This window comes from Garra rufa, chromosome 4 (genome assembly GCF_049309525.1).
Source record: "Garra rufa chromosome 4, GarRuf1.0, whole genome shotgun sequence".
Classification (NCBI taxonomy): domain Eukaryota; kingdom Metazoa; phylum Chordata; class Actinopteri; order Cypriniformes; family Cyprinidae; genus Garra; species Garra rufa.
Genome location: NC_133364.1, coordinates 19,958,661 through 20,030,749, shown reverse-complemented (window position 1 = coordinate 20,030,749; position 72,089 = coordinate 19,958,661). Strand labels below are relative to the sequence as shown.

General features: G+C 37.3%; 3 protein-coding genes across 4 annotated transcripts in view; 2 read left to right on the top strand and 1 right to left on the bottom strand.

Annotated features, from left to right (window-relative positions):
- The first annotated feature begins 1,466 nt into the window (after positions 1 to 1,466).
- socs2 (suppressor of cytokine signaling 2) lies at positions 1,467 to 9,113 on the top strand. 2 transcript variants are annotated; one of them, XM_073838066.1, is made up of 3 exons: positions 1,467 to 1,888; positions 2,973 to 3,227; positions 5,492 to 9,113. In XM_073838066.1, exons 2-3 carry the CDS (start codon positions 3,101 to 3,103, stop codon positions 5,959 to 5,961), a joined length of 597 nt encoding a protein of 198 aa, XP_073694167.1. In that variant the 5' UTR covers positions 1,467 to 1,888; positions 2,973 to 3,100; the 3' UTR covers positions 5,962 to 9,113. The 2 variants fall into 2 exon arrangements, with proteins under 2 accessions (XP_073694167.1, XP_073694168.1); XM_073838067.1 differs by having other exon boundaries at positions 1,468 to 1,888; positions 5,495 to 9,113.
- A 4,505-nt stretch (positions 9,114 to 13,618) lies between these two features.
- On the top strand, positions 13,619 to 42,713 carry cradd (CASP2 and RIPK1 domain containing adaptor with death domain). The gene is made up of 2 exons (XM_073838822.1): positions 13,619 to 14,147; positions 38,718 to 42,713. Exons 1-2 carry the CDS (start codon positions 13,838 to 13,840, stop codon positions 39,011 to 39,013), a joined length of 606 nt encoding a protein of 201 aa, XP_073694923.1. The 5' UTR covers positions 13,619 to 13,837; the 3' UTR covers positions 39,014 to 42,713.
- Positions 42,714 to 65,811: 23,098 nt separating this feature from the next.
- The window catches only part of LOC141332818 (plexin-C1-like), a 14,674-nt gene continuing 8,396 nt past the window's right edge, over positions 65,812 to 72,089 (bottom strand). The window contains exon 15 of the mRNA XM_073837777.1: positions 65,812 to 66,147. Coding sequence (XP_073693878.1) covers positions 65,812 to 66,147 — 336 coding nt within the window. The remainder of the gene's footprint in view (positions 66,148 to 72,089) is intronic.

Here is a 72,089-nt window from a genome sequence, read left to right as displayed (position 1 = left end):
ACATTGAAAAATTATATATTATTATTATCATTATCAATAGAACAGTTGAGTAAATTTTTTCAGGTTTCTTTGATGAATAGAAAACATTTATTTTAAATAAAAAGCTTTTGTAACATTATAGACTATATTCAAAAGCTTGCAGTCAGTATAATTTTTTTATTTTTATTTTATTTTATTATCATTCATTTTATTTTCTTGGAAAGAATTTATAGAGATTGAATCAATTTTATTTGGCAAGGATGCTTTAAATTGATCAAAGGTGATGATAAAGACATTTATAATGTTACAAAAGATTTATATTTCAAATCAATGCTGTTCTTCTTAATGTTCTATGCATCAAAGAAACCTGAAAATAACAATAATAATAAATGTTTTTCAAGCAGCAAATCGGAATATTAGAATGATTTCTGTAGGATCATGTGACTGGAGTAACGATGCTAAAAATTCAGCTTAGAAATCACAGGAAAAAATGACATTTTAAAATATATTCAAATAGAAAACAGTTATTTTAAATAGCAAAAATATTTACAAATTGTACTGTTTTTGCTGTACTTTGGATCAAATAAATACAGGCTTTGTGAGCAGAAGAGACTTCTTTAAAAAACAAAATCTTACTGTTCAAAAACTTTTGACCAGTATAGTCTATCTATCTATCTATCTATCTATCTATCTATCTATCTATCTATCTATCTATCTATCTATCTATCTATCTATCTGTCTATCTGTCTGTCTGTCTGTCTGTCTGTCTGTCTGTCTGTCTGTCATCTGTGTTGTGGATACACAGATAGTTTATTGTGTTTTTTGTGGTTTACAACCCCAAATTATACAGCTTCTTATATTTTGTTTTGTCATTTCTTGGCAATAATTCTTGATTTTAAGGTGGCACTTGTCATGCTGTGACTGTGTCTCAGATGAATATAACCGAGACATAGATCTGTAACACAGAGATCTTGAAAAGCAACAACTGTAAATGTTTTTAAAAACAATACAGATTCTATAACAGATTCTATACAAACATGCTGATGCAGATGTTTTACAAAGTAATAAACATATTATCACAGAAATGTAACAGAACGAATACTAAACAATAGACTAAAACAGGGTGATCATTTCGCATGTGCTATGTGTATTTAACATACTGTATGACAGGATATTATTTCAATCAGCCCCTTGCATTTCATTGCTGGTTGTGATATTAGGCCTTTTGTAGCTATAGGCCTGTAAGAAAAATATAATATAATATAAATATAAACATAATATAAAAACTAAATAAAATGAAACTATAATTACATGCAGAGTAAATCGTGATATAAATATGCGTCTGGCAGATCTCAATAAAACTAACAAAATAAACAAACAACAACAAAACAGCCAGTTGGCACGACCTTAAGAGAGCGCTCGCACATCTGACCACGTGATACGATTCCTGGAAAGTTCCTGGAAATTAGTCTTTTGTATACCAGTCTTTTTAAATGAGGATTAAGTCGTTAACGACGAGCGCACATACATACACACACACACACAGGGAGAGAGAGAAAAAAGATTCGTTGGAATATCACTAAACTGCTGGAGAGAGTAATTATATGTGTCCTGCTCGCTTGGCGCGCGTTGTAACGCGTTTGGACGCACGACGCGTGCGGTGCGCTCGCAGACAAGAGCGAGCCAGACAGTGTCGCCTTTTGTGGAGTGTCGCTCCCGAACAAATCAATGCGAATACAAGGAAAAACGCGTCCCGATCTGCTGAGCATCAGGGCGTGCTGGTCGTCTGACAGCGAGCCGATCAGTGTTTCCCATTAATAAATGATGGGTCTCAATCATGGTGCCATTGAACGCCTGTAACGTGAAACGCGCTGGACTTGATTGCTTATTGCTTTCACTTAGACAAAAGGTAAGTGATGTGCGCTTTCTCCGACTGTCGCCGTTCAGGCTCAAGTTCACGTTTAATTTATTATAGCAGCCACATCAAATGATGATTCGCGCATTTATTTACGCGTACAGTCGTTTATCTTATTTGTCACACTATCATTTACCAGGAGCTGTCAATGCTGTTTCCTAGTAAAGGCAGTTATTCTGCGTATTCTGCAGTTCACACAGAAGAGCGACGTTTGTAATGTTTATGAAGCTCACGAAGAGTGTCATTTCGTTCTTTTATATATTTGCAAACAAGAAAGAAATAAAATGAACAGCAGCTGACCTTTGGATTATTCAATGGAGATTAAAACGAAATGCCCACTTTCATTTATTACTTTATGAGTGATATCAAATAACCAATTAGAAATGAACTATTATACAGTATGTGAGCACCACCCTCCTGAGGTGACAGCAGAAGCTCTAATTCTGTAAAAATATTTGGGATTTGGAATTTTAAGGTAAGAATTATTTCATTTCTAATGATAATGAAGGACTAAACTAGTATCATGTTTAGTCTGATAACGCTCACACAAGCTTTTCATTTACGTGTTAAACGTCTGAGGAGACGGGAAGGGTTGTAACATTTTCCATTCTGCTAGAGACACAAATATTGAACAAAACAGGACAGTGTTGCTACGCTTACCACAATTGTGTGAGAGAGTGACTAAAACTTTGGCTTTAAACGTTTTTAAACGTTCCCTATACGTCCTTATTTAATTAAATGTTTAAAATGAAGTCTTAAGATGACATAATCATTTTTGAAGACCACAAATGGATAAACGCATGCATGTCCATGTTTTCTATTAGTGTTGCACTCAGGTAATCTGGAAGATTGTAGCACCAGCACTCTTTGTGTTTAATATTAATATAGCCGACCCAGTTTTTAAAGCTTTCAAACATCTTTAATTTGCAACAGAGAAATATGGAAATGTAATATCTATCACAAAAAGCGTTTGCAGATGTCGAAACAAAACATATGATCTAATTCCATACGTATTCCAATGCATTCCGTCATCTAAAACATGTTTGTCTGTTTTTTTTTTGTTTTTTTTTTTCCCCAGAACGGCGCAGGCGGACAAAATCCACGGACGCTGTGGAAGATTTCTCACATGTTTTGGTTGATTGTAAGAGTCAGTCGTCTTTGAAGGATAATTATAGACATTGACTGGATGCAGAACGCCGCTCTCCAATGACCTGTCACTCATCCGACTCCACTGAAAGCATCGAGAATGAAAGGAGATCGCAAACAGACACCCAAGTCGCGGAGTCCGAGCAGAGTCGCATTGCCACTGCCATGAGAGACCTTAAAAACACTGGTAAACGTTTACTGCTCGTTTTACTTACACATTCTCTTCGTTTGATTCTGTAACGCTCACTGAATTAATGTTGTATGCAACATCCTGTAATTCATATAAAATAGGCCTAATAATGCGTAAAATTTGATCTGAACAGTCGATTAAACATCACTATAACATTTCAATAACTATTTAAAGGTCGTACTTCAGTCTCATAAATTAAACTGTCAGCAGGTCTGTTTGTTGATATATTCAAAGCAGCTATGATTTCATTTTATGAACGTCAAATGGTTGACAATGTTGTTTCAGGACTGCTGTTAATGTATTTGTTGATTTGTGTGATATAATTTGCATCTGGTGTGCTGTTGTTTCAGCAGAAGATAATATTGAAACTATAGACATTAAGAAGCAACTTTAAGAGGCAAATTTATTTTTATATTATTATCCACATAAATAGTTTGTTTTATTGTTTTATGTCAGTATTTGAATGTACACTCTTAAAACTAAAGGTTCCAAAAGGGTGTTTTGCAGTGGAGAACCATTTTTGGTTCCTCAGAGAACCTTTCAGTGAACAGTTTGTGAGTGAACCATTTTGAAGAAAAATCTAAAGCCCCTTTTGGACTATAAATTTGAAAAGTTACATGGATGTTCAAGGCTCTTCTTTAAACTTTGTTTTTAAGAGTGTAATACATTAATTAATCTAAATAATTAGATTATGTATGAAGTGTAAATAATTCCTTCATTAACTACAAAGGAATATTAAGAAATATATCAGATGTTATAAATACATAGTTTTTGCATTTGCATATTTTGCCCTCACATACTGAATTCCCAGAGACATTTTTGTCTAAAGCCCCTTTTTGACTATAAATTTGAAAGGTTCCATGGATGTTCAAGGTTCTTCTTTAAAGAACCTTTATTCTTAAGAGTGTAATACATTCATTAATCAAAATAATTAGATTAACTACAAAGGAATATTAAGAAACATATCAGATGTTACAAATACATAGTTGTTGCATTTGCATATTTTGCCCTTACATACTAAATTCCCAGGGGAATTTTTGTCACTTTCTGTGACATATGTGACCCTGGACCACAAAACCAGTCATAAGGTTAAATTTTACAAAAATGAGATATATACATCATATGAAAGCTCAATAAATAAGCCGTCTATTGATGCATGGTTTGTTAGGATAGGACACTATTTGGCCGAGATACACCTATTTGAAAATCAGGAATCTGAGGGTGCAAAAAAATCTAAATACTGAGAAAATCACCTTTAAAATTGTCCAAATTAGGTTCTTAACAATGCATTTTACAAATCAAAAATTACATTTTGATATATTTATAGTAGGAATTTTACAAAAAATCTTCATGAAACATGATCTTTACTTAATTTCCTAATGATTTTTGGCATAAAAGAAAAATCTAAATTTTTGACCCATGCAATGTATTTTTGGCTATTGCTACAAATATACCCCAGCGACTTAAGACTGGTTTTGTGGTCCAGGGTCACATATGATATGAATTATGTAAGTAGGAACTATGCGAGTTTCCTGACAAAGCCTTTACTGTATACATTTTCTGTTTGCTTTTTTGTCCAACAAAAGAGTGACATTATCATGTCTATGAGGCTTTTGTTATGTTTCCTGGAACATTTGTCTGCAATAGTTAGCGTCTCTGTCACATCCCTTTCTGGTTTCAAGTGCGTGAGCAAATTTAGTCTAGCACTGCACTGTATACAAGAGAAATGCAACATGCATTCATGATGCTGCAGTGAGATCCATTTTTAGGTTTGTTTGTTGCTGAGAAAAACAATGTGAGTAGCTTTAGGGGAACATCTGTCAAGCATCTGGCTCAAAAAATGTCAGATACTCTCTAGATAAGTCAGATGGATTAATTCAGTATTTCAGGAAAAATATGACGTTTTTATTGACATTTCTGCCATCTTGTTTAGTCTTGCTAAGCCACAGCTGACATAATGTTTTCAATTAATGTTCATTTAACAGCTTGTTTCAGAAGTGCTTGGTCTTTGCTGCATTATCAGATGTGAATTTGCTCTGTAACGTTGCGTCCTCTTCTGAAAGCCAAAATCTCTGAAAACGCCTGACAAAACAACAGGCGTTCGAGCAGAGTAGCCAGGATATGACTGTAGCTGTGTCGGTTTTGGTGAGCGTGTCTTTAGAGGGACACGTTATGGGTCTCATGTTACACAAGTAAACGACTGAAACAGATACTGTGGAAGAGGAGACGTATGACCATCTCTGTTCTTCTTTTCTTGGAAGCAGGCTGGTATTGGGGCAGCCTGACAGCCAATGAAGCCAAGGAGATCCTGCAGGACACATCGGAGGGCACGTTTCTGGTCCGGGACAGCTCTCAGAGGGACTACCTCTTCACCATCTCCGCCATGACATCTGCTGGACCAACCAACCTGCGCATCGAATACAAGGACGGCAAGTTCAAACTAGACTCCGTGGTGCTGGTCAAACCCAAACTCAAGCAGTTCGACAGCGTCGTCCATCTGGTGGAACACTATGTGCAGCTGTCCCGGACGTCTTGTAAGGGCAGGACTACCACTCTTGCCCCATCCAACGGCACCGTGCAGCTACTGCTCACGACTCCCGTGTACACGGCCACACCGTCTCTGCAGCATCTGTGTCGTATTGCCATCAATAAAACCACACGGCGGGTACAAGAACTCCCTTTGCCGAATCGGTTGAAAGATTACCTGTCAGACTACACTTATAATGTATAGAACCGGATGGACAATGATGACCATAAGTGCTGAGGTTCTATGGATCATAGACCCAGTGATAAAGGGGTGCTGACGTCCTGTTTAGGATCATTCGCCTGGGATCCCTTATCTTGTGCCCAAGGAATACTTTAAAAGGACAGTTCACCCAAAAATTAAAATCTGTCATTACAACCATATAATGAAAGTCAATGGGGTCCAAAAGATACTTATACTTCACTGTATCAAACATATTAAATTTTACGCAGAAGGAAGTTTCACAGCGACATGAGGGTGAGCAAATAATGACAGAACGTTAATTTCTGGTTGAACTATCCTATTAATACACAGAATATCATAACAGTGTTAAGTGTCCTTCATTGCGCACTTAACAAGTTTATGGCCTGTAGATATTCTACAGTCAGTTTTTAATGAGCGAGTGAGCAGTATCTGAGAGAAGCACATCTGTGGGTTTCTACCTGTAATACGCACATCAGATATACAGGACGCCCGTACGGTGTCACCATGCGTCTCTTTCAAAGGAAGAGTTCAGCCAAAAATGAACAGTTCAACCTTATATCATTCCAAACTCACATTTTCTTTATTCTGTAGAGAACATAAAAGAAGATATTTTGAAGAATGTTTAATGTTTAATCAAGCTCCAAAAGGGATGTTAAAGTTAAAAAATAAAGGAGTTTTGTTTGCAGTGATGCTGTATAGGAACCATTTTGGGTTCCCCAAAGAACCTTACAGTGAACAGTTCTTAAAAGAGCTGTTTTTTCTTAATCTAAAGTTCTTTTTCCACTATCCACCGCAGAAGTATGTTTATGGGTGAGACTTCCAGTTTATTAGCCGCTATAGAGAAATAATGAGAAGAATAACAACGTGCAGTAAATGGTAAACCTGTTTGCACTACCAACCAGTTTGTTCACAATTAAGATAATACGTTAAAATAATATGGTAAGACACACCAATTTGCAATCTCAAGCAGCAAAACAAGCTGTTTTGTACAGACAAAAATAGCTGGATGTGGATGAAACCAAAAGCCAAACCCATAAAATGTACGAATGGCCTCACCCACTCTTACGTGAAGAAAAAGGTGGATAAAGAACACTGGTGACATATGGATATTAAAGGTTCTTAAAGGTCCTTTATTATTGGTATGAAATAAATCCATATGGCTCATCTGGCATATTCATAATCTTCTGAAATTTAAAGGTTATTTACTTTCCAATCATTGATCAAAGCCCAGATTAACTATGGCAGCGCAAACATCCACTGACGTCAAACCTCATTGGGATGTTAATTGACGTGTGAGGTATTTTCTTTTATGTTCCACAGAAGAAAACAAACCATATGAGTTTGGATCAACATGAGGGTAACATGATCATTTTTAGGGTAAACTGGCCTTTTATTGGTAGCAGCAGGTGTCTGAGATGTTTTGCATCCTGTGTTTGAGACATGGGAGTTTTGAAACTGTATGCTTTTTGACTATGTTTTATTTGCTCATTATCCATGTTATATTTTTGTACTGTAGTCATAGATGATCATTTGATGTCATGGTTGCCCAAGGAACTGCTGGGAACTGGCAGGTACCTTGTGATATGATATACTGTAAATCCCAATACGTGTCAACGTGATAACGTAATACCTACTGAAAAATTTTATACACAGTCAATTTGAAGCAAAACTGATAAAACATGCACTACCATTCAAAAGTTTGGAGTTAGATTGATTAATACTTTTATTCAGCAAGAACACATTAAATTGATCAAACGTGAATGATTTCTGAAGGATCACGTGACTCTGAAATCTGGAGTAGGGCCTAATGGCTGCTGAAAATTCACCTTACCACAAAAACGAATTACATTTTAATATGTAATGTGACCCTGGGCCACAAAACCAGTCGTAAGGGTCAACTTGTTTTGAAATTGAGATTTATACATCATTTGAACGCTGAATAAATAATGTTATGATAGGACAATATTTGGTCGAGATACAACCGGGGTGCAGATAAAATCAAAATATTGAGAAAATCACCTTAAAGTTGTCCAAATGAAGTTCAATGCATATTACTATCAAAAATTAAGTTTTGATGTATTTACAGTAGGAAATTTACTAAATATCTTCATGGACCATGATCTTTACTTAATATCCTAATCATTTACATTTAGAGCATTTGGACATTACTTTTTTGGTGTATTTTTGATCAAATTAATGCAGCCTTGCTGAGCATAAGAGACTTTTTTTCAAAAACATACTAACTTTTTGAATGGCAATGTATATATAAAACCTCAAACTTGCTTTAAACAGGTCCTCGCCATTCCCCAGACTTTAAGGGTGCGTACGTTTGCAAATAAAATATACAACCGGCTTAGTATTTTATTGCACATTCTGAACCAAGAGGTAATTTAGCAGCATGGTTTGTTTCAGCTTTTGTTGCATATGGTCAACAAGAATTGGCCTGTGTTAACCCTACCTCAGGAGGGCGTCGTGGTAAACCTGCATGCTGATTGGTTGTATTTGGAGAATATTTGATTCTATACTGAATCGTAATTTTGGAGACAGACCAAAAAAAAGGACGTACTAGGTCAGAAGCTTTTTATTCTCTCCTCATTGCTATTTGTGGAGAGATTATAAGAAAAATTGGATTTTCCTGTGAAGTTCCTCACTAATCTGACCTCCTTTCTATTTTGGTTTAATGAAACATACATAATTTTATCCTTCGAGAATGGGGCGCTCAATGTATTCTATTCAACATTGTGCTTGGGTGCTAAATTCCTGTATTTTCTCTCTACGCTTAGTCTTTCAGTTAAAGCATTCGAATAGTATTATCTCAAAAGCACTGTGCTGAAAATGATTACAGATTGGTGACTTGATTTTGCCATTACTTTTAAATTAAGAAGTTCCCTGTTTAATATGACTTAATTTAATTTGGGAAGCTGATCTCAGATCAGCACAAAAGTTAATTCCGCCAATATCTCTCAGATCCAGTATACTATTGTCACTTTTATGCGTCGTCTTCCTTGAGGACATGGTATATCTAGGGTAGTAAGTCTGATATGGTCTTTTTGCCACTACAAAATTCCACTACTATCATTTTACAACATTGTGCTGCATCAGGGTGAATGGATTGTCTCTCAAAAAGTGAGAAATAAAAGCAAGCATAGCTTTAATTCTTGTTCTGTGTCTTTTTGTTATTGTCTGATCACTCTTGGTTGCAACATTGGCTCATTGAAAATACATGCCTCTGTATACATTTCTTTAAAGCTGAATAAACGTACCTATGTGTACGAATCACTGTACACTGTAAAACGTTTTCACCAGATTCAACTTAAAAACCTAAGTTCAGCAGCTGCCTTGAGTTTTTAAGTTAAATCAGCTTAAAACTACAAGTCATTTGAACTTATTACAATCAAAATTAGTTGATTTAACTTGTGAGTTTAAATGACTTAAGTTGGTTTAACTTAACATTTTAAGGCAGCTGCTAAACTTAAGTTCTTAAGTTGAAAGTGGTGAAAACTTTTTACAGTGTAGTTTCCAGTAAAACTCAGACAATTTTATTCCTTTTCACACACAAGTAGATTTACAGGTACAGAGCTTTGATTAATAAAGCCTAATTTTCACAAAATTACTTGTAGAATATTATGTTTTGACTTCAAAACTATTTTATCATCTCTGTTACGAACCTCGTGAAAGTACGGTTCCGACAAACCAGCTCAAATCCAACGATAAGGAAGCTGAAAAGGCATGGCTGCATCAACAATCTTTTGCATTTGTTAACACTGTCGATTAGGTTTAAGGTTGGGTTTGGTGTAGGGGATTTTCCAGAAAGATACAGCATTCAATTTTAGCGACACTCTACGGATATTTGAATTCTAAAGAGCCGCAATATGTACCTCAAGCAGTGTCATAAAAACGCAGCAATACGTGTCTGTACTAACATAAGAAAATAAGTTTTAGCACCGCTGTCTGGACATTTCACTTTGAAACCGCTGTGAAACATGCAGTACGGTATGTAATAACAGTGTTGCAGAAATGTATATAAAGGCACATATTTTCATGAGCCTGGGTTGCTTTTATTTCTGCCCCTAAATGAGCCAATCATGTGCAGAACTGATACTAACACCCATCATCAAGGTCACACACCCACAACCTGGCAACCTCTCAAACCTTTAGTAAACCCAAATCGGAAAAATATACAGATAATCCTAAATACACTCTTTGGTGTTTGTTTGGAAATCATTTGTTTGCTTGTTCAGTTAATAGAAAGATTCACGATTTCATGTATGCTAGCCCTTCATAAGCATTTTTGTTGTGAACATTTTTAAACGTTTCTCTTAAAAGTGTTTTCTCTTTGCCACCTGATTTGGAAAGTTTAACTCCCAATTTGCCCAGTCCGTTTTCCATTTCTACAGCTTTTCTTGTCCCCCTTCGTGTTTTTTTTTTTCTTTCACCAAAGCATGGAAATTCTGAGAAACATTCTGAGTCACTCCGTATTTTCCAGGGATTTTCAGAGAGAATTGTGTGTACAAAGGCTGTATGTTTGCAGACGTTTCCTCGAGAGGCAACGGTCTACCCGATCAGCGCAAGAAAGTGACTATTTCTCTGTTAAATATTGACACTGTTCCCAAGAAAGAGCTGCTAAAAGCAGGAGTTCTCCTTGTCACAGCACAAAAGAGCTGTTTAGTCAAAGATAACGTGGAGATAGCGCTGGTTTCCAGGTAATCTAAACTTCATTGGATTTTACATGGAAATTGGATGTAATTGACCCCACAAGTGCACCGTCACAGTTTCTGCAGTCACAAACACATTTAAGCATTGGCTTTCAGCAAGTCATAACATCAGCAAACTTATTTTCATTATCCCCTAAAGCATGTTATTCCTATTTTGTTGAATCTGAAAACCATATCTGAGCCTTTAGAAATCAGTGGCTGTGTTCTAGGGAATAATATGTTTTTAAATGCATAGTTCACACAAAAATTTAAATTGTGTCATCATTTACTTACCCTAAAGCTGTATGATATTTTGAAGAATGTAATCCAACAGTTTCTAATCCCATCTGACTTCAATGGTATTTTTTCAACACTATGGAAGACAAAACATGAAATTAAACATAGTTTAATGCAATTTCAGAAAAAATGATTCAAACAACAGGGAATATTAAGATTTTTTTTTTTTAATTAAAAGTAGAAATATTCAGATTTATACATATATGTTGACAGGAGGGCAGGAGGACCTGAACTGGAATCTTCTGGAGCTCACATATCTTTACATGACCGGACTTGACACCGGCTTGGTGAACATCTTAACAGCTCATGCGGTCAAGTAAACAGGATTTGAAAGGTCAGTTCAGGGGCGAGGGCTATTGAACTCTCACCTCATATCCCATGCACAGAAAACAATTCAGCAGCTTAAAGTCTTCATGCTCAACTGTACATCTGATTAAAACACTGCCTGATGCATGTTTGCATTGCAAAGCATGCTTGACAAAAACACATGTGACACTTTCTGTATCATCATGGCATTATCATAGACCAGATAATATCAAACTGTTCATTCAAATTTGAGGCAGGTGCGGCGCCACATGCAGAAACACAACACACCATTTAGAGCTCAGAGCGATAATTATAAAACAGATCAGATTATTAAATGACAAAACAATAGGTTTGATTAATTAAATAAACAAAAAAAAAAAAAAAAAAAAAAAAAACATGCTGTACAACTTTATGCAAATATCCGTGTCCTTAAGCAGCCCTGTAGATGCTTCCAATTTAGTTTGAAGTCCATAATCCTCAAAAATAATGGATTCTCTGAAGGGAAAATCCCTGCTAACAGATTTTAAAAGGCTTAGTGTAAAACGTGCTTGATGGTAAGGCAGGCCTTATGTATGGTTGTATAAGAAGCCATAAATGTAGTGAACAAAACATATAGGGCATTATTTGCGTGAGGACACGGGGTTGAGTGCTGCACAAAAGCAATGACCGTATGGGCCCTTGGGATTATACATGCAAATAATAATAAGGGGGATTTACATAGATACATCCAACTTCTTGCAGCTCATAAATGCCATGAAATTTAAATAATCCGCTCTTCCTGGAACAACTGTTGCTCTACAAAATCATAACTAGTGTTACAAAGACTAAAGCCACTTTATGGGGAAAAGACAGCTTAGCATTTCAAACAAGTGGTTTAACCGAACATCATGAGGACATGAAATATAGATGTGACCTTGGACAACAAAATCAGTAGTAACACTGTATAGTAGCAATAGCTACAAATACTAAAAATTGTATGGGTCAATATTATTGATTTTTCTTTTATGCCAAAAATCATTAGGATATTAAGTATCATGTTCCATGAAGATATTTAATAAATTTACTACCATAAATATATTAAAACATAATTTTTGATTAGTAATATGCATTGCTAAGAATTTCATCTGCACAACTTTAAAGGTGATTTACCTTTTTTGCAGCCTCAGATTTCAGATTTTCAAATAGTTTTATCTCTGTCAAATATTGTCCCACCCTAACAAACCATACATGAATGGAAAGCCTATTTATAGCTTATTTTTGACTTTCAGATGATTGATAAATCTCAATTTCAAAATATTGACCCTCATTTTGAGGTCCAGGGTCACATATATACAACAGACAGTCAGCCTGCTGACCAGCTACGACCAGCCTAGGCTGGTTTTAGCTGTGTTTTTCACCAGGGGTGGCCATATTGGCGATACTCGGATGTAAAAACAGCATGGATTGCACGGTTAATGTACTACTGAATACGTTGTTCTGCTAATTTATGCTGTCTAAACCATTGAAAAAAGCTGAAAGCTGCTAAATCATATAGAGAAGGACTTAGTGCAGGAAAGGGTGCAATATTTTGACAAACTAAAGTTAATAGGTGGTAAAGATATGTACGAGGAGTAGTTACCAATTAATTAAGGTATTAGCCTAATATTTCACCTACTTGACCCGAAATGATAAGAAACACAAAGATTCTTGCCCTGGAAATCCTGGTTCAGTTTGGCCAACCACAAATGCCTTTGGTTCCTCAGACTGTTTTTTGCACTCTTGTCCTTGAATTGTTATAACTTTTGGCAGTCTATAGTAGCCTAGGCCTACTCCAAATGTTTTCCTGGTACTGATTACTACAGCCCTAAAACATGACAATAACTGGCAATTTCAGCAGAAATAATCAGCAAAATATTCAAGTTTCGTTCTGTTTGGTGGCATTGTTTACATTTAGTGCTGCCAATTTCACTTACTTTACATAATGATACAGGAAAGAGAGAAAAGACACAGTGATTGTACCAGAATAAACTATGTCTGTAAAATATTTGAAAATATTTCAAATATTTATATAAATGCGGTGTAATAATAAAATAAGTATTTATTATTGAATTATTGAACTGAATGTAGGCTATTACTCGACTATCCAGCTTTATATTAAGGGTTTCTGTATGGGAGTTCGTCTAAAAAGCATAAAAGCAGCTTTATTATGTTTATAATACAATTTCTCAGGGTGTTTTAGTTTTTAATCGTTATTTCAGCACAATGATAAGCTAAATAACCGAATTTATTTACACACACACACACACACACACACACGCGCGAGAACAAAGTTGGTGCCAAAAAATAGTTCCTCCTGCGCTTCGTTTCCAGCCGGTAGAAATAAATGCGACATGACGCGGAAAAGTAATGTGTAATACACAATGTATTATACAAAACTTGTGATATGTATGTGATTATATATCCACAAACATCACTCTAAGTGCATTTACCACTAATTATGGGTCTGGCAACGAAGAATTCGCCGTTTTCCCGGCTGTTGTAGTACGCTCTTCAGTTCAGTCAGGCTAACAATCTGTGTTTTTACTCGGTCATCGGGTTCAAATATGGACCCGAAACACAAGAAACTGCTTCGATCTCAGCGGCTTTTTCTCTCCGAGGAGCTTTTAGTCGACGACATGATCATACAGTATTTATACCAGGAGGACATCTTAACAGAGAGTCATTTAGAAGAGATTCACTCTGAGTCGTCAAATAGGAAAAAAATGCTAAAGCTGCTGGATATCCTGCCCACGCGGGGCGAGCGCGCCTTCCATCACTTTATTCAGTCATTAGCCAAAGATTTTCCCTGGATCAAAGACAAATTACTGCGACTGTGTGATGAAGACAACGAGTCTCCTCCTCCGTCCTTCACAGGTGAGTCCTGACTCCTGCGTGTGTAAGCGCGCATGTGCTTGTTTACTTGGCTGTCGTTTGAGCTATATCTGACAGACATCCCGTTGGGCTATCTTTAATTGAAAAAAAAAAAAAAAAAACGATTCATAAATAATACAAACAAAGAATAAGTAGTTACAAGTAAGCACAAATTCCCCTAAATGTCTTTATTTGGATAGCTAAGTATATGTGTGGGAGTCATGTCTCCCCAAAATGTAATGAAATGATAAACAAAACATGCATGAACGTTTTGTGTGAGGTTTAGGGAATAGAAAACATCATTATTTCACTAACTAACTAACTAGTTAGCTAAAACTAAAAAAATACAATAAAATACAAATCTTCTCAATGACTACACACACACACACACACACACACACATACTGGTTTCCATGTTTTATGAGGACATTCTATAGGCGTAATGTTATTTATACTGTACAAACTGTATTTTTCCCCCCTAAGAGTACTCCTAAACCTGCCCCTCACACAAAACCTTCTGCTGTTTTAGATATTGTGTATGATTTATAAGCTTGTTTTCTCATGGGGACCAAAAAGTTTAATATTTACTGGTATTGAGGGACATTTAATCCTTATTACATAGAAATTCCATGTACACACAAAAATAAAAATGTGTGTGTGAACCTTTTTGTTAACATACAGTAAAACCAATTTATTCAGCGAGCTTCAACAGTTCATTCATTATAGTTTAGAAACTGGTAATAAAACATGGCAAGAACTCAAGAGTTAAACTGTGTCAGAATATATATATAATTTATCTTGATAATGTCAGAAAACCTTTATAGAAAGGTACATAACAAAACATGGTCACTTGGTCAGGTCAAAATGTCAAATCAAATTCTTGGTCCCAACTTTTTATTCATTTTACTGGTTTATGAAGAATTTTTGGGTATAATATGTTACTTTATTTTGCTATCCTTACTTACATAAATGATCTATGGTGTCCTGCACTCACTAGTAAATAAAATATAAAAAAATTATATCTAGTGTCTGAATAATTTTTGGTTTTACTGTAAGTGGGTGCAGCCTTTTGTAACTTAAATGTGTAAGGCTTCTAGTGTCAGTTTTGTTTTTTACATTATAAAAACATTGATTTATATAGCCTGCTGCACTTAAGTGTTAATCTTCTATTTATTTATATACAGCTCCTTATGAATCGTAAGTCTTGCACATTCAAAGAAAATATGTCACATTACATCCGTCTTGGAAAATAAGGTGGATAAAGGTTAAACCTACACTTTTTGGACAAATGTCTCTAGACATTGAGGGGGACATGTCTCACATGTGCGAAAGCACAGATATATGACATATAAATACTATTGTAAACAATTTTAATAAAATAGAATAGACGTTAACATAGTTGTGTTGTAACTGTATTGTGTAGCTTTTAGTTTTATATTTATTTCACTAATATAATTTATTATATATAAATAATTACAAAATAAAATATATAAAGAACATTTACTTCTAACATTATTCTGAGCCATTTGCACTGCATGTACAGTCAAACCAAAAATTAGTCAGACACCAGATATCATTTTTGATATTTTTTTACTAGTGGGTGCAGGACACTATAGTTCATTTATGTAAGTGATGATAGCAAAACAAAGTAAACTGTGACATATTATGCCCAAAAAATCTTCATACAATGGACTTTCAATAAAAGTGATAAAAATGTGGGACCAAAATTATTCAGACACTTGACCCTGACCATGTTTTGCTTAAGTGTTTTTTCTTTAATTACTAATGCAACCTTTTTATGCCACAGACTGAACAAAATTAGGCATACTAACAGTTGTCTGCCTTTTTGGTTGATTGCAATCCATTACATACCTTTCCATCAAAGTTATATGACATTATCAGAAGAAAATTTGTTCTGACACAGTTTTACTCGGAGTTCTTGTCACATTTTATGACCATTTTCTAAACTATAACAAATAAACTGTGATAATGAGAGAAGGTGTATGAATAAATTTTGATTTGACTGTAAAGACGTGTTTCTGTTCCCTCACATTCCCTCTCTGTTTCACCTGATTTCACTCTCTGTCTCATAATGAAACCATTCATTTTTTAATTGAGATGAGGTTATGAAAGCTGGAGGTCAAGCCATTACATCCACCGTATCAGACCCGAGGGTTAAATAACAAGTGGTTTAATTGCCCTTCCTCTAATCCCTAACACTAAACCCACTGTTACTAATTCTAGCAGAGAACCTACAGCAAATGCATCTACAGCATAGCAAATTTCCATACGATTTGTAAGCTAATGTTTTGCATATTTACAGTCTGTGAAATGCCATATTTACATCCACAGCAGTCTGGTTTCGGCTGAAAACAAAGGAGTTCTCTGTGTGCACTACGTATATTTCAGCTGCTGTTTTGCTGAAAGGTGGCTTATTATCTGCTTTTTGTTGTTTTCCCTCGAGAGGACGGAACACCCACTAACAACCCTACATTGACGCTCCGCATCCCCCCTTTTTAGTCAGTCAAGTGAACCCCAACACCTTTGAAAAAAACCCAACCCCTTCCCTCCTAGAAAAACAAGACGTAAAAAGCAAAACAGAAGGAGAGCGAGGTATAAAAAAGAAAAAAAAGGGCTGAAGTTGTGTTTTGAGTCTCTCAAGGCCGGGCCAGCTTGGTGCGCTGCCCTGGTTTTCCATGAAAGCTGCATTAATTCCTGGCACTAGCGCTGCGGCCCAGCACTCTCGCCGAGCATCCTCCTTTCTAGGAAAAATATAATCAAAGCCGTTTGTTGGCTGCTCTCCCTCTCCCTCCTGTCTCCAGTTACTGAGCTGAAGATTTTATTGACTTACTGTGGTTCAGATGGTAATAAATTGGGGGATGGAGTGGGGTTTGAGCGAAAGCATAAAAGAAACGGAGAGGAAAAAAAAACAAGCATGCTTGCAAGTTTCTAGGAAGTCGAGGACGAGCGCTACTCTGAGCAAACATTCTTCACACTTAAGTACTCGCTTTAATTTTAAGCTCTTCTTAGCTTAATAGGTTTCGTCGGGGGGGGGTTCGTACTGACGATTGTGCCGCTTTGTGGCGCTTTTATTGTCATCCGCTGGTCGTATTATTAATATTCATGTCACTATGAATTTGGATCTTGACATCAATGATGTCATTCGGTTGGCATGGGAACGTGTTTTTCATTCAACTCGCTTTCATTCTCCGTGGTGGTGACAGGCCCTGAATCTGCAGTGTCACGGACACATTAATAAACGAGACGCGTGTTCTGCTTGAATTGAACAAAGCACGCTTTTTATGATCTTATTACCTGCTTTTGAATGGAGATCAATCAAGTAGGGAGACAATATCCTCGTTTTCAAGTCCATTTGCACACCTGCGAGTCTGCGTATTTGCATGTTTATTTATGAGATGCTCGCTTTAAGGAAAATTATGCAAATGATTCCTTAAGCCTTCGCTTACGGGTTCTGGGAATTATCGTACCTGATGCTGAAAGGTTTTTGAATTTTAAGTTGTTTACAAGGCTAAATGTTCTGTGGCAGGCCTCTAAGACGAATTTATCACAACTGGCTTCCATTATAGCAGAAGTTAGCATGAACCCTTGGTGACTGCTTGTTAGTGCAGTTGTGAGTCATTGTGGAAGCTTTCCTTACCAAACATCATATTTTTTTTTGTAGTTATTTTGTTCTTTGCTTTACCAGTTTCGGACGAAGAACTGACAAAAATGCAAACGTATATTTCTAATAATCTAATACTCAATAAAAAAACTATATATGTGGGTCAAAAAAGTGAGGATGTCCACAAAAATATATATTTGATAAATAAATATATATTTTATATCCATAGAAAGCACATTTAATGTAAGTAAAGTGTCTACTTTTAAGGTTTCAAATAAGGAAAAAAAACTCAAAATTTAGTTGAAATAATGTTACATTGTCATTATAACACAGTATTTATGTAAAAATTCAAACAACATGCTTATTCTGAGTTGTACATTTTAAAATATATAAAAGAATGAGGGAGCTTATTAAATTTTAGTGTGTTTTAAATTAATGAAACATTCTTACTGACAAATGGACAAAACCTAGGATAGTGGCTGATTTAAAACAAAATGTAGAATTACAACTAATTAGTATTTGGGGTGAAAGTAAAGTCTTTTAATATGTCATAAATTATTCATACCCCTGGCAAATTCTGACTTAAAGTTACTTTTATTCAACCAGCAAGTTTTTTTGACCTGAAATTACACTGGCTTCTCCCAAAAGATAATAAGACGATGTACAAGAGGCATCATTGTGGAAAAAAATATTTGTCAGCTTTTACTTACATTTGAACAAAAAGTGGCATGTCCGAAATTATTCATACCTGTTGAGTTGATTAAACCAGCTGTTCCCAATGAATCAGGGTAATTAGGATGCTTTAGAACAGCTTGGACTATTTGGAATGGTATAGAACTTTGGATTTTCCCATAGACTGTGACAGTTTGCAAAGGGCATGAATAATTTTGGACATGCCACTTTTTGTTCAAATGTAAATAAAAGCTAAAAAAAACATTCAGACTGTCCAGTTTTGTTGACATTCACACATAGACAAGTCATTAGTCAGGTGGTGACACAGCATTTGACCAATGGATTTACAAAAATAATTTCAGGTTTACGAAGGGTTTCAACATTGCATCAACTACTAAATTATCACGCTGTAGGTTTTTTAACCATGTATTATTGTCTTCGGAAAGCTTTTGTCTTTCAAACTCATTAAAATGCATATATTCAACATTATTTCTTATTTACATGTAATGCAGGCATTCCAAAACTGTTTGTCATCTAAACCTTATTCACCAAATATACTTTAAGTATATTCTTTACTTTCAGTACCCCTGAGATTTTAAAATAAATATTTCAATAAATAAGTGTCACATTTGCATGTTCAGTTTCTTCGATGTCATGTAAATGGTCACATGGCATGCAGGTAAATCAAAATATTTCATCTTTTTTAGTAAGTGTTTTATTTTAATTGTTATTTTAAAACAAAGACTACAGAAATACCCTTGAAAGGCACTTTGTTTTAAAATGATTTCTTTTTTATGATTTAATTAATTGTTAGCTTTTCATTAAACTTCATGTTGTAAATTACAATGAATGGAACATATTTTCTTGCTCTTTGCCTTTTTTACGTCATTATGGTACAAGATAATCCTATTTAAATTAATGTGATAAACAAGTTAAGTCAAAAGAAATCTAAAAGTAATCCAAGAGTAATCTGATTAGATTACCTAAAATGTGTAATGTAACAGATTACGTAACTGACTACAATTTTTGTCATGTAATCTGGAATCAGTAACGGATTACAATTTGTAAGTAATCTACCCAGCTCTGTTGCTAATACTATATGTAAATAACATTTTTAATTACTAATTATTAATTATCCTAGTTTTCCAAACCAGTAATTTGAATAAATTTTTAACAATTACATTTTTTACAGACGAAAACGAGACGATAATGAAATAAAAATGCTTTCTGAATGACAAAAACAGTGATGAAAATCTATTGACATTTTCATCAACGAATAAAAACAAGATGAACATGTTAAGAAGGGATGATTGGGAAGACTTCCAGTCAGAACGAATCGGGGGGCAGAAGCACACATTTGAACTGCAACAATATGATCATAAGTTTTCATACACTTGCTGTATGTTTCATAAAACGTAAAAAAAAAACTCATCCTCTGTGAGTAAGAGAAGAGCAGACATATAAATTTAGAAAGCGTTACAATGAGAAAGATCACTTTATACACACAAAATGATGTCTAAATTGTTAATTTAGACGAATATTCATGTAAAAGAACCTTTCAGTGAACAGTTCTTAAAAGAACCATTTTGAAGAACATTTGCAAAATCTAAAGAACCTTTTTCTACTATAAAGAACTTTTTCTGCATTTGAAAAGTTCCATGGCTGTTCAAGGTTCTTCATGGAACCTTCTAATGCCAATAAATAACCTTTATTTTTAACAATTGGTATTTCATTGAAAAGAGGACCATGTTCTTGGTTTGTCTATATTGCATGTTCAAGCCTTAATATCATCTTATTACCAGGTTACTAGATGATTTCTCCAGGAATATATAATGAGTTTGGAAATTTTAGAGAAATGCTCAATAAATGCATTACACTGTAACTAAACCCATTAGATTTTAGTCGACTAAATCTACTGTAGATTTAGTCAAATAAAACTAGACTAAGGCTAAAAATATTCAGATGACTAATATGACTAAATGGCAATTTAGTCCAAAGACTATGACTAAAACTAAATCAAACTTTCAAACTTAGTTACTTTTTCATTGTTTTCATGTAGCATTGTTTTTCAGAACAAACCTAGAAGACATTTTTCAAATGTCGAGAAAGTTGAGAAACACTGGTCTACCTGATCACTAAAATGTGTCCACCAGACTAGTGCTCAGACCAAGATGACTGTATATCTGTTATTTGCACAGCTGCACTTGTGTGTGTGTCTTATATCTTCAGGTCAATCCCTTATACATTGTTAGTCACCCTCTTTAATACTCAGCAGCTGCCGATTCATCTCAAGAGCTTTTGCACCGTTCTGTACGTGTTTACTTTTACAATGTATGCCAATGGCACCCACAAAGACTATAAAAAAGCTTGAGAACTAAAGTAGATTTCCAGAGCATAATATTATCTGACGGCATATGGCATGCATATGGTAAAACATTCACATACAATCCTGTTTCTGTTTCAGAATTGTGTCTTTTGTGTGCTATATGGCTGTTGAAAGTCCATGCAAATGATTCTGTATATTTTTAAAGCCCCCTTTTCTACAATGATAATGATTAATATAGGCTACACTACTTTTCAAAAGTTTGGGGTTGATAAGTATTTTTATGTTTTCTTATGTAGGTATTCTTAAACTCACCAAGGCTTCATATGTGACCCTGAACCACAAAACCAGTCATAAGAGTCAATTTTATGAAATTAAGACAATCTGAAAGCTGAATAAATAAGCTTTGATGTATGGTTTGTTAGGAAAAGACAATGTTTAGCCGAGATACAACTATTTGAAAATCTGGAATCTGAGGGTGCCAAAACAAAACTGAGAAATCACCTTTAAAGTTGTCCAAATAAAGTTCTTAGCAATGCTATTACTAATCAAAAAGTATGTTTTGATATATTTATGGTAGAGAATCTACAAAGTATCTTCACAGAACATGATCTTTACTTAATATCCTAATGATTTTTGGCATAATTTTGACCCATACAATGTATTTTTTCCCTATTGCTACAAATATACCGTGCTACTTAAGACTGGTTTTGTGGTCCATAGTCACAGCTGTATATTATAACAATGTAAATAGCTTTTCTGTATGAATGCAAAGCTGAATTTTAAGCAGCCATTATAGTGTCTATTATTTATCTGAAATAGAAATATTTTGTTGTAAATAATAAAGATAGACATAATGTAGTTACGGTAAGCTTACTGAAGAAATCAGTTCAACTACATGCCAAAAAATACATTCAATGAATTGGTCGTCATTTTAGGAAAATGAAAATGAAATGTCAGTTACTGATAAAAACCATATAAGCAAGTTAATTTATCAAAACAAGCAAGATTGTTCCTAGTAACAATCACATTAGCGTCGGCTAAGCCAGACTCTTCTCCTCATGCGATTTGATGCCTCTCTGCCTCGCCCACGGACGGACGGAGGAAGGCGCTTTTAATAAATTGCTTTTGAAACAAGCCAGCACAGTGCTGTTCACTTGTTTGTGTTGGAATATCACATCAACTCTCCTCCTCCGTTCCCTCCACCCATCTCTAGTACAGTCTGATTTCCAGGAACGTTGGCTTGAGGAAAGTCTTCCTGTCAGAATGTGGAAGCGGTCTGCAGCGCTCGGCCGTTCCAGCTGGCCTCTACACTCGGGCTGATTCCTTGATGTGCTGCATCTGTTAGGAATGTTTTGTATTGATGAACAGAGATGACACTCTTATATTGGTGCAGTTGTTTGGAGATGATTGGGAGGTTATAGAGATCAGATGCTGAGCATCCACAGCCAATTTGGCCACACAAGATCATTTTTCTTTTCATGTGCCCAAAGCCAAAGCTTACACATGGGGTCTATTAAAGACAATTAATAGGTCTTAGATTTATGCTCCATTAGAACATTTTGAGCCACTTCATAACACAAAACCATCTATATCAAGTTGCTTGTCTTAAGTCCGACAACAGAGAGATTTCGTGTCTGCCCGCATTGCTGCCACTTTGATTTATATGGAACTGGATTAATGGCTTCAACTGATTGTGTCAGTCATATGAAAAATAACTAACCATAATAAATGCTTTTGTGCTGGCCCAGTCAGTTCAGATTTGTACTTTCCCTGCCCGTATTTTCACTGAATACCACTGAATGCCACTGAAGAAAGAATAAAAAAAGTTAATTGCGACGTTTTATCCCACAATTCAGACTTTTTCTTGCAATTGCGAGTTTACATCTCATAATTATGACTTTTTCTCAGAATTGTCAATATAAACTCGCAATCGAGAGTTATGAAGTCAGAATTGTAAGATATAAACAAACAGTTCTAGGAAATGAAGTCAGAATTGTGAGATATAAACTCATGATTCAGACTTTTTTCTCAGAATTGCGTGATAAAAAAATGTATTGTTACAATTCTTTTTCTCACAATTGCGAGTTATAATGTTCAGTTCTGAGGGGGGAAAACACTAAGATTTTCTAAGAATTAAGAGCTTATATCATAATTCTGAGAAAAAAAGTTGGAAATGCGAATTTATATCATGCAATTCTGAGGGAAAAAGATAGAAATGCGAGTTTATATTATGTAATGGTAAGAAAAAATGTTGGAATTCTGAGTTTGTGTCATGCAATTCTAAGAAAAATTATATAAATTCACAAATTAGAATTTTTTTTCCTCAGAACTGCATGATATAAACTTGCAATTCCAACTTTTTTTCTCAGAATTTCATGATATAAAAATTCAAATTTGTGAATTTATATCACGCAATTCTGAGGCAGAAAGTTAGAATTACGAGTCTGTATCATGCAATTCCAAGAAAAAAGTCAGAACTGCAAGTTTATATCATGAAATTCTGAGAAAAAAAAGTTGGAAATGCGAATTTATATCATGCAATTCTGAGAAAAATGTTTCTAAAAAAGTTTATATCACGCAATTCTGAGGAAAAAAGTTGGAAATGCGATTTTATATTATGTAATTCTGATTTAAAAAAGTTGGAATTGTGAGTTTGTATCATGCAATTCTGAGAAAAAAGTTGGAATTGCGAATTTGTATCACGCAATTCTGAGAAAAACGTCAAATTTGTGAGTTAATATCACACAATTCTGAGAAAAAAGGTCGGAATTGTAAGTTAGTATCACACAATTCTGGGTAAAAAAGTCTGAATTACGAGTTCATATCATGTAATTCTGAGAAAAAAGTTGGAATTGTGAGTTTGTATCATGCAATTCTGAGAAGAAGTCAAAATGGTGAGTTTATATCACACAATTCTGAGGAAAAAAGTCAGAAATGCGAGTTTAGATCATGTAATTCTAAGAAAAAAGTTGGAATTGCAAATTTACATCACAATTCTGAGAAAAACATCAGATTTGCGAGTTTATATCTCACAATTCTGAGAAAAAAGGTCAGAATTGTGAGTTAGTATCATGCAATTCTGAGAAAAAAAGTCTAAATTGCGAGTTTATATTATGCAATTCTAAGAAAAAAGGTCGGAATTGTGTTAGTATCACGCAATTCTGAGGAAAAAAGTCTGAATTACGATTTTATATCATGTAAGTGAGAAAAAAGTCAGAATTGAGAGATTGTATCACAATTCTGAGGAAAAAAGACGGAAATGCGAGTTTATATCATGCGATACTGAGGGGAAAAAATCTAAATTGTGAGTTCATAGCACACAATTCTGAGACAAAAAGTCGTAATTGTGAGTTTGTATCACGCAATTCTAAGAAAAAATGTCAGAATTGTGAGTTAGTATCACGCAATTCTGAGGAAAAAAATCAGAATTACGATTTTATATTATCTAATTCTGAGAAATAAATTCAAAATTGCGAGTTTGTATCATGCAATTCTGAGACAAAAAAATTAATTGCGAGTTCATATCACACAATTCTAAGAAAAAATGTCGGAATTGCGAGTTAGTATCACACAGTTCTGAGAAAAAAGTCCAAATTGAAAGTTTGTGTCTCGGAATTTTTGAGGAAAAAAGTCGGAATTGCGAGTTTGTATCATGTAATTCTGAGAAAATACAGAACTGCTAGTTTGTATCACAATTCTGAAAAAAAAGATCAGAATTACGAGTTTATATCATGCAATTCAGAGAAAAAAACGTCAGAATTGCAGGTTTGTATCTTGTAATATTAAGGAAAAAAGTCAGAATTGCCAGTTTGTATCACGCAATTCTGAGAAAAAAAGGTCAGAATTAAGAGCTTGTATCACACAATTCTGAAAAAAATAATAATAAAATTATGATACAAAACACAATACAATTTTTTTTTGCAAGCATTTTTTTCTCCCCAAAATCATTGTTAGATAACTATGGTCGTTACTTCTATTGAACTCTATTGGTAATGACGGAACTTGCGACCATAATTGCTTTTGGGAAACGCACCCCTGGTCTGTGTTTATAAAGGATGTATTTTCTTGAGTAAACTTAAATCAATTATTCATTCCATTCTGTTTCTGTTTCTTATGTACACGCATAAGCCAAATATTTTCGACCGGACGTTTCCACTGGAAAGAGGTGTAATCTTATCTTTCAGTCTGCAGTATTTTCAGCTTAGAGCACATCCAGTTATCCAACTGGAATTCCATCCTTGGGCAGCAGAGTTGCGTTTATAAGGAATGAGATGGAACATTTCAAGCCTGATAAAAACTGGAATGTACTGAAATCCCATTTGAATGGATGAAAAATACAACCTCAGAGTAAACCAATCACATCAAACCACTAAAGTCAGACTGTTTTATTTAAAAAAAAGATTAATAGTAATGATGAAAAATTATGCTGCACCTGTAATAAGCCTAAATGTCCTCAGTGAACCCTCCTCTAATGTTCCCATCTCTCTTCAAGAGGAAACAGGAACATTAATGTCACATTGTGATGGTATCCTGCGGGTTTATATGAGGTTAGATGTGAAATTCCCTGCTTTATATTGTACAGTCGTGGCCAAAAGTTTTGAGAATTACATAAATATTTGGAAATTGGAATAGTTGCTGCTTAAGTTTTTATAATAGCAATTTGCATATACTCCAGAATGTTATGAAGAGTGATCAGATGAATTGCATAGTCCTTCTTTGCCATGAAAATTAACTTAATCCCGAAAAAAACTTTCCACTGCATTTCATTGCTGTCATTAAAGGACCTGCTGAGATCATTTCAGTAATCGTCTTGTTAACTCAGGTGAGAATGTTGACGAGCACAAGGCTGGAGATCATTATGTCAGGCTAAATGGGTTAGAATGGCAGACTTGACATGTTAAAACGAGGGTGATGCTTGAAATCATTGTTCTTCCATTGTTAACCATGGTGACCTGCAAAGAAACGCGTGCAGCCATCATTGCATTGCATAAAAATGGCTTCGCAGGCAAGGATATTGTGGCTACTAAGATTGCACCTAAATCAACTTGTCTCCTAAAGAGGATTCAGCTGCGGGATCAGAGTGCCACCAGTGCAGAGCTTGCTCAGGAATGGCAGCAGGCAGGTGTGAGCGCATCTGCAGCACAGTGAGGTGAAGACTTTTGGAAGATGGCCTGGTGTCAAGAAGGGCAGCAAAGAAGCCACTTCTCTCCAAAAAAAAAACATCAGGGACAGATTGATCTTCTGCAAAAAGTATGGCGAATGGACTGCTGAGGACTGGGGCAAAGTCATATTCCGATTGTTTGGGGCATCTGGAAAAAGGCTTGTCCGGAGAAGAAATGGTGAGCGCTACCATCAGTCCTGTGTCATGCCAACAGTAAAGCATCCTGAGACCATTCATGTGTGGGGTTGCTTCTCATCCAAGGGAGTGGGCTCACTCACAATTTTGCCCAAAAACACAGCCATGAATAAAGAATGGTACCAAAACACCCTCCAACAGCAACTTCTTCCAACAATCCAACAACAGTTTGGTGAAGAACAATGCATTTTCCAGCACGATGGAGCACCGTGCCATGAGGCAAAAGTGATAACTAAGTGGCTCGGGGACCAAAACGTTGAAATTTTGGGTCCATGGCCTGGAAACTCCCCAGATCTTAATCCCATTGAGAACTTGTGGTCAATCCTCAAGAGGCGGGTGGACAAACAAAAACCCACTAATTCTGACAAACTCCAAGAAGTGATTATGAAAGAATGAGTTGCTATAGAAGTTGATTGAGAGCATGTCCAGTCGAATTGCAGAGGTCCTGAAAAAGAAGGGCCAACACTGCAAATACTGACTCTTTGCATAAATGTCATGTAATTGTCGATAAAAGCCTTTGAAACGTATGAAGTGCTTGTAATTATATTTCAGTACATCACAGAAACAACTGAAACAAAGATCTAAAAGCAGTTTAGCAGCAAACTTTGTGAAAACTAATATTTGTGTCATTCTCAAAACTTTTGGCCACAACTGTATATTATAGTGATTTATACGCCTGCGACTTTCCCTCTTTTCAACTTCAGATAAACAAGCCCTGTGACGTCACGCTCGCTGAAAAGCAGGGTTTATTGTGAGATTTCGTGGAATTTTCCAGAGATACGACACAGCTTGCTGTTCCCTAGAGGCCGTGTGTGGGTGGTTCACTATCACCCTGCCCAAAATTAACGAATTTACTTTTCCTAGAGAGACAGAGTGGCCTGTTTTAGGAAATTCACACTCACATACACGTTCGCTCACGTCTGTATTTTTATTGCACCCTTTTTTCTTTGGAAAAAACACATTCCTACTCTTTCAAAATTTACAGCATCCTCTCACATGGATGTTTAATTGATTTTGTAAACACTTCCTGCGGTTAAACGCACTCAAAGACACTTCTTATAACAAAAGGGTGATAGATAGGCTATATATACTGTACATCAGAGCTACATTGAGACTAAGGTACTGTAGCCGTCCCCTCAGATCAATGCTTCTGCGAAGTGCATACTTCACGTTCTTAAAGCGCACGATCTGTTCCCTCCAGCAGTCTGGAGTTAAGTGTCCACATGTACACATGGAAATTGAAGCTGGAATGCTCCATCCTATAAAAAAGAAACAATTCTCAGAAAAGTTAAGCATTTCACTGAAACCCAGGCAATGTTCTTTGCAGAGCAACCTCTTTCTCTCTCTGTTTTTCTTCCTTTCTTTACTTCTTTTTATATTTTAGTAATTCATTTCGATTGAAAAATTCATGGAAAACCCTTTTACCTTTCTAATATCCTAACTTCCTTTACATTAGTTTGTTGTAATATTCATTTTTTACTGTGTTAAATTTGTTTTGCACTTTTTAAAATTATGTTCAGTGTGCGGCTGATTCTCAGTAACTTCTATGCTGCTTTTTTCCTTTGTAACCCATATGTTACCAGACATTTACAGTGCCTTGCAAAAGTATTCATACCCCTTCATTTTTTTCACATTTTGTTTTGAGGCAGCATTATGTTAAACTGCTTTAAATTACTTTTTTCCCCACATCAATCTACATCTCATACACCATAACGACAAATCACAAAACAGATTTGTAACAACTTTGCAAATTTATTACAAATAAAAAACTGAAAAGATCCCGTTGCACAAGTATTCATACCCTTTTTTTTGGGACACTTGAAATTTAGCTCAGGAGCATTCATATTGCTTCTAGATGTTACTACACTTCTAGTGGAGTTAAACTGTGGCAAATTCATTTGAATGAGTATGATTTAGAAAGGCACACACCTAGGGTTGGGTATCATTTGAATTATATCGATTCCGATTCCGATTCCACTTATCGATTCCGATCCTTTTCGATTCCCAGTTTCGATTCCAATTTAGTAAAAAAACAACAACAACAACAAAAGTCAAATGATGTTTGATTAAACAAGGTTCAGGAGGAGCACGATCAGATAATCAACCCATTCGGCACAGGTGCAACCTGTTTAACCAATCATTCAATCAGCGCATCCTCTATATATTACCAGCCGTCTTACCTCCATCCAGCGATAGTTTCTTGGCATTCGGTTTGGCGTTGGTCAAAATATTACAGTCAAAGACTAAACCTGTACCGGGGTTTTTGGATCATCCGTTGCAATCTGTCGGCCTTAGATTGACTTCGCCTCGCTCGACACCACTAGTACCGCACGAGACCCGGCTTTCGAGCGTCGCAGCGACAAGCCTCAGACCAGCCTGGGTCGCGCCCTACTTCTCACCGCAGCAAACCCGACTCGCTTCCCGCTTTGGTTCAACTATTCACCGCTGCCTTTTCCGGCCGCAGCGCTTCATGTAGTCAGACCACCAGGTCTCGTAGCAGTCGCTAGCGAGAGACGGGCCGTGTTGTTAATTATTTTTAGGTAAGTTTAGTGGACGGTATACGGCGTATACCCACTATTTAAAATCTCTTTTGATGTGCATTATTCAGTAACGTTAGTGTTCCGCATTAGCCAAAATCATGACAGTCTACCACATCCAGTCATATGTGAATAAATGTAAATATTCGCTAAAGACAGTGATAATGCAGCCAGGACCGTGGCGCCGGCTTGCTATGAAATGTATTTGATGATTGCGCCTAATACGCCCGCTCCCTAGTCATTTGAATCACTACAAAAACAACACCTTACAAAGAAAACTAGTAAGATTTTTACGATCAAACGTTTCTTAAACCAGCGAACCCCTGTAAACATTTTAGTCCAAGGATCCAGTAATGCGTTCAAATAGAAAGTTAAAAACGAAATTCATAAATGAAGCATATGGCCACTTCTCCAGGCATTACTACACCACTTGTTAAGCCGCTAAAGGCAGTCAGTTGTTGCTAAAAGCCGATAAACAATGCGATGCATAATTTGTTCATGTCATTTCGTAACCAGAACACAAATGAAATTATTAAACTTTTCTGTGCGTGATGTTTCAGTATTGTAGCTTGGTTTTTAAATTACACATTGTACTCCGAGATAAATAAGATACAGATTATAGAAAATACGTTAAACTGTGTTCTTAAATTAACAATTTTGAAGTGGCAAACTAACAACTAAGGCGCATCATAAGGCAACCATTAATATTTTTGTTGAGTTCAACTATAGCAACCTACCGGTATTTAGACTTTTTTCACACACACACAATCTCAAGGTAAAGTTTGTTCCGCTACAGGTCTGCTCCTGTCGTATGCCCTCGTTTAAAATAATGCCTCTTACCTTTTCTGTTTTTCAAAGTGTTGTTATCAACAAAGACACGTTTTACTAGTTTGTAATATATATGTTCATTCAGGCTGCTGACCGCTGCAAAATAATATGCTCAATAGCGCCAGCTGGTTTCTGTTTTCAAACTCTGGTCAATTTGAGCGTGTTTTCTCAATTTACTCCGTTAAATTATTACAGCATTTATATCCAAATGCACATTTTTCCAAAGAATAAATTATACTTCTCCTGTCGATGCATAAATTTAAGAAATAAGCTTAACAAATTGTATTATGATTTTGTCATGTTTATTCCTGGGCGCATTATTCAACGTACATTCACACTGTCACGTTAATAATGCGAAGGAGAGCTCGTACTATACACAATATTTTAATAATAATAATAATAATAATAATAATAATAATAATAATAATAATAATAAAAATAAAAAAAAATAATAAAAAAAATAAAAAAGTCATAACGCACAGCCAGCACAAATAGACAGAACGGTAAATAATGTACTTGATTATAAGCACCCATGTTCAGAATTAATAGACACAGTATCTATGATGACCCAAAGCGGACAACGTTTTAGAAGAAATGTTTGCTCTTTGAAGAAGTAAAACATCGGTATGTATCATAGCACCACAAACCACTCCCCTTTCCCGTGACCCAAAGCTAAAACAGCGAAAACAAACATAAGGCTGCCTCCGCAAGCTGTAAAGGCTGCACAGACTCTCCAGCATTTTCTTCCGCACATCTCAAGCTTCAGTGACCTACAGCTACAGCAGCCGAAACAAAAGCGAAGTTGCTTCCGCTTGCAACAAGCCTTAACATCTCAGTGTTTTCCTCCCGTTACTTCTAATCCCTTTTCCTTTTCAGTGGCCTACAGCTCCCATAGCAGACGCTAGTGCGAGGCCGCTTTCACTTGCTGTGCAGGCTACACAGGCTCTTCAAGATGTCTCAAACCGTACTCGCTTCCCAATGAAGGAGGCATGAGGCTGTCTGTGTTTGCAACTTAGGCCCACACATCTCAGACTTTTCCTCCTGTTACTAATAACCTCTTTCTTTTCAGTGGCATCCAGCTCCCATAGCAGACACTAGCCCTATTTAAGTATGAGGCTACCTCCCTGACAATTGCGGCCCATGCTCCTCTCCCTCACAGCTTTCTACTTCATTCAAAATAATGTTGTCTTTCTCCAGGTCAAGTTCTGGCTCTTAAGCATCAGGATGAAGCAGGTCATCAGCAAGCCTAGGCCGCGCCCCAGACTCGGCCACTCCTCACACTGCACGCTATCATGGCTTTTTCTCCTATATTTCCCATGCCTTTCCTTCTATCTCCTGCAGCAGACGCTAGAGTGAAGCTGCCTCCGCTGGCCGCTCAAGACCTCTTACTCTTACCCTCCTGCTACTCCTTTTCCCTATCAGTAACCAGGGGCTAATCCATGCGTGAGGCTGCCTCCACAAACTGTTATGGCACCGCCCTATCTTCATTCTGATCCTTCTTTTCAATCTAAACCTTGGTATTATTCACAGCAGTCCCACTACTTACTCCACTGAATGCTGTCGCTCTGGAACCACCCCCTGGGCCTAATATCATCAAGTTCCAGATTCTTGCAAAAAATTCAGAGCACTGGATCTGGAGGCGGGCCAATCACCAACCCCAGTACCTCACTATTCGCAACTCATATTCCCATAACTCATCCCTTGAAACCTCTCCTTGACACGTCACTCGACTTTATCCTCCAAGCAATTTCTTTGGCTTGGAGATTTTCGGAAACCACAATAACGTCTAAATTCAACGGCATCAGATTTACTACGAAAGGCTACTACATTGACATTTAACCTCCTTTCTCTAATTTAACTTTATCACACCCCTTTTATTACTTTCAATTTGGGGACGCGCAAGCTAAATCTGCACTGTATCCTCAATTTGTCGTCGACTCCAACCACCCCGTTGTATGTTAAATTTAATCATTGTCACCACCAGCCGTCAAATTCAATTTCTTATTTAGCATCGGACGGGGCTCCCCCTTCCGGTGCAGCAGGGCCGCGGCTCCCTTCGGTCACGGCGTGAGCCCTCCGTCTGTCATTCGGGTTACGCTGCCTACTCGACGGCGGATGTGCTCCCCCTGCCGGTGCAGCAGAGTCGTGGCTCCCTTCGGTCGCAGTGGGAACCCCTCATCCGACGCTCGTCGCCTCGCAAGGGGGTCTCTCCCTTCCGGTGCAGCAGAGCCGCAGCTCCCTTCGGAAGAAGTGAGAGTCCCTCCATCAATCGCCTATTTTATTGCCTATCCAGCATCGGACGGGGCTCCCCCTTCCGGTGCAGCAGGGCCGCGGCTCCCTTCGGTCACGGCGTGAGCCCTCCGTCTGTCATTCGGGTTACGCTGCCTACTCGACGGCGGATGTGCTCTCCCTGCCGGTGCAGCAGAGTCGCGGCTCCCTTCGGTTGCAGTGGGAGCCCTCCATCCGACGTGCCTCGCAAGGGGGACTCGCTCTTCCGGTGCAGCAGAGCCGCAGCTCCCTTCGGAAGAGGGTCCCTCCATCAATCGCCTTATCTTTATCGCCTATTCAGCATCGGACTGGGCTCCCCCTTCCGGTGCAGCAGAGCCGCGGCTCCCTTCGGTCGCAGCGTGAGCCCTCCATCCGACGCTCCCCTCAAGGGGGACTCTCCCTTCCGGTGCAGCAGAGCCGCAGCTCCCTTCGGAAGCAGTGAGAGTCCCTTCATCAATCGCCTATTTTATTGCCTATCCAGCGTCGGACGGGGCTCTCTCTCTTCCGGTGCAGCAGGGCCGCGGCTCCCTTCGGTCGCAGCGGGAGCCCTCCATCCGACGCTCCCCTCAAGGGGGACTCTCCCTTCCGGTGCAGCAGAGCCGCAGCTCCCTTCGGAAGCAGTGAGAGTCCCTTCATCAATCGCCGATTTTATTGCCTATCCAGCGTCGGACGGGGCTCTTCCGGTGCAGCAGGGCCGCGGCTCCCTTCGGTCGCAGTGTGAGCCCTCCGTCTGTCACACGTTACGCTGCGTACTCGACGGCGGATGGGCTCTCCCTCCCGGTGCAGCAGAGTCGCGGCCCCCTTCGGTTGCAGTAGGAGCCCTCCATCCGACGCGCCAACCCCCGCCTCGCAAGGGGGACTCTTCCTTCCGGTGCAGCAGAGCCGCAGCTCCCTTCGGAAGCAGAAGGGGTCCCTCCATCAATCGCTTTATTTTTACACATTCAGCATCGGAATGGGCTCCCCCTCCCGGTGCAGCAGGGCCGCGGCTCCCTTCGGTCGCAGTGTGGGGCCTTCCGTCTGTCACACGAGTTACGCTGCGTACTCGGCAGCGGACAGACTCTCCCTCCCGGTGCAGCAGAGTCGCGGCTCCCTTCGGTAGCGTGGGGGCCCTCCATCCGACGCACCTCGCAAGGGGGACTCTCCCTTCCGGTGCAGCAGAGCCGCAGCTCCCTTCGGAAGCAGTGAGGGTCCCTCCACCAATCGTCTTTATTCATATAAAAAAAAAAAAAAAAAAAAAAAAAAAATTAAATAAAATAAATAAAACAAAACCCGCCTCGCAAGGGGGACTCTCCCTTCCGGTGCAGCAGAGCCGCAGCTCCCTTCGGAAGCAGCGAGGGTCCCTCCATCAATCGCCTCATCTTATTGCCTATTCAGCATCGGACTGGGCTCCCTCTTCCGGTGCAGCAGGGCCGTGGCTCCCTTCGGTCGCAGCGTGAGCCCTCCGTCTGTCAGCCGAGTTACGCTGCGTACTCTACAGCGGACGGGCTCTCCCCGCCGGTGCAGCAGAGTCACGGCTCCCTTCGGTCACAGTGGGAGCCCTCCATCCGAGGCACCTCGCAAGGGAGACCCTCCCTTCCGGTGCAGCAGAGCCGAAGCTCCCTTCGGAAGCAGTGAGGGTCCCTCCACCAATCGCCTCATATTTTGCCCATTTCAGGGTCGGACTAGGCCCCCTCCTTCCGGTGCAGCAGAGTCGTGGCTCTCTTCGGTCGCAGTGTGAGCCCCCTATCCGTCGCTCGAGTTACGCTGCGTACTCGACGACGGGTGGGCTTTCCCTCCCGGTGCAGCAGAGTCGCGGCTCCCTTCGGTCGCAGCTAGGGGGCCACATCCGACCATCGAATCGTTTATATATAAAAAAAAAAAAAAAAAAAAAAAAATTGGCACTCTCCTCCTTTTCCTTACATAAATTTAGTTCTACGCATATTTTGGGGGGGCTACCTAAATTTCTTGCTTTGTGGCAGCTGTCCTATGCATAAAAGCTTCTTTGGGGAGTTCTCTGGTTCCGGCCTGTATTCCGGCCCGGAACCCTTCCCCCGGACAGCACGCCAAAATATGCTTAATGCTCGCTCAAGCAGATTAGATGTAAGGGCGAACTCGTGAAACATTAATATATCAAACATGTCTATTTTCAATACTTGCTTGCAACATATTATTATATTACAGGGGTTCTCAACCTTTTTTTATACCGGGGCCCCCCTCCTTCTCGGGTAAATTTTGCAAGCCCCCCCATGCCTGACATTTCCTCTAAAGGTGTTTATTTTTGAACCTTTTTTATTAACCAAAACATTTGTTTTGCCTTTTTATTTTTCTACTGCATGTAATAAAAAAAATTCAAACAAACTTTAAATTAAAGCTATACTTTTGAATTTAAAAGAAAACCCTCTGCTCTAACTTTTTAACATGTATATACACATACAGATTTAAAGCTCCTGAATTATTTAATTCAGACTCACTTACTTAAGTACTCTTTCTTAAGTAAGTGAACCTGCCAAACATTCAACAGGGAGATGCAAAATACCACTCACTAAACCTGTCCTTTTGAACTGGACTGTATTTATTATAAAATAAACATATAAATGAAAAATACAGTAAATACATTCTAAATCTGTTTATGTTGGTGCTCATATGTGCATAAACACCACTGACCCTTAAGATCCACCTTGGTAAGCATTCATTATAAAACACTCACAGGACATTCATTTTGACAACTATGCAAATATTTTGAAATTTCACGCAAAAAAATACCATGGATCAGAGCCTCGAAATCATGAAAAGTTGCTTTTATGTGGGCTTTTGTGGGCGGGAGTGGGACGAAATAACATATAGCTTTGTCTTCGGTTTTTACAAAGCGTAGCCACACTTTTAAACGCTTCCCGCAATCCATCTTGTAGACTGATGCTAGATGAAAAAATGCATCCAGGAATCGATACGAGGAATCGAAATTTTAATTTTATAACAAGTATCCGATTCTTTATCTTAAGTATCCGATTCCAGAATTTTCGATTCTCAACCCTACACACACCTCTCAGAAAAGGTCTAACAGCTGAAAATGTATGTCAGAGCAAAAACCAAGTCCTGAGGTCAAGATAACTGCCTGTAGAGCTCAGTGACAGACTTGCGTTAAGGCAATGATCTAGGGAAGAGTTCAGAAAAAAAATCCGCTTCATTGAAGGTTCACAGAAGCATTATCCATAATGGAAGACGACTGGAACAACTAGGACTCTAGAAAATGTCTGCCAGCCCCCATCCAAGCTGACAGAGCTTGAGAGGTGACAAGGTGAGGCAAAGAATGGCAGATAATTGCCAAATGCAGATGTGCAAAGCTTGACACATCATACCCAAAAAGACTTGAGGCTGTAAAGGTGCTTCAACTATGTACTGAGTTAAGGGTATGAATACTTATGCAATGTACTTATTTCAGTGTTTTATTGAAAAAAAAAAGTGCAAATCTGGTTTTTGCTCTGTCATTATTATGTTTTATAGAGTGTAAATTAGTGTGGGGAAAAACTAATTTAAAGCAGTTTAACATAATGCTGCAACGAAACAAAATGTGAAAAAAATGAAGGGGTATGAATACTTTTGCAAGGCACTGTATGTCAGCAAAATAAAATAAACGGCTGTGATAAATATGCTCGCAAATAGCATATTATGTAAAACGCTTAGAAACAATGTGACCACAGAACTAACAACTTTTATGACTCAAAACAATCATGAACAATCCATCAATCATGTCCCTTTACTGAATTGACTAATTGAATCTGTCATAGTGGTTAAAAAATCTGACTCACTTATTGAACCGTGAGTTGAAATCTGTAAAATCTGTAATTGTCTGTGTCAGATTGAAGCTTTTTTGTACTTAAAAGTTTGTGAAAGCTAAATCAGTATCACTGCTACTCTTTGTTCTTTTGGGTTTGTTTATTTCATTTTTACATTTTGGAAAAATAATAGTATTAATTTAATTTTATTATTTAAATATTAATATTTAAAATATTTATATTTAATACAAAACTATAAAACAAACACTATTATGGATTGATTCTTCAATTACACTTTATTTTATCTTTTTTCTCTCTTCTTTTCTTTTGTGTACCTCCACCCTCATGTGCCATTAAATCAGATAAAGTATTGCCACAGACATGTTATGGCTCTGTTGGATCTTTCCCAGCTCACCCCGTTTTACTAAACCAGCGCTCGCTGTGTGAAATCCTCTTTGTGGTGTTTATTGCTGATGGTTGGGCCACCTTAACACACTAATCTTCTTTGTCTCTGGGGCCGAGAAGCTTTAAAGCTACCGCAAAGTGTCCAAATCCATGGCAGAGAATTACTGCACTGGATATTTGAGCATTTCTAACAGTGAAGAGGAATTGTAGTGCTCTTTTTAAAGTGGACAATTTCTGCACCTGTTACTGTCACCAAGTGATTATTTTCAATGTGGAAGAAAATCGCAAGTGTGTTAGATTCCTCTCAGAAGCTATTACAAATTTGGATGTCCTGCCTTAGAGACAGAGAGTTGTTATTCTCATGGCTTGCTGTGGCCACTCCTGTCTCTTGACGACAGAAATCAATGGACGTCCTTGATTTTGTGAAGAATTTGGGAACACTCAAAACAAACTCTCAAACCGACCTTTGCTCCATTCATCCCCACTGCTCAAATAAAACATCTCTATTCTTTTGGGACGAAAACAATGACGTGTCTCTATTGCACAGGGACAGAAAGATTGGCTGTTGATGTCACCAGCTAGAAATTGATTTTGAATGGTTAAATAGTTCTTCTCTTCTAGTATTTAAATTCATTTATGTCTTATGTAAATTCTCAATCAATCCAGTAAATAGGTTTTGACCTACTGATGCTTCATGTAGATAGTCTTTTCTATGCCGGATTTTATTCATCAGATGGAGCTGTTCCATTCGGGGTCATGGTGCAGCACTAGTGTGAGTTATTCAAATAAATATTCTTACATCATATAAGAGATGCTGTTTTCTGTTCCCCGACCCCCTAACCCTCCGTTACTGAGGTCAGTATTACACATGCATGGCTTGTCACCTCAAGCCATTCAGTGGCAACCTGAGTGCATTAACATGGTGAAGCAAATATGAAGAAAACATGTCGCTTACATTCTTTTGCTTTCAGAGTTTATTTTTATTTTCCTGGAACTGGAACGGATTTGATTGTTCTGATAGTTCTGAATCTGATTCAACTTCACAATATATCATTTTACCAAAATAATTTTAAATATATCATCTTAATATATTACTTATTTATAACGTCAAGCATATTACCAAAAAAAAACACTTTTTTTAAAGGAGTAGTTCACCCAAAAATGAAAATGTGTTATTTATCTGCTTACCCCCAGGGCATCCAAGATACAGGGGACTTTAGGGTTTTTCAGTAGAACAAGTTTTTTTTTTTTTTTTAACTCAAACCGTTGCAGTCTGTCAGTCATATAATGGCAGTCAATGGGCTCCATGGCTTTGAGGGTCAAAAAAACATACACAGACAAAACCAAATTAAACACTGCGGCTCGTGACGATACATTGAGGTCTTAACAGGCAAAACAATCAGTCTGTGCAAGAAACTGAACGGTATTTATATTATTAGCCGGCTGTTGTGAACGCGCTCTGGACATTTGGTCATTGCAGTGGATCAAAGGTAAAAAATGAAATAAATACTGTTCCGTTTCTAGTTCAGATCGGTCGTTTCATGTGTTAAGACCTCAATGTATCATCATGAGGTGAAGGGTTTAATTTGGTTTTGTCTGTGTATGCTTTTTTCACTCTCAAAGCCGTGGGTCCCATTGACTGCCATTATATGACTGACAGACTGCAACGGTTTGAGTTAAAAATCTTCGTTTGTGTTCTACTGAAGAAACAAAGTCACCTACATCTTGGATGCCCTGGGGGTAAGCAGATAATCATCACATTTTAATCACCCTTTAATCATAAAATTTATAGAAAAAAGTATTTATATGCGTATTAGACTGTAATTATAAATGAACTCGAACTTGACATAGATTCAGACATTTTGTATTTATTTATTTATTTTTTATTTTGTTTAACTGAGTAGAAGCATAAAAAACCAACAGTTGGTTAAGGTTTTGGACTTGTATATATTACTAAAACCAGCAACTTGTACACATACTTACTATTTTTGGTAATATAATTTCTTTTTTTTTTTTTTTACATAACTTATGCTCATTTGTCTTTTCCACAGATTTTTTTTATTAGTTTAAAAGAAATACTTGTTTTATTAGACAACTCTGGTCATGCCGTATGTTGTTGCATGCAACCAAAATGGACAACACAAGGAGATTTTAATACATCTTAACCCTTAAAGGGTTAATTCCCCCCAAATTTTTCATTCTGTCATTAATCACTCACGCTCATGTCGTTCAAAACCTGTTAGACCTTTGTTCATCTTCGGAAAACAAATCAAGCTGATTTATATAGCTTTAATGTATTGTCTTGAATGCGTGACGGAGACTGAAATTGTTGAATGAAGTCATTTTTTTTTTCTTTGTGCACAAATAGTATTCTCGTAGCTTAATAACATTACGGTTGAACCACTGATATCACATGGACTATTTTAACCATGTCCTTCCTAACCTTCTAGGCCTTGAACGTAGTAGCTGCATTCACGCAGGGTTAGAAAGTTCTCGAATTTCATCAAAAATGTCTTAATTTGTGTTCTGAAGATGAATGAAGGTCTTACGGGTTTAGAACTAAAAGAGAGTAATTAATGACAGATTTTTCATTTTTTGGGTGAACTTTAACTTTACCAGAACTGAACGTCGCAAAAATCATCCGGTTACAAAAAATGGAACCAATTCTGAATCCCAGCCCAATTTCCTTAAAAGTACAAATATTTGTTGTTTGCTTTTGTGCTCTTATTATTTCAGTGAAATGACCAGACTCTGACTGACTTACTGTACTGTGCGTTTAAAATCATACTTTGTTTCTTTGTTTTCAGTTCAGTGTGGAGTTCCCGACCACATCCTTCCGACTGTTCCAACCACACAGCATCTAAACCGCTTGGCCGCTCAGCTCAGTTCAGAGTGGAAGTCTGTGCTGCTGGACCTGGGCCTGTCCTCTGCGGATCTGTACCGGTGCTGCGCCGACCACCCCCTCACGGTTCAAAGTCAGGTGCTCGCTGGGCTGGTGATGTGGACACAGAGGAACGGAAGACAAGCCACAGTTCAGCGACTGCTTCAGAGCCTGCAGGCCGCAGACATCCCACCATCTGTCCTCCAACAGGTGTTTGTGTGACATAACAAGCTGTGTTTTTCTGGACTTCACAATACTGCTCTTTGAAAAACAATTGAGAGGCACTGGCGGAAGAGAAACAGGAAGTGTCCTAATGTGACTTTTTCATTTTCTTACAGGAATGTACTGAAACTTTGTCATCATTTTGTCAAAAATGATGAAATTGATCATGTCATGCAATTTTTTGTATGTATACTACCAGTCAAAAGTTTTGGAACAGTACGATTTGTAATGTTTTTTTTAAAGAAGTCTCTCTGCATTTATTTGAACCAAAGTACAGCAAAAAGTAAAACTGTAAAATATTTTTACTATTTAAAATAACTGTTTTCTATTTGAATGTATTTTAAAATGTAATTTATTTCTGTGATTTTAAAGCTGAATTTCACAGCAAATCAGCATATTAAAATGGTTTCTGAAGGATCATGTGTCACTGGAGTAATGATGTTGAAAATTGAACTTTGATCACAGGAATAAATTACTTTTTTAAATAAATTCAAATAGGAAACAGTTATTTTAAATAAAATTGTACTGTTTTTGCTGTACTTCAAATAAAACTATTGTACTTCTGATACTATTGTAATATTGAAATGATTGTACCATTGAAATTATTGTACAACTACGGAAAAATTTGACCTCTCGTTCAACATTGGCAGATATTCCTATTACAAAAATAGGTGTAAAATATATATAGGTACATTTCTGTGGCGCGTCAAACAAAAATGGACACTTTAAAGCATAATAACAAGATATTTCGGAAGCATAATTATTACTTTTAATATTAAAAAGCATACATTAACAGTCAAAAGTTTTTGAACAGTAATTGTTTAATGTTAAACAAAGTTAAAGTCTCTTCTGCTGACCAAGCCCACTGCAAAAAATGCTTTTCTACTTAGATTTTTTGTCTTTTTCCCAGCCAAAATGTTTAAAAATTCTTAAATTAAGAATCAAGAAAAGTAATCTGCCAATGGTGTAAGAAAAATAATCTTGTTTTCTGTTTAAAATAAGATGTTTTTACCCCATTGACAGATTTTTTTGCTTGTTCTAAGCAAAAAACTCACTTAATTTTGACTTGTTTTTTTTTTCTTAAAACAAGAAAATAATTTTTACTTGTCTAGAAAATCCTCCTTGATTTAAGATTTTTTAGATATTTTGACTGAAAACAAGACAAAAATCTAAGTAAGAAGAACATTTTTTGCAGTGGGCTTGGTCAGAAGAAACTTTTTAAAACATCAAAAACTTTTGACTGTTAGTGTGTGCTTTTTAAATTAAAAGTTATAATAATTTATGCTTCCGAAATGTCTTATATTATCCTTTAAAGTGTCCATTTTTGTTTGCCGTGCCACAGAAATGTACCTAAATATATTTTACACCTATTTTTGTAATGGAAATATCTGCCCATGTTGAACGAGAGGTCAAATATTTCCGTAGTTGTACAATAATTTCATGTTCATTCATGAGAAAAACACTGTTTTATAATGTTTTGGTAATCACCGTTTCCTGTCCCTGATAACGTGTCCTTGTTGAGGTGAGACGAGTTAAGACACTTTATGCAATCTTTATTTGAAACTATTTACCAGCTGCTTGCTGACACATGTGACATTCTCAGAGTGGGGTCATACGTTTCATTTCTCATTCATAAACAAGCTGTTCTGCCCACAGATTCCTCCCAGTAATGTCACTCTGAAACCCCCACATGGGATTTATGCTCTCGGACTGGTTAGCAATTTCTTTTTTATACTTTCAAAACACAATTTCTTTGGAGTTTTCTGTAATGTGACATTAATTTCTAATATATGACACGTTTGTTGAAATGCTGTTTTCAACAATCTCAGGTCTACTCTCTATTGTTTTTCTTTCCATCTGTCTGTTTTTATTCAGTGCTGTTTACTCAAAGCGTAATCAATATTTACAGATCAGGTGTTTGTAATATGACACAGGTCATTTCCTAATCTCTCACTTATTAAATAGAGGGTGTTTGTGTGTGTGCGCGTAATACATGCCATCATTCGTAAACATTTGCGCGCGCCAGTTTCTCGATAGGTGCGCGCGTTTGTGCCACGTTTTTGCTTTCTGCTTTGTCTCTCAGGTGTCAGTGCCACGTTATGAGACTTTGAATGCTTTCCTAGAATTTGAGCGTGAAAGAGTTTACACTGATGTATAATTGACTTACCTAGTTAAATATAAATGGCCATCAACAGCCCCGTGGTCCCTGAGGTGATCCAACAATGTCATGTTTATGAAATCACGGAAGACTTGCGCTGTTAATCTGATAACTGATCATTTGTGATAAATGTTCATCCTTTTTGGTGAGTAACATTTATAACATAATCTATATACGTCCTCTGTGGTGTTTTTTCTGAATGACTGACTATTGTCTCGGTAAATGTGCACAAACACAGAGATATCTGACACGCGCCTGCGCGCACACACAGGCCCTCTGTCCTCTGAGTTCCCGAATTCCAGGGAAGCATTTGAAATTCAGCTTAGCGTACGTTTTTTGTTCCGGTGTTTCTCAGAAATGCGCAGGGTATTGTAATCGCAGCCTTCAGTTGGGACGGTTGAATTCATAACCATAAAATGATGTGTGTGCGGTCCAGTGGTTCAGAAAATTCACGTGTGGTGCCAAAAAACGCATCAGCGCCCGTAAAAGCATCTCCTCCACAGATAAAAAATGCCTCCATGGGCCTACAGCGTGTTTTGTTCTAGATTTAAAGGTGGCCGAAGGCAGAGCGTTAAAGCAGCTCTTCAGCGAACGATGTGTCTTACTCCATTGAATTATAGCGGTGGTCACCCGCCTTCCCCTGAACTCCAGAGGAAATATATACTTGAGGGTTGCTGTAAATGCTGTGGCGGGCTCCTCGGCTCAGGTTGCCATGGAGACCGGTTTTGGATGGTGTGGCATTCTATACCCTGTGGGCTCTTGATGGGTTGGTCTGCGTATCTGTTCCTCTTTTGGTTTTAGCAAATGGATGTCTGGATGGGAAGGCTAAGACAGGGGTGTTTTTTTCTGGTGCTGACTTTTGACATGAAATGCAATTATCTTAATCCTGCTTTCAGCTTGATTTGAATAACATTAGCAATTTAACTCAATTTGTGGCATCTTGATAATTTAGCTGTGATTATCTACCAGTCCCTGGTGTTTTCTTTACCTGCTGGAACAAGATTTGTGATTTAAGGTAGCTCTAAGAAAGGAAGCCTTGATTGGTCTATAAGGTCCAATTCTGTCTACATTTACAGTGTTTTCATGCAATTGGCAGACGCTTTTATCCAAAGTAACTTTGATTGCATTCAAGGTACACTTTTTATCATTTTTTTAGTTTCCTGGGAATCAAACCAACGGCCTTGGCTTTACTATAGTGCCATGTTCTATTGTTTGAGAGACACGGGATGGCCCCAGAGTAATAAAACACTGAGAGATAAAGTTTGAATAAAGTCAGTATATAGATGTAGTAAAAAAGTGGAAAGTCACACTTTTGAGACCAATTAGTGATATAAAGCCACTTTATAACGTCACTTGTAAAATCTACTGTAAAGATATCAAATGTGACAAAAAGTCATAAAAGTGAAAATTGAGATGTATGAAGTTGCAGTTGAGAAACAAAAATGCATATTTGTGAGACGACTGTGAGATGTAAAGCTAGGTTGTGATGTACTGTCAAGTTGCAATTGTGATATAAAGTTGCTTTTGTTTGAAATACAAGAACATTTTTTCGACTCTTTTTCATTTTTTACAAATGTGAGATTCAAAGTCGCAGTTACGAGAAACAAAGTTCCATTTGTGAAATATAAAGTCATAATTGTGAGATGTAAAGGCACTTTGCGGGAGTTGTTCTAAAGCCACAGTTGTGAGAAACAAAGTTGCAATTGTGAGATATAGTCACAGTTTAAAGATATAAAGTCACTTTGTGAGGAATCCTGTAATTATAAGAAACTAAGTCACAATTGTGATATATAAAGTAACAACAGTGAGATGTAAAGGCACTTTGTGAGATTACTGCAAAGCTACATTTGTGAGAAAAAAAGTAGCAATTCTGAAACATAATCTTATTTGCAAGATAGTCACTTACTGTAATTATAGGAAATTAAGTCACAATTGTGATATATAAAGTAACAATTGTGAGATACAAAGTCATAATTGTAAGATGTAAAGGCACTGTGTGAGATTTGCTGTAAAGCCACAATTGTGAGAAACAAAGTTGCAGTTTTAAGATATAAAGTCACACTTATAAGAATCAAAGTCGCATTTGCAATATGTAAAGGCACTTTTTGAGATCTGCTGTAAAGCCACAATTGTAAAAAAACAGTCACATTTACGACATATAAAGGCACTTTGTGAAGTACTGTAATTATAGGAAACTAAGTCACAATTGTGATATATAAAGTAATACTTGTGAGATATAAAGTCTTAAAGGAACACTCTACTTTTTTTGGAAATAGGCTCATTCTCCAACTTCCCCCGAGTTAATAAGTTGATTTTTACCGTTTTGAAATCCATTCAGCCGTTCTCCTGTTCTGGCTATATCACTTTTAGCATAGCTTAGCATAGATCATTGAATCCTATTAGACCAATAGCATCGCGTTCAAAAATGACCAACGAGTTTCCATATTTGTTGTATTTAAAACTTGACTCTACTGTAGTTATATCGTGTACTAAGACCGGTGGAAATGCAAAGCTGCGAGTTTCTAGGCTGATAAGATTAGGAACTACACTCCTGTTCCGGTGTAATAGTCAAGGAAGTTTGCTGCCGTAATATGGCCGAAGCAGGCGGAGTATTATCAGAAATGAGTTCCCAGCTAGTTTAGCATTTGCACATGTGCTGCGTGATATTACTGCTCCTGCTTCAGCCTTATTACGGCAGCAAACTTCCTTGACTATTACGCCGGAATGGGAGTGTAGTTCCTAATCTTATCAGCCTAGAAAATTGAAGCTTTGCATTTCCACCGGTCTTAGTACACGATATAACTGCAGAAGAGTCAAGTTTTAAATACAACAAATATGGAAACTCGTTGGTCATTTTTGAACGCGATGCTATTGGTCTAATAGGATTCAATGATCTATGCTAAGCTATGCTAAAAGTGATATCGCCAGAACAGGAGAACGGCTGAATGGATTTCAAAACGGTAAAACTCAACTTATTAACTCGGGGGGAGTTGGAGAATGAGCCTATTTCCAAAAAAGGTGGAGTGTTCCTTTAATTGTGAGATGTAAAGGCACTTTGTAAGATCTACTAAAGCCAAAGTTGTGAGAAACAAAGTTGCAATTCTGAGATATAGTCACAGTTGTGAGATATAAAGTCTTCACTTTCACTTTACTGAAATAATGTAAAGTAATTATAGGGAACCAAGTCACAACTGTGATATATAAAGTAACAATTGTGAGATATAAAATTACATTCAAAGACTTAAAGTCGCAAATATGTGGGAAAAAGTCAACCGCGTAATATAAAGATATAAAATTGCAAATATACGAGCAATAATTACAAGTAAATTTGTGAGGTGGAAACAGGCTCCTATATGAAGTATGTTACACATAAAAGCTGACCAAATTGACTTATTAGCCGATAAACATTTGTCCAATCAAATGCTCTTTAGAACGACAATATCCTTCCCCTTAATGCCAGTTGCCTTTGATCATGGTAAACCAATCATAGTTCAAATTTGTGATGTAAGGGAGCTTCAATACGCCCAACCCAAACTTCCTGTTTCAATAGAAAATACAGCAACACATAATAAAAACACTGCTCATTTCACAGGTTCTAGAAAGCAGTATTTAGTCATTCACAAAGCCCTTGACTTGAACGTTTGAAATTGAATATGTGGAAGTGCTGAAGGTTGTACGTAAAGGAAAGACTCTGAGCCGGAGGTCAGCGACTTCAGCAGTAATTTATTTGTGAGATAATAGTGAAATTAAGAGGTCAGGAAGAACATTTAAACCCCTGCATCATCCTTCTCTAGTCAACTGTGTATAGTAAATGCACAGGGGAGACTATCAAAGCAAACTATCACAGGTCCACACCTTCAGATCCGGATACCTCTCTTATCGTTTCCTGATCCTGTGTTTGTATGGCTTAATGGTCTATTCATGAATGAAGCATAAAGATTAATGATAAAGGTCACAGTCTCTCTTCTGTTGTCTGGATCACAGTCTATAGCATCCTCAAGTGACCTTCTGAAGAAGTCTTGCAAGGTATTATCTCTTGGTAATGGATTAACGCCGTGTTCACATAACATGAGAAAAACATCAGACTCTCTTAATGCAAAATGTTCCGTTTAGCTGATGTTTACTTTTTAGAAATATCACTGTCTGACTTGTTTTAAGATAATATGGGTCCCAATCACCTTGCAGTTTTTCTACGCTTCCATAATTCCCTGGAGAAGGCCATAGCTGTTGGAATTTCTATTCAACTCAATGGACGTTGATTGTCTGGAGTCTGGACCAGGACCCTTCTGGAAGTTTCTAAGCTAATTCACAACACACTTTACATAGCTTATCATTGTCTCAGAATATATAGACCTTTTTCCTGAACACGGAAGTAAGTCCGACTCTTAACTGAAAGAATGCTTTGCATTTCCGGTCTGCATTGTTTCTAGTCAAATTAGGGTATAATCCGAGCTAATAAACTAATGTTAAACCTATTAAAATGTTTTTAAAAAGCACATGGCTCCATAGCGCCATCACTTGGCAATGTCGCAATGACCGTCATTTGTCAGTGCCTCACTTTAATGAGTGTGTAGATGACACGAAGCAGCGGAAGGTAGCTACATTAAAAACAGACAGACGCTATTTGAATGGGTTCCTATGGAAACCGGAACAGAAAAGCATTCAATCTGACGTTAGAATTCGTAATGGCGGCGCTCATCGTTTACTCAGGAAAAAGGTCTATATTTTGTTAATTAAAAGAACAAAAAAAAAAAAAAAACAGGTTTTCAGTAAAAAAGGAGTAGAATGTATACATTTTGCTTTCATCAATATTTGTGATTTGTTGAACTGTATTTTTAAACTGGCACAGGAAAGCGTCACTTTCATCGCAGTTCAAAGAAATTTCGCATGCTGAAAGTATTGTGAACGCAACTAACTTAAGTGATTTAGACGAATTTGATCGATTAATTGAAAAGAACCGATTCAAAAGAGTCATTCATTCCGACTTGAACAACGCGGAATAAAGAAATAGTAGACAACAGCATTAAGCCGCTACTGAAAGATGCCAGAAACGTTTCATATTTACTTTAGGCGCGAAAATTACCATAGTGGCGGCGGCTAAAGAAGGCAAAAAATGACCGTGAAGTCCTTAACAGGTCCACAACGAATCTAAATGAAAAGACGGCGGCTTTAAAGTGCAGAATTTGGAGGACAAAACTGACGGGGCAGCTCCAGTGGAAGACAACAACTGCATCTCAAACCTTTGGATGACACACAGTTTATATCTCCGTCTCTGTGAGTTAGCAAAACACACCTGAAACACAATAGACGTGACTCTAGCTTTGCATTGCGTGACTATTGTCTAGTACGGTTACGTTTACACAGCACACAGAGTGTCGGTAAAATAAGGATAAATAGATAGATGTCTGTGAGATCTGCTGTAAAACCACAATTGTGACAAACAAAGTTGCAGTTGTGAGATATAAAGTCACACTTAGGAGAATCTAAGTCGCATTTGCAAGATACAAAGTAACTTTGTGAAATACTGGTTAGTAATTATAGGAAACTAAATCACAATTGTGAGATATAAAGTCATAATTGTGAGATGTAAAGGCACTTTGTGAGATCTGCTGTAAAGCCACAATTGTGAGAAACAAAGTTGCAATTGTAAGATATAGTCGCAGTTGTAAGATATAAAGTCACACTTAGGAGAATCTAAGTCGCATTTGCAAGATACAAAGTAACTTTGTGAAAAACTGTTAGTAATTATAGGAAACTAAATCACAATTGTGAGATATAAAGTCATAATTGTGAGATGTAAAGGCACAATTGTGAGAAACAAAGTTGCAGTTGTAAGATATAGTCACACTTAGGAGAATCTAAGTTGCATTTGCAAGATACAAATTCACTTTGTCAAATACTGTTAAGTAATTATTGGAAACTAAGTCACAATTGTGAGAAATAAAGTCATAATTGTGAGATGTAAAGAGACTTTTTTGAGATCTGCTGTAAAGCCGCAATTGTGAGAAAAAAAGTTGCAATTCTGAGATATAGTAGCAGTTGTGAGAAATAAAGTCACACTTATGAAAATCCAAGTCGCATTTGCAAGATATAGTCACTTTGTAAAATACTGTAAAGTAATTATAGGAAACTAAGTCTCAATTGTGATATTTAAAGTGACAATTGTGAGATATAAAACCATAAATGTAAGATGTAAAGGCACTTTTATTTTTATAGATCTGCCGTAAAGCTGCAATTGTGAGAAACAAAGTTGCAATTCTGAGATCACACTTACCAAAACACACGTGAAACACGAGACGTGACTTTCCTTTGCATCACGTCACTATTGGCTAGTACGGTTACGTTTACACAACACAGGGTGACGGTAAAATAAGCTAAATAAGCTAAAAATAATCAAAGCTATTTTTTGTCATATTAATATCTATGATATTTAGTCAGTCTAAAAAGTATTAATTAACGTCATGGTTTCATTAAAACCTTTAGGTTAATTGAGTGAAATCATTGCTTTCGCATTGTTGCTACCAGTCAAAAGTTTTTGGACATTAAGATGTTTTCTGCTGACCAAGCTGGCATTTATTTGATCCAAAATACAGCAAAAGCAGTAATATTGTGCAATATTTTACTATTTAAAATAACTGCTTTCTATTTTAATATATTTTCAAATGTAATTTATTTCTTTGATCAAAGCTAAATTTTCAGCATCATTACTCCAGTCTTCAGTGTCACATGATCCTTTAGAAATCAATGTAATATGCTGATTTGCTGTTGGAGAAACATTTTTATTATCATCATTATTATCAATATTTAAAACAGCTGAGTAATTTTTTCAGGATTCTTTGATGAATAGAAAAATCCAAAGATCAGAATTTTTTTTTTTTTAAATAAAAAGCTTTTATACCATTATGCGCTATACCATTCAAAAGCTTGGAGTCAGTATAATATAGCATAATATTTTTTCAGATAGAACGTTCAGAAGAACAGCATCTATTCATCAGAGAAATGTGACCCTGGACCACAAAACCAGTCTTAAGTCGCTGGGATATATTTGTAGCAATAGCCAAAAGTACATTTAATGGGTCAAAATTATTGATTTTTCTTTTATGCCAAAAACCATTAGGATATTAAGTAAAGATCATGTTCCATGAAGATTTTTTGCAAAATTCCTAATATAAATATATCAAAATGTAATTTTTGATTAGTAATATGCATTGTTAAGAACTTAATTTGGACAACTTTAAAGGTGATTTTCTCAGTATTTAGATTTTTTTGCACCCTCAGATTCCAGATCTTCAAATAGATGTATCTCGGCCAAATATTGTCCTATCCTAACAAACCATATATCAATAGAAAGCTTATTTATTGAGCTTTCATATGATGTATACATCTCAGTTTTGTAAAATTTAACCTTATGACTGGTTTTGTGGTCCAGGGTCACAAATCTGAAATAATTTTACTCAGCTGTATTCAAAATAATAATTATAATAATAAAACATTTAATTTTTTGAACAGCAAATCAGAATATTAGAATGATTTCTGAAGGATCATGTGACTAAAGTAATGATTTAAAAAAAATTCAGCTTTGAAATCAGGAATAAATTACATTGAAAAATATATTCAAATAGAAAACAGTTATTTTAAATAATAAAAATATTTCACAATTTTACTATTTTTGCTATACTTTGGATCAAATAAATGCAGTCTTGGTGAGCAGAAAAAAAAAACTTACTGTTCAACAACTTTTCATCAGAGGGGTGTCATAAATTAATTTTACCTTTCAAATGAATCTATTACTTCAATATTGAGCTAAATTTTCAATATAAAATCTTAAATAGAATACATGGTTTATTATTTTACATTAATGACACTTATCTATAAATATTAATAAGAATTATATCAAAAGTTTATGCGTTTGAGCTTCTTACCCCAGGTAGGCACTATCTTACCCCTCTTTTAATATTTTAGATTTTGTGCTATAACAACTAAATTAGCAAAAGTTAAGATTTATTTCCTGTCCACCTTTTTCTTCCCATATGAGTGGGCAGGGTAATTTGTAAATTTTATGGGCCTGGCTTCTGGTCTCATCCGTGTCTATTTTTAGCTGTACAAAACAGCTCATTTTTCTGCTTGATATTGCAAATTGGTGTGTCTTCCCATGCTATTCTAAGGTATTATCTTAATTATGAGCACACTGGTTTGTAATGCAAACAGTTTTACCGTTTAAAACGTGCACATTGTTATTCTACTCGTTATTTCTCTATAGTGGATAGCGAACCGTAAGTCTCACCCAAGCCCGGATTAACCATATGGGCAACTGGGCAATTGCCCAGGGGCCCACGACATCTAAAGGGCCCAGGACAGCAAGGGCACGAGCAAAATAAATTGCCTCATGTTATTTATCTTATTTACACGGAGGCATGTCATTTCTGTCTCTACATAGTCGCGCGTTTACAATGTTTCCTCCGCGAAAACACAGGCGGGATCGCGCACTCCATTCATAAAAACGGAATTTACTATAGCGCGGAATGCCACGGAATTCGTCGATTTTGGGATTAATAATTCAAAAGTTGGTCTGTCACTTAATTCAAATCGCGATATGGACTAGTGTCTGTGAAAACTAAAATGCAAAAAGACAGTTTTAATATGAATGGTGGAGACGCGTTTTTTTTTACTGCGCGCGTACTGAAGCACGCTCGACGCTCACGTTAATTTTTTGCATTTACACCTCACATGAACAGATGAACTCAATCTCCAAAACTGCTGTGAGTGTCACTTTTACCGTTTCATTTAAGAAAACTAGCATCATATCATACTGTACACAGAAACTTCACAACAACCTGTCAAAATAAAAGAACGGTTCAACATGTAGCAACAATATTAGTCTTGTATTCCTTTTGTACAGTATAATGTAGGTGTTTATATATTCCTATTTAAATAATTTACATAACACAATATATATGATAATAAAATAAATATTACAACAAGATTAACCACTTAATTGTAGAAAAATACTACAATTATTATTTTCAACGTTTTAAACTGAATATAATTTTTCTTCCATGTGTTGATTTTAACAGTTTGTTTGCCAAAAATTAAAAGGGTTTATTTTTCATTTGATTAAAAATAAATAAATGTTTATGCTTTCATTTGATTATCAGAAAAATTAAAACACATAAGAATCTCAAAAAAAAAAAAAAAAAAGCAAAAGATTGTTCAAAATGTTAAAATAGAGAGTTTTGAATTTTTTTTTTCACTGAAACAAATGTTTTCGTTTTTACACAAAGTAGGCTAAAGTACCGGGGAAAAAAGTAACGTTGGCTACTGGCAAATGGTTTTAAAGTGGTTGCTTATCTATTCATTTTTTGTGAAAATGGAGGATACTTCCCTCCCTCTCAATGTAGTGGGTCAATTTTACCAGATTATACTGTACAGATGCTGATGTGTTTTGTTTTCATAGCATCATATGTGAGTGAATGTCTTTGATAGGGGACATAGTAGTGCATTTGTAGTTCTATGAGCATTTAAATATTTGTAAATCAAAATATGATGACAGTTAGGATTTGAAGTATTGAGTATATTTACTGTATATTACAGTAATATATTCTATATATGACCATATTATGGTGATCCTGGGGTCGTGATGATGGGCCCTTGAATATTGTTGCCCAGGGTACAACAAAGTGTTAATCTGGCCCTGGTCTCACCCATAGGTTTATTTCCACGTTAAAGAGAAAGGTGGATAATAACACATTGTCTGACACATCAAGTGAAATTTACATTATATATAAATTAGTTACAATTTAAAATTAAATCCACATTGTTCCTAAAGGGAGTATCTTCCCTCATCTTATCCTAAGAAGTAAGTTCTCTGGACATGTGCTTTTGTAACTAGGTGTTTATTTGAAATAGCGTCTACATTTATATACCAGTATCAAATGGCCCATCTTTGTACTATATTTATGAAAACGCTATGGTATTAACACTAACACCACCACTGTATTTTTTCTTTTTCAGATGGACAGAACAACAGAAGGTACGTCACTGCTACTTATAACCTTTCTGGCTGCCAGTGAGATCAGACACAGCTTGTCCAACATTATGCTACTCTGATACATTGTATATAGCCTTAAAGCTGGACTAACAGCTGCAGTGAATGAATGCAAGAACAAAGAGTTGTGTCTGAGCTTCAGATTTAGACTGCCGTTCCCCAGTCATCTGACTCTGTGCATTACCGTGGAAGTGATCTCACCCCTGTGTTCGGCAGTGTAGCGTTTCAGGCCACACAGTGTTTGCACAGATGTCAGTTTCAATGACATATAAAGCTGTGGTAAAGGGGGATTTTGTGTCTTTGTAAGATTGTGTGGTAAAAGAAGCCAATCTGATTGGAAGATGCGGAAACCTGTAGGCAGAAAACAGGAAAAATTTGAAACGGGGTCATTTGTGATTTATTTTGTTAATCGATTTCTCTTGCAAGAATAGCTAATCCTTGTCAGAGCTAAAACATCCTTTCAAAAGCAGCCAATATACAACAAACCATATATAGATGCACTGTATGCTAAATAAAGCGATAAACAGCCACTAGGATTTGAATGTATTATGCAGTCAGCTGTTATGCCTATGTGTGGCATGTTAAACAATGAAAATAATCCTCTTGAGATTTGTACATAATCTGTGAGCATTGTAGGCATTGTTGTTTACAAGATGTTTCATGGAAATGCATACCGCTCTACTTATATGTAGTAGACACAATGCTAAACTATGCATTTTGCAAGCTTGTTATTAATCAGTGGCCTTGTCCTCTCAGAAACTCTCACCAGTACATCTCATCATAGTGTGAATGTTACTCCTGTATTTATATGCTATATGAACTATAAATATATTAAAATATACATCAAACATGGATTCATACAGACAATGACTTAAAGGGATAGTAAGACCTTCGTTCATCTTTAAAACATAAATGAAGATATTTAAGATCTGGTCCATAAAACGTTTCAGTAACGTTGCTGTCTATGCAGGGTCAGAAAACTCTCGGATTTCATCAAAAATATCTTAATTAAGAAGATGAATGAAGGTTTTATGGCTTTGGAATGACATGAGCGTTAGTAATTATTGACAGAATTTTCATTTTTGCGTGAACTAACCATTTAAATAAACTGCATGAAGGTATAAAGCTACAAAATGTCTGGTATAACTGTTTAGAAATTGTGATAAAGAATAAATCGGTTACATTAAAATGAATTCTCTGTTAATTATTACTAATTACAAGGCTGAAAGTAGTGAGCAATTTGTTTAAAAATAGTACTGATATTTGAGAAAAACATTCAGGCGTAATCAGTGTTATACAACCAAAATGCCATTTTTGTCAAAAGAAGATTTTGTTATAATGTGATTATAAATCATGAAACAGGAAATGGCATCACCCCAAAGACCCCTGGAGAACCTTTATTAGGGTCAAGTCTTTGAAATATATATTAGATTACTTAGCATTTGTGACCCTGGACCACAAAACCAGTCTTAAGTAACACGGGTACAGTATTTGTAGCAATAGAAAACATTGTATGTGTCACAAGGAGGGTCAGAGACGTGCGGATCCATTTGCAGCATTTAATGAGAATAAACAAACACAAAACAAACACTAAGAGGTAGGCAGAAATCGTGGTCAAAACAGGCAGAAAGGTCGGGGCTGGCAGCGAGAATCAAAACACGGGAAGGAGTCCAGGAATCAAAAACACAGGAAATCAAACACGGGAATAAACGCTCGGAAATAATGACCAGATGGAACAATAAGACTTCGCAGAGTGGCTGTGTGTGTGAGAAGCTTAAATGCATGTGGGTAAATGTGAAACAGGTGTGTGCAGCAATCAGTGCAGTGGGAAACGAGGAGCAGCTGTGTGCAGTGATTGGTGCAGTGGCTTATGGGGATTGCAGTCCAGAATGTGTGTGCAAGAGTTCATGATGACAAGACGACCAATACGTGACAGAGCCCCTCCCCAAGGAGCGGCTTCCAGACGCTCTAACCACCTAATGAAACCCGGAGGGTGGTGGAGCGGAGGCGGAACAGGGGGAGGGATGGAGGGCCAGGTCCATGTGGGGGTAATGGAGCTATGAACTGCGGCGGAGCCGACGGAGGGAGAAGCCATGGCGGAGGAAGGGTTGGCTCCTGTATGGGGCCGACCGACGGAGGTGGAGCCGGTGGAGCCCGAGGCGGAATCGGAGAGTCGATGGTCCTGGGCGACACAGAGGATCCGGAGGGCCAAGGCGGAACCCAAGGCTCTGGCGACCCCGGTGGAGATGGAGGTCCGGAGGTACGCAGCGGAGCCGGAGTGACAGAGGATCGAGGCTGTGCCCACGGGAGGGAGGAGGTCCACAGAGCCGGCAGGACGGAGTGATGAGGAGTAGAGTCCAGAGGCGAAGGTGGGGCAACGACTGACCGGGGCGGAGCCGGAGAGACGATGGAGCCCGGAGGAGCTGGTGGGCTGACGGCCGACAACGGAGACGAGGGAGCACAGAGCCGGGGTGGAGCCGCAGGGTCGGAGGGCCGAGGTGGAGTCCAGGACTCTGAGACTGGAGGTGATGGTGAGGGATCCTTCAGTCTGGACACCGATGGAGACTGGCAGTCCCACGGCAAGTCCTCTGCACCGAAGGTGGGATGTGGGTGAGCAGAGGGACTGTCAGGAGACAGAGGTGGCGGGACTGGAGCAGCAGGGAGGGTGGGTGGGAACCCACACAGTCCATGCATGAGCTCCGTGACCAGAACCGGACAGACAGGAATCTCAGGACGACTGGCTGGAACCAGCGGAGGCTCTGGAAGGCCGGGCGGGACCAGCGGAGACTCTGGAAGGCCGGGCGGAACCAGCGGAGGCTCTGGAAGGCCGGGCTGAACCAGCGGAGGCTCTGGAAGGCCGGGCTGAACCAGCGGAGGCTTTGGAAGGCCGGGCTGAGCCAGCGGGGGCTCTGGAAGGCTGGGCTGAACCAGCGGAGGCTCTGGAAGACTGGGCTGAACCAGCGGAGGCTCTGGAAGGCTGGGCTGAACCAGCGGAGGCTCTGGAAGGCTGGGCGGAACCAGCGGAGGCTCTGGAAGGCTGGGCTGAACCAGCGGAGGCTCTGGAAGGCTGGGCGGAACCAGCGGAGGCTCTGGAAGGCTGGGCTGAACCAGCGGAGGCTCTGGAAGGCCGGGCTGAGCCAGCGGGGGCTCTGGAAGGCTGGGCTGAACCAGCGGAGGCTCTGGAAGACTGGGCTGAACCAGCGGAGGCTCTGGAAGGCTGGGCGGGACCAGCGGAGGCTCTGGAAGGCCGGGCGGGACCAGCGGAGACTCTGGAAGGCCGGGCGGGACCAGCGGAGACTCTGGAAGGCCGGGTGGGACCAGCGGAGACTCTGGAAGGCCGGGCGGGACCAGCGGAGACTCTGGAAGGCCGGGCGGAACCAGTGGAGGCTCTGGAAGACTGGGCTGAACCAGCGGAGGCTCTGAAAGGCTGGTTGGGAGACCAGCTGCTCGAGCCGACAGCAGCGGTGGGTCCTCCACGCTAGACATTAATCTTTGATAAGTCTTGGGTGCAAATTTGGGCATGGCGGCAGCCACCTTGGGTGCAGATTCTGGTGTGGCAGCCATGTTGTGAACAGGCTCTGGAAGGGCAGACATCTTGTGCTGTGGCTCCTCTAAAACACCCACAGTTAACGGTGAGCCACATAGCAACAGCGCATACTGCATACAGTCCTGTAGCGAACAGTTAAATTCCCCTCCAGGCAGCATTGATTTGGCAGGTTCATTAAGTCCATAACGAAATAGGCCCCTAAGCCACGCTTCATCGTAAAATGGTAGTTCCTTGGACAACTCACAAAACTGGTGAACATATTCATCAATGGGTAGATCTCCCTGTCGCAGATTAAGTAGCTGGTTGACTGGGTCCATGTTTGCGCTGGTGGTGGGATAAGGCTGCTGGATCCTGGTGCGGCGAAGTCTTCTGTCACAAGGAGGGTCAGAGACGTGCGGATCCATTTGCAGCATTTAATGAGAATAAACAAACACCAAACAAACACTAAGAGGCAGGCAGAAATCGTGGTCAAAACAGGCAGAAAGGTCGGGGCTGGCAGCGAGAATCAAAACACGGGAAGGAGTCCAGGAATCAAAAACACAGGAAATCAAACACGGGAATAAACGCTCGGAAATAATGACCAGATGGAACAATAAGACTTTGCAGAGTGGCTGTGTGTGTGAGAAGCTTAAATGCATGTGGGTAAATGTGAAACAGGTGTGTGCAGCAATCAGTGCAGTGGGAAACGAGGAGCAGCTGTGTGCAGTGATTGGTGCAGTGGCTTATGGGGATTGCAGTCCAGAATGTGTGTGCAAGAGTTCATGATGACAAGACGACCAATACGTGACAGTATGGGTCAAAATTATAGATTTTTCTTGAATGCCAAAAATCATTTTAGTGTTAAGAAAAGATCATGTTCCATGAAGATATTTTGTAAATGTCCTACAGTAAATATATCAAAACATATTTTTTGATTAGTCATATGCATTGCTAAGAACTTCATTTGGACAACTTTTAAGGCGATTTTCTCAATATTTTGATTTTTGCACCCTCAGATTCCAGATTTTCAGATAGTTGTATCTCAAACAAATATTTTCCTATCCTAATAAATCATACATTAATAGAAAGCTTATTTATTTATTCAGCTGTCATATGATGTTTCTCAATTTTGAAAAATTGACCCTTATGCAAGATATTTTAACGTCCAAGAAAACATGATATTTGTAATGTGCAGTATATTGTATGTTTTACTATGTACTGTCATATGTACTTTAATATGCACTGTCATTAAAAAAATAGATCAAATCTTGATTAAGGAATTTCAAAAATATACAAAACCAACACAAATAATATCCACCTTATTTTTCAGTGTGGAAGTAAGCTGTTTTCTAGTAATGTGTTTAAAGGGATAGTTCACCCAAAAATTAAAACTTGATGTTTATCTGTTACCCCCAAGGCATCCAAGATGTAGGTGACTTTGTTTCTTCAGAAGAACACAAACAAAGGTTTTTAACTCAAACTGTTGCAGTCTGTCAGTCATATAGTGGCAGTCAATAGTTAACAAATCTTTAAGAGTAAAAAAAAATCAGATTAGTTGAAGCGTCACACGTCGACTGCGTGAATGCGCTCAGGACAGTAGAATGTTGCGATGGATCAAAGGTAAATAATGATATTAATACTGTTCAGTTTTTTTTGCACAGACCGAACTTTTTGTGTCTTAAGACCTCAATGTATCGCCACGAGCCGCAGGGTTTAATTTAAAGATTTGGTAACCATTGACTGCCATTATATGACTGACAGACTGCAATGGTTTGAGTTAAAAATCTTTGTTTGTGTTCTACTGAAGAAACAAAGTCACCTACATCTTGGTTGCCCTGGGGGTAAGCAGATAAACATCAAATTTTAATTTTTGGGTGAACTATAGCTTTAAGGTCTGCTCACACCAAAAATGATAACTGTAAAGATAACTATATTAGCATCCACACCAGCAGACAATATCGTCTGTTTATTCTAATCGCATGTGCGTCTCCTGCTTCAAATTCTCAAGCTTGTTATAGCAGGATTGATTCTGATTAAGTGTTAATGTTTTTAGCGTTTTTCAGCTGGAAAAAATAGTCCTGAAAGTGATTCCAACGATATTGTTTCTCTGTGCCTTTATCGTTATAGCTGTGGTGTGGACTCTGCTATTCTTTAATATTTAAAACGATTTTATAGTCATAGTTCTTGGTGTAAGAGGGTCTGTAGACTTCCGGTTCATAAGCTGCTATGTCGGGAAGAATAACAAAGTGCAGTAAACGGTAAAACTGTTTGCACTACAAACCAGTGTGTTCATAATTAAAATAATACATTAAAATATTTATGATAAGTTTGCAGTGTCAAGCAGCAAAACGAGCTGTTTTGTACAGCTAAAAACAGCTGGAAGCGGATGACACCAGAAGCCAAACATATTAAATTTACAAATGGCCACTCCCACTCTTACGTAAAAATAAGGTGGATAAGAATAGTATGAGAAACGTATAAGAACCAACAAACAACACGAAGAGTATAGTATTTGGCAGCTGCTGTGATTTTTTTTTTTTTTTTTTTTTCAAAAATGTAATTGTTTCCTTATTCAGGAGATTTGATTTTTGTAACATTTAAATTCAATAAACTTATTTTTCCTTGTGTTGATCCAGACAGTGGAACCTCCCTTGTTTCCTTACAGACACGTTCACAGATTCTGATTCCTCCCTTCAATTCACGTCCTGTTATTCTTAAGCTGTGGTTGTTTTTGCTTGCACAGTAATAAGCGGGTGGGGTCTCGACTTTCGTATCCTTTGCGTGTGTGTTTGTGTGAGAGAGACACTTAGCATTTACGCTAGGGGTCAATGTGGCTGCTGTGAGCTCTGGGTGTTTGTGTGTAGTTCCGTGGGACTCTGTCCCAAAGCCACAACATCTCTGGTTATTGTGTGAATGTGTGTGTGTTTGGCCACTAACTTGCCCCTAAATGACATAGCTGAGAGGTGTCTCTCCATATCCTGCCTGTTTCTTTGTCTGTCTAGAGTGGCCTTCAATTATGGCTGTTCGGATACTGTAATCCAACATAGTAAATCATGTTTTACAGCAACTCCAATCTTGCTGATCCAGGTATGTGACATGTTGAGTTGCACTAGAAAGGCTTGACTATTGTGAATATATTTACATATTAATATAACAGAAATAATAATATCTTTCTTCAAGAAATTGAGAAGTCTGACCATTTTTGTTTTGAAAAGCTGTAATAGAACCACACATGGTGGAATAGACAATTCCTCAAATTCTTTTCTAGAAGTTGTAATAAAAAAAACTAAAAATAAGCTAATTCATGCTGTTAATTAGATAAAGATAAAAAATAGATAGATAGATAGATAGATAGATAGATAGATAGATAGATAGATAGATAGATATTATTTGGGTTATATCATGTATCTAAGGAAGTCTGTTTCCACCACTGAATAAAAAATGGAAAAAAAATGTAATTATGATATTTTATCTCACAATTCTGAATTTTCTCGCAATTTCAAGTTTGCATCTTTGAATTCTGACTTATTTTTTCTCAGAATCTCACAATTCAGGAAAAAAGTCAGAATTGTGACTTTATCTTGCAACTCTGACTTTATATCTTGCAATTCTGAATTTATAACTTGCAATTATGAGTTTATACAGGTATCTCACAGTTCTGAGAATAAAAGTCAGAATTGCGAGTTTGTATCACGCAAGTTTGAGAATAAAAGTCAGAATTACGAGAAAAAAGTCAGAACTGCAAGTTTAAAGTCTTGCGATTCAGACTTGTTTTCTCACAACTGTGAGTTCATGCAATTAAAAAAAAGTAAAAACTGTAACTTTATATCTCGCAATCGTGGCGTTATTTCTCAGAATTATGACTTTAATTTTCATAATTGCATGATATAAACTAAGTCAGTGACTATAAATTAAGTCAGAATTGTGAGATTGTGACTGTCACCATTTGAGTCTCCATTGTCCTGTCATCACAAACTCTTGCACTACACATCTTGGACTTCATCCCCCACAAGCCACTGCACCAATCACTGCTCACACCTGCTCCTCGTGAACCACTGCACTGATTGCTGCACACATCTGTTCCTCATCACACTGACTGCATTTAAGCTTCTCACACACACAGCCACTTTGCGAAGTCTTATCGTTCCTCATGGTCGTAATTCTGAGCGTTTCTTCCCGTGTTTGTTTTCCCGTGTTTTTGATTCCTGGACTCCCTCTCTTGTGTGATTCTCGCTGCCCGCCCCAACCATTCTGCCTATTTGACTACGATTTCTGCCTGCCCCTTTGTGTTTGTTTGCCTTATTACTATTAAATGCTGCATATGGATCCGCTCGTCTCAGACCATCCTTGTGACAGTGACTATATCTTGCAACTTTGACTTTATATCTTGCCATTTTTATAACTCAAAATTATAAGTTTATATTTCACAATTCTGAGATATCATGCAATATCATGCAATTTTGAGAATATAAAAGTCAGAATTGTGAATTTAAAGTCTTATTTTCCCACAATTGTGAGTTTATATCACACAATCTGAGAGAAAAGTCAGAACTGTGACTTTGGCTCAATCCCAATTCTACCCCTTACCCCTACACTTAGCCCTACCCCTCCGTTTGGCGCGTTCACGTGAAGGGGTAGGGGTGTCTCATTTTTCTTTTGGTTGGAGGGGTAGGGGTAAGGGGAAGGGCCAGATAGCCCTCCAAACGAAGATTTTTCGGGACCTCACTTCAAACGAAGGGCTAAGAGAAATTTCCAACATGGCTGCTCACTCGAGCAAACAGACCCATAAATGCAAGTAATTTTTGCCTTTAATAAGGATTTTTATGAGAATGTTTCAATATATGTATATTACCTTCAGTCTTGTGTTTGTGTTTATGGTGTTGTTTTGTAAATAAACGTTTGCAAAAAAATCGCTAAAGTTTGCTTGCAGATAGCACTGATTGCACGAAATCACAAAATATATTTTTATGTCATATACACTTGACTGCATGTTAGAAACATGAAAGACCAGTGGCACGGCAATTTGCAACAGTGGTGCAGTGGAGGGTGTACGCAGGTATACGGTGTATACACACTTCCACTTTTTAAATCCCCTCTGATGTGTCCTGCATTAGCCAAAATCATGGCAGTGCACCACATCCAGTCATGTGAATAAATGTAAATGTTTGCTAAAAACACCCGATAAAGACATTGATGATGCAGCCGGCTTGCTTTGAAATGTATTTGATGATTGCGCCTAATGCGACTGCGCCCGCTCCGTCTCCCGCACCAGTCATTTTAAATCCGTATAAAGCTAAATAATAATAAAAACGATACCTTACAAATAAAAAGAAGCAGATTTTTACGATCAGAAATTTCTTAAACCATGTGAACCCCTGTAAACATTTTAGTCCAAGAATCCAGTAAACGAATGCGTTCAAATAGAAAGTTCAAAACGAAATTCACAAATGAAGCATATACCCACTTCTCCCGGCACCACTACACTGATTATGTGATAACGCATTGTTTGTTTTGCTTACAGCCACATGTGAATGAATGGTGCGTACACCGTACATTTGTACTTTTTGCAACATGACAACATTTTTGACATCTTGGAATGTGTGATAAACATCTGCGCATGTCCTCTGACGTAACATTAGGAACTAGCGACAACGTGTGATGACGTATAACAGTGTTGTAGTGGTGTCCCATTTCTTAGGGGAAATATTTTAGCCCTTCCCCTTTTCACTTTGTTTCAAGGGACAAGGGGAAGGGGCGAGGGGAAGGCGAAGGGGTAGAAAATAGAATTGGGATTGGGCCTTTATATCTCACAATTCTGACTTTTTAAACACGCAATTATGAGTTTATAGCTCATAATTCTTAGAAAAAAGTCAGAATTGTAGCCTATATTTGTATAAGGCAATTCTGGGAAAAAAAATTCTAAATTATGAGATCAGTCAGAATTGTGAGATAAAAAGTCACAATTAACTTTTTAATTTTATATTCAGTGGCAGAAATATTCAGCGGCTTCCATATATCACTATTTATTCTCATTGCTGTCTAGGAGAAACTAGATCTTAAAGCAGTTCTAAAACATTCTTTTTATCTGTTTGTGCGTCCATTGATTGACAGTTGTTTATTAGATTTTCGGTACAGTAAGTGCTGCACTACTGGACACTGTGTTCCCACACTCTTGTGATCAGACATGCACCACACACAAACACAAGCACAAGCTGATAATAAAGCACCATATGTCCAGAAACAGATTTCAGTGAGCCTAGCCTGAGCCACACATTTATGCCGACGTGAGCAGATCCACATGGCTCTCGGCATATGAGATGAAGGCAGCAACACTACATTGATTCTGCAGCCTGGTGGGTCAGCACTGGGTTTGATGATAATGCACAACGGTTAACCTTTAGCAGCTATTTTTAACCAAAGTGGCAGAAACGCAGTGTGTGGAGTGAACACAGAGTGGAGGTTGGAGTGTGAGCAGACAGACTTACATAACACATTTAACACATCGCCTTATGGCTTTACCAGCGTCACTCTCCCTGTCACTCACTCACGCTCTCTTTCTCTCTCTCTCTCTCTCACACACATACACTTCTTAAAGAGACAGTTCATATCCTATTTTTTATAATGGAGTACTCGAATTGAAGAACCAACCTCATCATTCCAACTTCAAAAGTGACCATGGACCACAAAACCAGTCATAAGAGTCAGTCAGTCAGTCAGTAAACACCTGGAAGCTGAATAAATAAGCTTTCCTTTGATGTATGGTTTGTTAGGATAGGACAATATTTGGCCGAAGTACTACTATTTGAAAATCTGGAAGTCTTTGAGTTGCAAAAAAAAAAAAAAAAAATCTAAATATAGAGAAATATGCCTTTAAAGTTGTCCAAATGAAGTTCTTAGCAATGCATATTACTAATCAAAAATGAAGTTTTGATATATTTATGGTAGGAAATTTACTAAATATCTTTACTTAATATCCTGATGATTTTTGGCATAAATGAAAAATTGATCATTTTGCCCTATACAGTTGTATTGTTGGCTATTGCTACAAATATACCTGCTACTTATCACTGGTTTTGTGGTCAAGGGTCACAAATGTCTTTTTATCTTCTATGGGAAAAAAAGGAAATATTATGAGAAATGTGATTATCGCTCTTTTCTATGCTTTACAGCTTCAGAAAGGCCAAAAATTATAATTAAAGTATCATGAAAATAGTCAACACACTAGCTTTTGGCCATTATTCACTTAAAATATTCAGGGAAGAAGTGACAATTTGTGAGCAATCATTCTTTTGACTTTTTTGATTCAATACAATCAGTTTATTTGATTCACAAAGCTGATGTTAACAATTTGTTTGCAAATTGCAAGAACTTTTTATTGATTGTTTATCGTATGACTTCAGAAGACTTGGACTGCAGGCCATGAATATAATTTATGATGTTGTATGCTGCTTTTGCAACCCTTTTGAGGTTTGAAAGCTCTAGTCCCTATTTACTGTAATGGAGTGAAAAAGAGTGATGAGCACATAAACAAAATTTCACCTTTTGTGCTTCATTGGAGAAAAAAACACTATAAAACATTGTGAAAATAGTAAAAGTGGGTCATTATTTATGAGAGAAACAGCAATGTCTGATTTAAGAACACGTCATTCTTTTCAGTCGAATCATTATAATGAATCAGCTAATTTGATTCACAAAACCAGTGTGAACGATTCAATCTGCTCTCGTTACGAAAACGAGAACTTTAAGAACTTTTTTGCAAGATGAGCAATACATACCACCATGTACGTTTTGTGACATATTTGACAACCAAGTGGCATTGAAAGAGTGTTTTTTTCCCCTGGAACAGATGAATGTGCATATGGTACATTTTATGTGATGTTGGCTTTGTACGTGTTACTGCAGTTCTGACTTGAAATGTCAGTTGAATGGCACCATAACTCTAATGCTCCTTGACGTTTTTAAATTACATACCATCTACATCTAAAACTACCCAATAGTATGAACAAAAGCGATGTGACGTAAAAACATGATCACTCATACCGTTATAGCTTGTTTTTTCGATTTTGCATCTTATAGCTCTTTTATCGTAGGTCGTTTTTCATGAGATTTGTACCCAAGGATTTTGCATCCTAAGTCCAATTTTTGTCATGAGACCAGGTAAAAACAGTTAATTCCAAAATGTAAAAAAAAACTCCTATAAAATTGGTAAACAGTGCATATTTTGTTTATGATATCTCTCTATTCACTATAATGATGTGAAAAAGAGCAACTAGCACATTATTCAAAATGTCTCCTTTTGTGCTCCACAAAAAAATCGGACAGATTTGGAACAACAGTAAACGATGACCGTATTTTTATTTTATGTGAACTGTTTCTTTAAATCTTCCCGTTAGTCACTTTCCATCACATTAATAGGTTTGTTTGTCATGCAGCTAGATTTGGCTTTTCTCTTTCTCATTTGTCTCTCTCTCCTCTTCTTTTTCTTTGAACATCATTGTGCTCGACTGCAATCATGATGGAGCATAATCAATTAAAAAAAGAAAAACATTCTCTTTTCCCTCCTGAAACACTTCTTCTTGCGACCAGCAATAAAAGATGTGTTCCCAGAAGGGCATCTGCCTTCCTGGTAGCAGCACACACACACACACACACACACACACACACACACACACACACACACACACACACACACACACACACACACACACACGTAACCCTGATGTGCACACTTTGTGAGGTCAGGAGAGTGTCTCCTTTCATGGTCTAAGGAGATGAGAGGAATTTCTCTGGGATTACCTACAGTACAGCAGGCTTCCCAGAATTCCACACACCAGGAAATGGATTTCTAGGAAGTGGTGATTAGAACGAAGTGGCAGAACGCCAGACAAGTAGGATCACCCATCAGCAGCTCCACCCCTTCTGATGCATACTCTCTCTCTCTTGCCTTCTTCTCTCTTTCAAATGTTTGCTAACTCAGGGACAGTACTTATGCACTAACCATGGTATCGTACCATAGTATTATTATTAATATCATCCTGATGACATTATGCTAAGACTTCCAGCATGCATTGCAGATAATACTTGAATGATACAGATAACGCTTGAATGATAATGGCTGCACATTGCAATCATCAAGAGAATTCTCAGAAAAGCCTCAGTTAATCATGCTCCAAATCACAGTGAATGGCATAAATTAGATTAAAATGGCATCAGTGTAAAATGATTTATTAGTTTTAATGATTGTGACTAAACTGGTTGTTCAAACATTCGAAAAAGCAAACAACTGTTTCTCTTTTTGTAATCTGGAGAATTTGTTTTTAAAACTGTAATAAACTGTTTATTGATGTGAAAAAAAAATCATTTTATTATGTTATAATCTTCTGTTCAAAAGTTTGGTATTAGTAAGATTTTAAATGTTTTTAAATACAGAAAATAAACTGTAACATTGTGAAATATTATTGCAATTTAATTTTTTTTTTTTCTATTTTAATATACTTTAAAATAGAATTTATTTCTGTAATGCAAAGCTGAATTTTCAGCATCATTACTCCAGTCATCGTTGTCAAATGGTCCTTCAGAAATGATTCTATATGCTGATTTATTATCAGTGTTGAAAACAGTCGTGCTGCTCAATATTTTTTGCAACCTGTGACTTTTTCAGGATTCTTTGATGAATAAACCGTTAAAAAGAACAGCATTTAATTAAAATAGAAATCTTTTGTGACAATATACACTACCGTTCAAAGTTTTTCTTTCTTTCTTTCTTTGAAAGAAATTAATACTTTTTGTCAGCAAAGATGTGTTAAACTGATTAAAAGTGATAGCAAAGACTTACATTGTTAGAAAAGATTTCTGTTTTGAATAAATGTTGTTCTTTTTACCTTTTATTCTTAAAAGAATCCTGAAAAAATGTATCACATATTAAGCAGCACAACGGTTTCCAATATTAATAAAAAATCATCATATTAGAATGATTTCTGAAGGATCGTGTGACACTAAAGACTGGACTTATGATGTTGAAAAAGTAGCTTTGCATCACAGAAATAAATTCTATTTTAAAGTATATTAAAATAGAAAACCACTTTTTTAAATATTATATTATTGTTTTTTTCTGTATATTTGATCAAATAAATACGACTTCTTTAAAAAATAAAAAATCTTACTGATTTTACTTTCATGTAATATTTTTCTGCAAAAGTTTTAGTGTTTTAACTGATCCGTTGTTTCTTTCTCTCTGTGTTCCTCAGTCTCTGTCTTTCGCCTCAGCTCACCTTGTCACATAAGATTTATTGAGTCCAAATTAGTGTTGGGGAAGCCAGTTTGTTTGCCTTGCAGTTTAGTCTTTCTTTGATTACTGTCTTCACAAGGTTTTGGCACTTGTATTTAGTCAGGCAGAGGGAATTAACTTAAACCATTGAACTGAGCCTAACATAAGCACTGCAGTATGGTTCAGTCGAATTTGTGGAAAAGATGTCACAAATTGTTTCTATATATCTAACAAAGCATTTAATTCCAAGAATGCTTGCTCACAGATGGTTTAAGGGCGTTATAAAGAGTTGAACAGAATACCTTCGCAGGGATCTGTCACCTGTCGTGTTTGCCAAAGGGTGAATAAGCCATCTGTGTGAACTGTTTAGGCTGTTAGGTTTTATGACCCTTCTCTCTCTAACACACACACACACACACACACAGAATAGATGAATTGACAAGTGAGATGTATGTTTGTGTGTCAGGATTTGCTTATTATGGTCACAAAAAATCTATATTGTGTGTAATATAAGATTTATATGACAGGAATAGGAGATAACAAATATAATTTGCCCAGTATAAAAACATTAGAAGTGAACAGAAAGTCTTCATAATGATAGAAGAACATGGAAATTATATTATTACTTTAATAAGACTTTTTTCTTAGTGAACGAGCTCATTAAAACACACACAGTCCTTCCAGCAAAAACAGAACACCTTGTCCTTTGCCGTCACAAGTGCTGTTTAGTTAGGCTTATAAAACATATTTACGCTCATTCCATAATTAATTTTCAGTTTCATAAATATTTCCATATTTGTATTCATTCCTGCACATAAATCTCTTGGGGTCTCCTCAGAGACGTGGTGACAGGCTGTGGTGCTGTGTCTGTGAGCGGGATCTGTAAGGGGCGGTTCAGACGAGGATTCTGAGAAATCTCCATACCCCTGAATGTGCAGATAACAAGTATTAACCGGGTCTTATTGGAAGCAGATGCCCTTTTCCCAAAACCCTCAGCAGGGTTAATTTCTGAGAGTTCAGGACTGCTTCTTTCTCTGTTGTGATCGAGGGGAGCGTTTATGTGTGATGTTTCTGTGAATGATGCTCGAGTTCCTTGAAGGGCTTGCCAGCAGATGTGTTTCTCTTGCAGACGTGAAACCTGAATCAATATTCATATTCATTCAATATACTACTAGTAAAAGTGTTTTTTGAAAGAAGTCAAGAATATATTTTAAGAATGTAATTATTCCTGTGATGGCAAAGCTAAATTTTCAGCAGCTGTTACTCCAGTCATCAGTGTCCCATGATCCTTCAGAAATCATTCTAAAAAGCTGATTTGGAGCTCTAAAAACATTATATTATGTGTTGAAAACAGATTCAAGATGTTTACGTCTTTCTTTTCTTCAGTCGCAAGAAGTAAAGCTTTTTGAGGAAAACATTCCAAGAGTTTTCTCCATATAGTGCACTTCAATGGGGATCAGCGATCTTGAAAGGGTCTTATCTAGCAAAATGATTTTTTCAAAAAAAAACAAAAAAAAAAACAATTTATACACTTTTTAACCACAAATGCTCACCTTGCTCTAGCTCTGTGATGCAGATGTCTATCTTCATGCATTGCTTATTCCAGTTGGAAAAGTCATGCTTGGTTTGTTCTTCATCTTTTAACCGCATCTGTGCGTGGTTAAAAAAAGGTAGGGTGGACTTCAATAAGGGATCAGTGGGTTGAAGGTCCAAATTACAATTTCAATGCAGCTTCGAAGGGCTCTACAAGGGTCTTATCTAGCAAAATGATAGATCATTTTCTTTAAAAAAAAATAGCAATTTATGCACTTTATTAACCACAAATGCTCATCTTGCTCTAGCTCTGCGATGCAGATGTGCATCTTCATGCATTGCTTAATCCAGATGAAAAAGACACGCATGGTTTGTTGTTCGTCTTGTGACCGCGTCTGTGTCTTATTTTCTCACTTCAAAATTGTCAGACATTGTTGTTTTACAGGGCGTTTGACTTTCTTTGCACGCTCACTTTGCATGTTCACTGGATCAGTACTTCTATCTACAAATAAATAAATAAAACTTCTATCTAGGACTTTTCTCCATATAGTGGACTTCAATGGGGATCAGTGGGTTGAAAATCCAAATTGCAGTTTCTATTTAGCTTCAAAGGGCTACACACAATCTCAGTCAAGGAATAAGGGTCTTACCTAGCAAAATGATCTGTTATTTTCTAAAAAATAAAAAAGATATATATAACCACAAATCCTCCTCTTGCACTAGCTCTGCGATGCGTGTCTGCGACTTCACATTTTACATAATTACACTGTAAAAGTCATGCACGGTTCATTGTTCATCTGTGTATTTCGCTTCAACAAGGTACACTCTTAAAAAAAAGGTGCTTCACAATGCCATAGAAGAACATTTTTTGTCTAAATGGTTTCATAAACAACCTTAAACATTTGAGGAACCTTTCTGTTTCACAAAAGGTTCTTTGTGGTGAAAGAAGGTTCCTCAGATTATAAAAAGTTGAAAAAGAGATGGTTCTTTAAAGAACATTTGACTGAATGTTTCTTTCTGGAACCAAAAATGGTTCTTCTATGGCATCGCTGTGAAGAACCTTTTAAATCACCTTTATTTTTAAGAGTGTAGGGTAGGATGAAAAACTCCATCTCATTTTCTCCTTAAAGGTGCCATAGAATGCATTTATACAAAATTTTAAATTGTTCTCTGATATCTACATAGAAGGTATATGGCATAGGAAAGGACAAAAAAAAAGTCCATTTACAACCCTGGGATTTGTCCCTAGAATGAAATGCTCTGTTATTGCTTTATTTAGAAGGTCTGTGAATATTAATTAAGGGTTTTGCTCTTATTGGCTGTTTCACAGAGCTAATCATCTCAGAAGTTTGCACATGGAGGAAATATGTATTTAATTACGGAGCTCTAGCCGCTTTTAATATGCGGTTTGTTGAATTCACCGTTTTGAATCGATGACATTTTACTCTCACTATTGTGATCGCATGTGCTCTGTGTAATGTTATACTGCAGTGACACAAGTACTTACCACACAAGTTTAGATGCTTGTCAGTGATACTCAGTATCTGTAAATCATTCGCCAATCATCAGCGCAGTCATTTCTCCGTCATTCACCATCATCAGCGTAGTCATCTCTCTGTTTATGTGGTAAGTGAAATCTTATGTACTGCAATGTAACAGGCTACCGCTAACATTAAGCTAACCATGTCCCTTCAGTGACTTGCTTTATTTTACTGATGTACTAAAGTTAATGATGATTGGGTGATGCAAATGTTGGGGGCCTAACTATTAACGGTGTTATGTTGGAATTGACCTATTTTTCAGGGGTCTTTTGCAAACACCAGATTTATATAAGAAGGAGGAAATGGTGGTGTTTGAGACTCATGGTATGTCATGTCCATGTACTGAACTGTTATTATTTAACTATGCCAAGCTAAACACAGTTTTCCATTCTATGGGACCTTTAAACTTAAATATTCACATCGACATTGCTGTTTTACAGGACGTTTGAATTTCTTTGCACATTCATTTTATAAACACTTGGTCGGTACTTCCACCTACTCATTCACAAATAAAGTTTTATAAGAAAAACATTCAACTTTAAAATTGTCCGACATCGTTGTTTTACCTTGTTTTGTAAATGGCGTTTGGCTTTCGTTCGTCAAGAGGTTCGTCATGAGGTCAAACTATTGGAAGATGAGCATTTGTGGTTAAAAAGTATATAAATTTTTTTTGGAAAACGACTTATCGTTTTGCTAAATAAAGACTCTTATTCCTTAGCTGGGGTCGTATAGAGCTCTTTGAAGCTGCATTGAAACAATTTGCAATTTGGACCTTCAACCTGGCCACTATTGAAGTCCACTATATGGAGAAAAATCCCGAAATGTTTTCGTCAAAAAATGTAATTTCTTTGCAAGTGAAAAAAAGAAAGAGATGAACATCTTGGATGACAGAGGTGAGTAAATTATCAAGAATTTTTTATTCTGGAAGTGAACTAATCCTTTAATATATATTTATCTGTGATTCAGCACCATTCAAATGTTTAAATCTAAGTAAGATTTAAAAGAAAGAAAGAAAGAAAGAAATGAATACTTTTATTCAGCAAGGACACATCAGACTGATTAAATATAAAATATAAAAATATTTATTATGTTATAATAAAATAAATGCTGTTGAGTGAACCTTTAATTAAACCTTCATCAAAAGATTTCTGAAAGAAAATCCCACAAAAATATTAAGCAGCAAACTGTTTTCAACATTGATAATGAAAAGAACCATTAGTAACCAAATCAGCATGTTAGAATGATTTCTGAAGGATCATGTGACACTGAAGACTGGAGTAATGACTGAAAGTGCAATTACAGGAATTAATTACATTTTAAAAAATTTTAATAGAAAATGGTTATTATAAATGGTAATGAAATTTAAAATATTACTATTTGTACTTTATTGTAAGTAAATGCAGCCTTGGTGAATTCTATTATAAATAAAGGGTGAATTGAATATGTACCCCCTTCAGACTAATGATCTGTGTAAATATATATATATATATATATATATATATATTAGTGGTGGGCCGTTATCGGCGTTAACGTGCTGCGTTAAAGGAACCGTATGTAAGAAATTTATGTCAGTTAATTATAAAATGGCCCTAACATGTCACTAGACATTAAGAAATCATGTTCATTTCAAATACTTATATCACTGACAACAGTGGTCCGGCCAGGATATTGTCATTTAAAAGTGAAACTTGCAGCCCACAACTGATGTTATTGTTGTCATTTTGTGTTTTGGTCTGAGGCTCCACCCTCCAGCTATCTACCAATAACGAAGTCAGTAGAGTTTCGTCCTCCGGGTTGCCATCTCTGTTAGAGCTGCAGCTAGCTATACGAACGTGTCGGATAAAACATGTATAACGTTACGAAACCTAAAAGACCTCGTTATGAATCCGAAATACGTCGTGACAAAGTCGGAAATAAAGATATGCCTTTGAAAGATGGAGACGGCTGAAAACGGAGAAGAATTTGAAGATAGACGCCATCGTTGGTAATTTTCTCCTGGACAGGTAAGATTCATCTATGTTTGGCTAACTTTGCTTCCGTACACAGTGGATTTCCCACGGTCGCCCGTGCTAAATGCGTTCATAAAAAGCTTTATATCGCACCACTAGCAGGGTATGAAAACAACCTCCGACTGAAATGTGGTATTACATCTTTACGAAATATTTGGCTAATCGCCATCTGTAAATTTTTGCGATACATAATTACTTCGCAAAACATCTCTTGTGAAGCATAAACATAATTAACAGAAGAAAAACAAATTTCTGTGTAGGACTCGTCACTTGCCATTGGAAGCTCCTTGTAGCAGCCTACTCCTGCAGCTTAGCTGGCAACCTCGAGTCAGGGGGGAGCGGGAGGGGATACACCATTCTACAGTATTTTGAAAGTGATTGCAGTACCAGTTTTGGCCACAATCCTACATACGGTTCCTTTAACGTGAGACTCTTATCGGGCGATAAAAAAATATCGCCGTTAATCTATTCTCAAATTTGGGTTGGAGCTGGGTCTAAACTACGCAAGATATGATGACTTTCACCTTGATAGTTTAACGTGGATGTATACCAAAGACTATAGAATATGGTCGCGCGTTTACGTCTCCTCCGCCAAAACACAGACGGGATCGCGTCGTCCTCCATTCATAAAAACCGAATCTACTATAGCGCGAAATGCCACGTAAATTCGTCGTTTTTTGGATTCATAAATCAAATGTTGGTCTGTCACTTAATTCAAATCGCGATATGGACTAGTGTCTGTGAAAACTGAAATGCAAAAAGACCGTTTTAATATGAATCCGGTATGTTCCGTTTGCCTAGCTGTATGTATGAATGGAGGAAACGCGCTTTTACTACACGCATACTGAAACACACGTGACGCTCCCGGTAATTTTTGGCATTTGCATCTCACATGAACAGATAAACTCAATCTCCAAAACTGCTGTGAGTGTCACTTTTACCGTTTCATTTGAGAAAACTCGCATCATATCATACTGTATACACAGAAACTTCACGGCAACCTGTCAAAATAAAAGTACGGTGTAACATGTATCCCCACCCCCCAAAAGCTGGAAACGTAGGGGAAACACTGGCTACCATAGATATATATACGTATATGTATATTTTTATCACACTGTACAACAATAATACAGTTTTTTATTACAGCAAGGGCTACGTTTAGGGTTGGGTAGGTGTAGATGTTAAAAAAAAAACACAATCTAATAGGTAGAAAAATAATTTCATTGTTAGTTAGTTAGTAAACACAAGTACATCTTATGGAACATAATTTATTTTCATCAACAAATTATCATAGAACAGCTTTATTGAGCAGTTTGTGATGCAGTTTGGAAACAGGAGATGAGCGCCTGGTCTAATGCGCCACCTGGCTTGAGAAAACCATTCTCAAAGACTTACTTTTAGTCATTATTTGGGTAGCACACATATTCTGAATGCCTTCATCAGAATTCAAATTAGCCATTTTAATCTAGATTAATTCCAAGATTTAATCTAGATTAATCTAGATTAAAAAAATTAATCTATGCCCACCACTAATATATATATATATATATATATATATATATATATAGTCTAACTTCTGAAGAAGTGGGTTCTGCCTATTGGAAAATGCTTCAGGTTTCCTGGAACATTAGAAGGAGTGGATAATGTGCTATTGATCCTTCCACAAGCAAAGAACTCAGGAATGCGGCTCGTCTTGTTGCTATAGCGATAGCAGTCTCTCCATACTTTTATTTTTATCACTGTCTGATGGATTGTGTCTCAAAGCGTGAGCCGTAATTGTATGACAGTGTATCTCTGTGTATTTGTGGGCTCTATCATCAGTGCACTAGTGATGCCTTTCTGCTAGAATAATTGTGGTAAATTGAGTTCTTTGAAGCAATTCTTCTTTCCAAAGGTAATTTGCAATGACTCTATTAGCAGAATAATAGAAGAAACTATGTCTAACATCAAATGAATCATGTGCCATAGAAAAATTCAGAGAAGGCGTTGCTTTTTGG

Bases quoted from the DNA above. Each gene is read 5' to 3' on its own strand.
- cradd (XM_073838822.1), top strand. From the start codon at position 13,838: ATGGACCCGAAACACAAGAAACTGCTTCGATCTCAGCGGCTTTTTCTC. The intron at 14,148-38,717 runs GTGAGTCCTGAC...CTTTGTTTTCAG, and splicing joins TCCTCCTCCGTCCTTCACAG to TTCAGTGTGGAGTTCCCGAC.
- socs2 (XM_073838066.1), top strand. From the start codon at position 3,101: ATGACCTGTCACTCATCCGACTCCACTGAAAGCATCGAGAATGAAAGG. The intron at 3,228-5,491 runs GTAAACGTTTAC...TTTTCTTGGAAG, and splicing joins GAGAGACCTTAAAAACACTG to CAGGCTGGTATTGGGGCAGC.